We start from the raw sequence: 72,089 nt of genomic DNA, 5'->3' as shown, positions 1-72,089 counted from the left end.
GGCTTTCCTCTTTTGAGGGATTTTAATTGTTTCTCTATCCCTCTGTCGTCTATTTCGATATCTACCATTTTGTCATCTGTGCAAAAATCTAGAGAGGGAACTACAGTTCCTCTGTGAAACAGCTTTGGAAAAAGCCATTTAGTATTTCGGCCTTTACTGGCTCTAAGCACTATGGAACTTAACATCTGTGGTCATCAGTACCATAGACTTAGAACTACTTAAATCTAACTAACCTAAGGACATCACACACATCCATGCCCGAGGCAGGATTCGAACCTGCGACCGTAGCAAGAGCGTGGTTCCGGACTGAAGCGCCTAGAACCGCTCGGCCACAAGGGCCAGCTCGGCCTTTACTCTATCATCCTCTGTTTCAGTACCATTTTGGTCACAGTGTCCAAACATTTTCTTTTGAACCACCTACCGCTTTTAAATAAGAGCAAAATTTCTTAGAATTTTCTGCCAAGTCAGTAGGTAGAACTTTACTTTCGAATTCATTGAACGACCCTCGCATAGCCCTCCTCACACTACAATGAGTGATATAATTTATATTATATTTATATTATTACTTTTGCGCTATATCTGTTTTGTATCTGCACAATTTTTTTAGTAGTAACTTTTATGGTATAGCTACAATGAGACACCCTTTTCCATAGCACAACAATACGTTACAGTACACTACTTTCTTAATTATGGCAATGAGCATAATAACTATGATATCTGAACGCATAGCATTTCACTTTTGTCTATGACAATGTAAGTACATTGACTTCTACAGAACTTTGCTTATGGACGACGGTAGCTACGACACTTGGCACATTTTTACCGTTATGTAATGACAGAAATTATCTTACAGCAAGACACACAGTTTAGTGCTACAGGAAACGCATTTGAGTGATTAATTTTTGTACCTGGAACATTTTTAGAAAGATTCTCGAATTACAAAGATCCAAAGAAAGTCTTCGGTGAGACATTTCATTCCATTGCTCTAACCTGTAACACCTGAGGGTATAATTACATTAATCCTCAGGGGGTACACGCCTACTTTGTGTACTAAGCGTGTGGCAAGCGCTAGGAGCCCTAGCTAATATGGTATTTGCTTATACAACTTAACACATCGGTACCATATTTCTGTAACACAGAATTACACAGCTATCTGATCAGTTAACAGTGCGACAAACATTTTTTACTACGTCAGTGATGTAATTACACAGTTAAAATAATTCATGCTTACAAAACTGTACTTTGTCTGAATTTGGGAACTGTTCATATTTACTTGAGAAACCACTGTGATATTAAGAGGTCATTTTTTAGTTGTTTTGAAATTACTGAAGAAAGCTACGACCTTTTTGAGATTTGACTGAGGTGTTATGATGTTATTATTGTGACGATGATGTGTATTGTGATGTCGAGGTGTTGTTGTGATCATTATGAAGAGTGAGTGCGTGCATGAATGTGAGTACCACTATGCTTCCAGAAATTTTGGACACTATTATAGATGAGATTTTGTTTCTACGCACTTCTAAGGCAAATTTCAAACTGTGAACCTTTTATTTTTTTTAAATTCTATATGAGAGTGTCACTGTAGCGGAAACTGCTGTCATAAATATTTCGGTAAGGAAGGTAGGTGACCTTGACGTAATGTGCTGTTGGGTCCCAGCTGTGTGACAGTCGCCTGGAAAAAAGCCAGTAGTGTCTGCCTTTCAGAGGCACAGGTGGAGAAAAAAAGAGACTATTAAGCTCGCTATTGACATATTTTTGTAGAAAGCACCGCAAATACGATACGCTTATACTTGAAGACATACGATTGCACTTGGGAGCTCATAATTTCTGATATTCACTGAAATGCTTAATGAAATGATGAGAAATATTTTACGTCTATAAAACTGATTATGACTGTTCGTCTAGTTGAGAGAGATTTTTTTACTGCCTTAGGAGATGCTATTTGACTAGTGAATGACATTTCATGCTTTATATATACCTATTTTATTTAATATCTAGTTTCTCACAGCGCTGCAGCATTGGTTAAAGTAGAATTTAATAGATGTACTAATAGAAACATTTTCTGTCTACAGATCCAATAAATAATAATTTTATGATTATTTTCGTAAAAAAGGGAGCACAAATAGACATTTCCCTTCACAGGAATTGCACACATAATTTTTTCAACGATTTGGTAACTTGTTTGGTAGAGTAAGTTATCACTCTACTGTTAAGATGTGACATAGGTATTAAGGTGTAAATAGACATTTCCCTTATCTGCATTGCTATCTTTACTGTAATATTTTTTCTGCTTGAGTTTTGTCATGTTTAGGTATAAGTTATTGAATTTGCTGCTGCTGTTTGTCAGGCATTGTCCTACTGAATTTTACATTGTATTAAGCCAGTGTTGCTACTGATTTATTTTTCTTGTTGCTGCACATTGGCTCATATTAGTTGTAATGTTGCATTTGCTTTGCTAATTTATATTTATGTTGCTTGCTTTGCCAATTTGCATTTTTTTATCATTGCTGTTTGTGTTTATTGTTTTGTGCAGCTGCATTGCCTCGTTCTCTATTATATATATATATATATATATGAGCTCAGTAGATTTAATTTAGCTTAATAGGGGGTAGACTATATAAGAAAATAACTATGAAGAATGGAGAAAGAACGCATTGAGAAGTTACATGAAAATGTTTGACCAAAAAACCAGTGTACAATGAAGAATAATTATTTCGAAAGAGGACGTGTATAGAATACAGAAAGCAGGTATAGATAGGACTTTTTGGGAGTAATGAAGAACTAAGGGAGAGCTATGAGAAATAAAGAAAGTTTTGTTTGCAAGTTAAATACGATAAATACTGCAGTACCAAATGTTATACTAAAAGCAAACCCTGTCCTTTCCTTTTGTGTTATTCCGCTATGTGTTTGTGTGCCCTTATGTATTTGTGTTTTTCCTGTCTTTATGTGTTTACCTGATAAGAGTTATGTTGTAGAATTTTTCTAATTTACATTCACTATGATGAGGAATACTGCTATCCTCAAATATAATTTGCATTAATAATATGTTATTTACTTTGTAAAGATGTTTAGACAGTATTTATTCTGTTCTGTTTTTAATGCTCATGCGTGAAGTTAATGTTTCGAAAGCTATTCTCATTTTTTTATTTATTTACTTATGTCATAATTCCTGTAACACTGATGTATATGTTTATTTTTATTCTTTTGTTAAGCCTGTACTAAAACAAATGTTGTCTGTATTATTATGACAGTGAGTCAAATGAAAACCTTAAATTTTTTTGAATTATTTATTGTGCAGAAGTGGTACAAAGCTGTATCACTTTTCAACGTAATCTCCCCCACGCTCAATTCAAGTCCTCCAGCGCTTACAAAGTGCATAAATTACTTTAGAAAAAATTCTTTTGGTAGTCTGCATAACAACTGCGTAGCATACCTCTTCATCAGAACAACTTCTTTCCTCCCATTGCGTCTCTGAGTGGTCCAAACATATGGAAATCACTTGGGGCAAGGTCTGGTGAGTATTGTGGATGAGGAAGACACTCAAAATGCAGGTCTGTGATTGTAGCAACTGTTGTACGGGCAGTGTGGGGCCTTGCATTGTCATGTTGCAAAAGGACACCTTCTGACTGCAATCCAAATCGCTTTAATTTGATTGCAGGCCGCATATGATTTTTAAGGAGATCTGTGTATGATGCACTGGTGACAGTGGTTCCTCTAGGCATGTAATGCTCAAAAATGACGCGTTTTTCGTTCCAAAAGAAAGTCAACATAACCATCCCTGCTGATGGTTCTGTTCTACATTACTTTGGTGTTGGTGATGAGGAATGGCGCCATTCCTTGCTCTGTCTCTTCGCTTCCGGTTGATGGAAGTGAATCCAGGTTTCATCCCCAGTAAAGATTTTTGCAAGAAAGCCATCACCTTCTCGTTCAAAGCACCGAATAAGTTCTTCACAAGCATCAACACGTCGTTCTCTCATTTCAGGAGTCAGCTGCCGTGGCACGCATCTGCAGACACTTTATGAAACTGGAGCACATCATGCACAATGTGGTGTGCTGACCCATAACTAATCTGTAAACATGCTGCACTGTCATTCAGTGTCACTCGGCGGTTTTCCTTCACTAAGGCTTCAACTGCAGCAATGTTCTGTGGAGTCACAACTCGCTGTGACTGACCTCGACGAGGAGCATCTTCCACTGAAGTCACACAATTTGCGAACTTCCTACTCCATTCGTAGACTTGCTGCTGTGAAAAACATACACCACCGTACTGAATCTTCATTCGTCGATGAATTTCAATAGGTTTCACAGCTTCACTGCGCAAAAACCGTTTAACGGTATGCCGTTCTTCCCTGGTGCAAGTCGCAAGTGGGGCAGCCACCTTTATACTGATACTGCGACGGTATGTGTGCATCTGAACTATGCTGCCACCTATAGGCCATTCTGCATGCTGTTTGTAGCACGCTTACCAACTTACAGGATAACGGCGCGAAATTTTGATTTGTTATTACAAATTTAAGGTTTTTATTTGACTCACCCTCGTATGTTCTTTAATGATGTTTTCTGTATTTTTATAATTGTATTCTTATGCTGTAAATTTGTAATTGTATAGACACCAGTTATTCAAATTAAGTTACATTTTACTGCACACCTTTCTGTTGGGCATAGTATATGCACAATATGTGAGAAGTTAAAAAAAAAAAGGACTGTTAGTGCTCGCACGTGTGTTGATAATTCAGCAAGGAACTGGTTAACGGCATTGCTGGTTTTAAGGGCATTTCAAAAAAAAAAAAAAAAAAAAAAATTATGATTGCACAATTGGTGGTTCATGGACTTGCTATGTTATCCAAAAGACTCTTCGATGGTGATTGTGCACCCGCGCAGTCGCAACGGATGGCTACTAGCCATCTCTACAAGGACTACAGTGGTTCTGCACATTTGATGGCCCACATATACCATAATCTCTACTAGTACTACAGTGGGTCTGCACCTTTGGCGGCCCACTAATACCATCATCTCTACAAGATATACTGTGGGTCTGCTCTGTGATGAACTACCTACCAATATTCTTCAAAACTTCGACAGACTCTGATGTGGGTTTGCTTTGCTGTGGCCCATTACCTTTCTTCATGTCAAGAGTCAGCACCGTCTTTCCATTGAAAGGACAACACTACTTCTTCAAGACTGCATGGAAATCCACAAGTGGGCCTTCGGCTTCGAAAGCCCATATCGATGGTATTTGGTTGAGTGGTTTGCGCGCTAACCCTTGTTGATGGCCCAGCATTAAAATCTGCAGCAGCTTGCGGAAGGGTTGCGCTTCTGTCACGTCGAACGATTCTCTTCAGTCGTTGTCGGTTCTGTTCTCGCAGGATCTTGTTCCGGCTGCAGCGGTGTCGGAGATTTAATGTTTTACTGGATTCCTGATATTCAAGGTACACTCGTGGAATGGTCGTACGGGAAAATCCCTACTTCATCGCTACTTCTGACATGCTGTGCCCCATCGCTTGTGTGCCGATTATAACGCCACGTTCAAACTTACTTAAATCTTGATAACCTGCCATTCTAGCAACAGTAACCGATCTAACAACTGCCCGAGAGAATTGTCTGATATAGGCGTTGCCGACTACAGCGCCGTATTCTGCCTGTTTACATATCTTTGCATTTGAATACGCATGCCCATAGAAATTTCTTTGGCGCTTCAGTGTAGTTGATATCACCTCAGATGAGGTCAATACTCTTGTTAACCAGCAAAACTTAAACAGGTCTCGATAGGCCCCAGTTCCACGACCAGTGAAGGGGATGGGGGTATAAAGCTAATCATAAACTGTTTTATTGGATATGATCAGAGCAGAGATATCAAATGTGAATTGTACCAGGAGGATACCATTAACAAAGAAAGGGAAAGTGAGGGAACTGCGCAAGCAATAACCAATGCCCAAATATTCGGCTTAAATATACATATGATACTAACGTGATATCTCAGTGACAATTTGATGCACTGCAAAAGCGAGACTGCTTACCAACACTTCCAGCAGTAGGAAACAATTTTCCTAATAGTTGAGAAATATATAGTAAATTTCATTACTGGCTTGGGCTCTTTTAGCAAATAGCAAGCACAGATTGATATAGGAAAAGGCAAATACCATTTTATACTAAACGACCAACAATCCTCAGTAGACTTGGTTAAAACAAATACCAATAAAAATAAACAAAAGCACACCTCAAATATCCACATATAATTATTTTATCCAGCTGTCACGTTTTTAAATATACAAGAGGTTGAACAGCTACCAGAACAGAACATGGACCCTAACATCGTACACAAGGTTAGTGAATCTGCGTGTTTGACCGAAGACCAAAAACAGGAGTTTCAGGAACTGAGCCAGATACACCCATATTTTTAGGAGACGCCCTGGCGTAATAAAAGGATATAAATATGTAATGAAGGTAGACCCCCAAGAAACTTTCTGTTTCTCTTCATACCCCATTCCGCGGACGCAGAAGTAAGCAATGAGAAAGGAAATTAACAGAATAATAGATTGGAAAATTATGCAGCCTTCTTTCTCCCCATATCGTAGTCCTATATTGGCTGTGAGTAAGCCAGATGGTAGTGCCCGCCTCGTGCTTGACGCCCGAAGGATAAATAAAATTAGTGTACCAGTTAGGACGCGTCCGTAATGGCAAATATCTCACAGTAATAGTTTTTAGAGCCATGTACTGGCAGATCACATTACATGAGGATAGCCGAAAACATAAGCCTTTGTGGGTGGGGGCAGAAGTTATGAATTCCGCGTCTTACCGTTCGTCCTGAACGTAATAGCGGCTATATTCATTTCCGTCATGGATTGAGTCCTGGGGCCTGAATTACTTAGCAGGATCATTGTTTATGTCGACAACGTACTAATAGCACCCCTTCATCTGAGCATAACATCTAAGACTGTTAGCACAAGTTCTATATGGGTTTTCGAGTTTGCAGTCACGGCTAATCTAATGAAATCCCATTTTGGTAAAGAAAAGGTTAAATTCCTTGGCCACATAATATCTCCACGAAGTATTCTCCCAGACCCACAGAAACTTGACGCAGTCAAACGCTGTCACGTACCTCAGTATAAGAAACAGCATAATGCATATCTCGGACAAGTATAATTTGTTTTATAAAATTCGTACCCGGACAAGTTTCGAAATGTAATACCTTGTTAAATCTTGTAAGAAAACACCACCCATGTATATCGACTGATCTGTGGCAGTCTAATTTTGACAGCATGAAGGAAGTCCTATTGAATGCCAATATTTTACACCATCCTGATATGACTTAAGATTTCTATTTATGTACTGATGCGTCCTCGCAAGGGCTAGGCGGTTGTGTGTTCCAGAACACTTACGAGGCTGAAGATCTTACCTCCCCCCCCCCCCCCCCCCTGTGATTAGTTTCGCTGGTCGAACATAATCCGAGTCTGAACGGTCATATTCTGTAACAGAAATCGAGTCTCTCAAGGTAATATGGTCGTTTAAAAAGTCTGAATACTACCTGTGAGACAGACACACGACAGTTTATTGCTCCCGTCAGTTCTTGTCCTTTCTTTTAACTTGCAAATTGTTACATCGGAGAACACCAAGGTGGTGATTGTATTTGCAGGATTTTGATTTTGAGATTGTATATATTAAAGGCAACTAAAATGTAATTGCAGATGCCTTCTCGAGGCTACCTCGGGGACTTGATAAATTCTTAGAATTTTTGGAACATAATTCAGAAATCAGGATTTTATTAACGCAAGATACAACCGTCATTATATGGAACAGCTTAAACAAGCAGATTTGAGATGGCGAAGGATAGGATTGAAACTATTACAAAACGGAGGTGATAATTTAATGAAATTTTGCACGATTTATAAAGCGCTCTTGTTTCACCGACACCATCCATATCAAAGCCAGTTTTGTGTTTCTTCGCCAGGAGACAATGTGTACCATTTTATATTACATACTCACAACATCTGGGGTCAGTACGGCGATTACAAGTGCACTACAAAAGTAAATACCTATTGTTACTATCCTAATATGCGACGGAAAGCCTTTCAGGTGAAACGAAAGTGTATTATGTGGCAAAAGGCAAAACATTCAGATAATTCAAAATTATCTTGGGTATTAATAATCGCTTCAGCTGTATTTTGGTAATTTATTACTGTACCACTACCGGTTTCGGTGCGTTAAAGCCACATCTTCAGGTGACACATGACTAAAACATTAGAGCGGAAAAGCTCGAAATCTTTGTCACAACATTCGTTGTCCGTCAAATACAAAACACACTAAAAGACGATATGTCATGGATTAAAAATTGCCAAATTCCAATACCGTGGATAGGTCCAAAACAAATCGTATCATAGTGATCGCTTCTCCAATCTGTACGTTTTGATAGAACTGGTTTTGGATCAATCCACTATAATGGAATTTGGCAATTTTTAATCTACGGCAAATCGTTTTTTAGCGGTGTTTTGTATTTGACGGACAACGACTGTTAGGAAAAAGATTCGGGCTTTCCCGCCATAATTTTTTGATCATATGTCACCTGAAGATGTGGCTTTAAAGCCACGAAGCCGGTAGAGGTATAGTAATAAAGGACCAAAATACAGATGACGCAGTTATTAATACCCAAGATGGATTCTCATAACTCATAAAAGGTGGTCTGCACAAGCGCAGTTTAATTGAGCTTGCCAATATAGCCAAAAATACGTTTAGAAATACTATCTTTGAACGTGGCTGAGCCCTACCCACAGGGGAAAGGTGGCATAAAATATATTGTTGTTTTGTGCGATGGTTTTTCAAAATATCTCAGACTGTATGCTGTGTGGTCGAGACTGCAAGTAACATCATTAGAAGAACCACAGAAGACTATCTCTCGAGAGTAGGAAAGCATCATATTTTGTGGGTAAACGATAGAAAGGATTCATTAAAATAAGCAGAATTAAACATACACTAGAGCCCCATTTCCAACCAGTGGCAAGCCTGATTCAAAGAATACTTAAGGAGTTTAATGGATTAATCCGCACCTATACCAATCAAAAACACACAAAATGGACTGAGTATGTTACACCATTCCAACAAATTATAAACAGTCTTTCACATCCCTCTACTGGCTTCACACCGAATGAATTAATGTTTGAAAGAAGACAGGTAGATGAGTGAAAGAAACAACTGCCTAAAATTCCTCGAAAGGAAATGCCGATTGAGGATAAAATACGTCAAGTATTGGTCAATCTTGAGGAAAAGGCTGAACAAAGAAAGAGATCACACTTTTCAGATCCATGATGGACGACGGGTATTCCTAAGAACACACCTAAAAATCTACAACTTATGGGAAGTTGAATCGTAAATGGTCTACATACAGGGCCATCTGTCATATCTAAAATCCCACATCCAGGCGCTTACAGGTTAGCCTACGTGAACAGTGGAAAGGACAAAGGACTCTCTATCCACATTAGAATTTGCAGCAATTTGTGCACTAGGCAAAATTAGCATAGTTTAAAAATCAAGACTTTTATGTATATACATAAGACGAAACAGTTCATTTGAACCTGTGTATCTCTATTTTACACTTAGTATTAAATAATGATTTTCAGATACTTATTTCATGTTTGTTAATTGAATAGAATATAAGGTTTAGTTATTTAAGATTTTGATAAAATGTCCATGAGCCATAGAAAGCTCTGAAAACATTTCCATCGCCGAGCGCGAGATTTATTTTATTTTGGACTGAAGCGCCTAGACCCGTTTGGTCACAGCGGCCGGCTAGGTACTAAAGTAAAAAGATCCCACAGTAATATACACTCCTGGAAATGAAAAAAAAAGAACACATTGACACCGGTGTGTCAGACCCACCATACTTGCTCCGGACACTGCGAGAGGGCTGTACAAGCAATGATCACACGCACGGCACAGCGGACACACCAGGAACCGCGGTGTTGGCCGTCGAATGGCGCTAGCTGCGCAGCATTTGTGCACCGCCGCCGTCAGTGTCAGTCAGTTTGCCGTGGCATACGGAGCTCCATCGCAGTCTTTAACACTGGTAGCATGCCGCGATAGCGTGGACGTGAACCGTATGTGCAGTTGACGGACATTGAGCGAGGGCGTATAGTAGGCATGCGGGAGGCCGGGTGGACGTACCGCCGAATTGCTCAACACGTGGGGCGTGAGGTCTCCACAGTACATCGATGTTGTCGCCAGTGGTCGGCAGAAGGTGCACGTGCCCGTCGACCTGCGACCGGACCGCAGCGAAGCACACGGATGCACGCCAAGACCGTAGGATCCTACGCAGTGCCGTACGGGACCGCACCGCCACTTCCCAGCAAATTAGGGACACTGTTGCTCTTGGGGTATCGGCGAGGACCATTCGCAACCGTCTCCATGAAGCTGGGCTACGGTCCCACACACCGTTAGGCCGTCTTCCCCTCACGCCCCAACATCGTGCAGCCCGCCTCCAGTGGTGTCGCGACAGGCGTGAATGGAGGGACGAACGGAGACGTGTCGTCTTCAGCGATGAGAGTCGCTTCTGCCTTGGTGCCAATGATGGTCGTGTGCGTGTTTGGCGCCGTGCAGGTGAGCGCCACAATCAGGACTGCATACGACCGAGGCACACAGGGCCAACACCCAGCATCATGGTGTGGGGAGCGATCTCCTACACTGGCCGTACACCTCTGGTGATCGTCGAGGGGACACTGAATAGTGCACGGTACATCCAAACCGTCATCGAACCCATCGTTCTACCATTCCTAGACCGGCAAGGGAACTTGCTGTTCCACTAGGACAATGCACGTCCGCATGTATCCCGTGCCACCCAACGTGCTCTAGAAGGTGTAAGTCAACTACCCTGGCCAGCAAGATCTCCGGATCTGTCCCCCATTGAGCATGTTTGGGACTGGATGAAGCGTCGTCTCACGCGGTCTGCACATCCAGCACGAACGCTGGTCCAACTGAGGCGCCAGGTGGAAATGGCATGGCAAGCCGTTCCACAGGACTACATCCAGCATCTCTACGATCGTCTCCATGGGAGAATAGCAGCCTGCATTGCTGCGGAAGGTGGATATACACTGTACTAGTGCCGACATTGTGCATGCTCTGTTGCCTGTGTCTATGTGCCTGTGGTACTGTCAGTGTGATCATGGGATGTATGTGACCCCAGGAATGTGTCAATAAAGTTTCCCCTTCCTGGGACAATGAATTCACGGTGTTCTTATTTCAATTTCCAGGAGTGTAATTAATTGTAATTTAAAAAAAAAATATGTGACGGAATATCTGTGTATGGAAAGTCTACTGTACGTCAGACGTCATAAAGTTAAACTGAGGTTTCGTACTACTAAAAGCGCATGGGGTCAGACCAGATACTATAAGTGGCTGAAAAGAGCTCCAAGCATATACACTACTGGCCATTAAAATTGCTACACTACAAAGGTAACGTGCTACAGATGCGAAATTTAACAGACAGGAAGAAGATGCTGCGATATGCAAATGATTAACTTTTCAGAGCATTCACACAAGGTTGGCGCCGGTGGCGACACCTACAACGTGCTGACATGAGGAAAGTTTCCAACCGATTTCTCATACACAAACAGCAGTTGACCGGCGTTGCATGGTGAAACGTTGTTGTGATGCCTCGTGTAAGGAGGAGAAGTGCGTACCATCACGTTTCCGACTTTGATAAAGGTCGGATTGTAGCCTCTCGCGATTGCGGTTTATCGTATCACGACATTGCTGCTCTCATTGGTCGAGAACCAATGACTGGTAGCAGAGTATGGAATCGGTGGGTTCAGGAGGGTAATACGGGACGCCGTGCTGGATCCCAACGGCCTCGTATCACTAGCAGTCGATATGACAGGCATCTTATCCGCATGGCTGTAAAGGATCGTGCAGCCACGTTTCGATGCCTGAGTCAACAGATGGGGACGTTTGCAAGACAACCATCTGCACGAACAGTTCGACGACGTTTGTAGTAGCATGGACTATCAGCTCGGAGACCATGGCTGCGATTACCCTTGACGCTGCATCACAGACAGGCGCGACTGTGATGGTGTACTCAACGACGAACCTGGGTGCACGAATGGCAAAACGTCATTTTTTCGGATGAATCCAGGATCTGTTTACTGCATCATGATGGTCGCATCCGTGTTTGGCGACATCGCGGTGAACGCACATTGGAAGCGTGTATTCGTCATCGCCATAGTGGCGTACCACCCCGCGTCATGGTATGGGGTGCCATTGGTTACATGTCTCGGTCACCCCTTGTTCGCATTCACGGCGCTCTGAACAGTGGGCGTTACATTTCAAATGTGTTACGACCCGTGGCTCTACCCTTCACTCGATCCCTACAAAACCCTACATTTCAGAAGGATAATGCACGACGGCATGTTGCAGGTCCTGTACGGACCTTTCTGGATACAGAAAATGTTCGACTGCTGCCCTGGCCAGCACATTCTCCAGATCTCTCTCCAATTGGAAACGTCTGGTCAATGGTGGCCAAGCAACTGGCTGGTCACAATACACCAGTCACTACTCGTGATGAACTGTGATATCGTGTTGAAGCTGCATGGGCAGCTGTACCTGTGCATGCCATCCAATCTCTGTTTCACTCAATGCCCAGGCGTATCAAGGCTGTTACTACGACCAGAGGTGGTTGTTGTGGGTACTGATTTCTCAGGATCTATGCACCCAAATTGCGTGAAAATGTTATTACATGACAGTTCTAGTATAATATATTTGTCCAATGAATATCCGTTTATCATCTGCATTTCTTCTTGGTGTATTAGTTTTAATGGCCAGTAGTGTGTATTCATGGGTGTGTTTGCATATTATCGTGAGCTAACCAAACATTGATTTTGAGCGAGTCGCTGATACAATCTTCGTAGCGACATATTGACACACATCATAATACACAAAAGTGATATCCTGTGATTAAAAAAGATATAAGTCACAAACACCGAAGGACAATTATTGCCGGTATTTTCAAACAGCTGACGTTGATGACGTGTATAGTACCGTAGCATACTGTCAGAATTTACTAGTAGGTGGAAACACTTAATAAGTGAGTTAACATAAACACAAGTAAATGTTCACAAAGAATGTACTCAATGGTTCTCTTATAGAAAACGAAGGACTGTATTCCTGTAGAGTAGTAGACATCTGCAAGTACACTTGCAGGAGGTGTAGCTAAGTACAGCTATGATGGCTTGTCGCGATTTAATTGCCGTGACTTTTTCTTCTCTTCAGCATCTACATCTACATCTACATCTACATCCGTACTCCGCAAGCCACCTGACGGTGTGTGGCGGAGGGTACCCTGAGTACCTCTATCGGTTCTCCCTTCTATTCCAGTCTCGTATTGTACGTGGAAAGAAGGATTGTCGGTATGCTTCTGTGTGGGCTCTAATCTCTCTGATTTTATCCTCATGGTGTCTTCGCGAGATATACATAGGAGGGAGCAATATACTGCTTGACTCTTCGGTGAAGGTATGTTCTCAAAACTTTAACAAAAGCCCGTACCGAGCTACTGAGCGTCTCTCCTGCAGAGTCTTCCACTGGAGTTTATCTATCATCTCCGTAACGCTTTCGCAATTACTAAATGATCCTGTAACGAAGCGCGCTGCTCTCCGTTGGATCTTCTCTATCTCTTCTATCAACCCTACCTGGTGCGGATCCCACACTGCTGAGCAGTATTCAAGCATTGGGCGAACAAGTGTACTGTAACCTACTTCCTTTGTTGTCGGATTGCATTTCCTTAGGATTCTTCCAATGAATCTCAGTCTGGCATCTGCTTTACCGACGATCAACTTTATATGATCATTCCATTTTAAATGACAGGCGCCCACGTCAGATACGATGTATGGACGGAGGTTTGCGCACATCACGTGAGACTTACGTACACATGTTGTCCTGTTAATATCATAATATCAAATTTAAATTGGATTGACTAATGCCTTATGTAAAGCAAAGGTTGTAAAATACCATAAAATCGTTATGCAATGCTGAAAATGTCCGTAGAACGAAGAGAATATAAAAGAAGGTTTGTAGTAGTAATAGTTTCGTGTGGCGCTCTTAGGCGACAAATGTAACTAACACATAAAGTATGGTTATATACAGAATAATTCGCGAGTAAACTCAGCATGTGAGTCCTTAGACCTAGGGTAAGACAATGATGATGTATTGTACAATTCATTTGTATGTAATCCATTGTAAGACCAGAACTACGTTGAAAGATCGAATCTCAAAAAAGGAAGTTATACGAAGTCATAACAAATGCATCAAACTAGGGGTTCGATCACTGAAATATGTGAATTACGACAGCGAGCCACTGCTCTGGGCCGTAAATGATGAGCTTATTTATCGCAGCATCGGTAACTCAAGTATGCACACGCCGCAGCACACCACTCTGAAGCGACAGGATGAACACTTTCGCAGCAAACTTCGTGATAAAATGTGAAACGGTATTACAACCTCATACAGCCTATCTGTTGCTGCGGTATCAATGAACTCACAAAGTACGCTCGCAGCGTACACCAAGTGACGTGAATATGCTTAACCATGCCGGCAACTGGCATCGATTATACTGCAACAAGGGAAGCAAAAACTTCGACCTCCAAATTCACTTATTGTAAATTATTTGTGAACATAAATATACGTATTGAAACGCTGACACGTCCTTGTAAAGGGACAAATAAAGGTATTCCGTACCCGAACAGGCCAAAAAAATGATGTAAAATGCTGGATTGGCACCGCTCCTGTAAACTGTCGTCCAGTGATCGTGGAACACGTCAGTATACAATAGGGTGGCAATTGTGTAGGTACCTATAAGGTTTACCTGCATAGAAACACGAAATGTATTAATACAGGAGCTAGTTTAATACATCGAAGATATATTAATTCATATTCGCCGCATTAATGTAATCTGAGAGGGTGGCGGGAAACTTAAAAACACTATACCTTCAACTCTTTTGGCACCACCTCTTTTGTTTTAATGCTTGTAACATAGCTCTTCCGTTATCGTCCGCAGTGATGTACAGACGTACCTTGTTCTGTACGTGCGTAACAAATAAAAGTGGATAGCCCGTGGTGAAAAGTATTTTATTTCTACGAGTTTAAGGTACACCTCTTTCCCCGTGTATGCCATGACGAACTAATAAGCCATATCTTCGGATGTACGGGAATAATCTCCAAGAAGACGACCGCCCTATCGACATCGTCGTACTACGAGAGAAAAGAGGTAATTATCATTAACAGGAAGAGAACCTTCTAAGTTAATCATTTCTACACCCATGCTCATAAATTAAGGATAATGCTGATACATGGTGAAACAACGCTCTTGTGGGCTGCTTGTGGGTTTAAATCACCTCAGAGTATGACCATGCGGTGCATTTGACCTGCGGTCGTCGCACGGTGGCGCTGGCAGCAGTACACATACGCAGAGGTGCGTTGGTGCATGTCGGAGTACGGTGCAGCGAGTAAGTCTGCAGATATGTTAATTGTGACTGTGTGTTGAAAATGGCTCAAAGAACACATATTGATGACGTTATGATGGGTAGAATACTAGGGGACTGGAGGCTGGTCAAACACAGCAGGTCGTAGTACGGGCCCTCCGTGTGCCACAAAGTGCGGTCTCAAGATTATGGCAACGATTCCAGCAGGCAGGAAACGTGTCCAGGCGCTACAGCACGGAACGTTCACGGTGTAAAACACCACAAGAAGACCAGTATCTCACAATCAGTGGTCACAGACGGCCAGGTAGTACTGCAGGTAGCCCTGCTCGGGACCTTACCGCAGCCACTGGAACAGTTGTCTCCAGACACACAGTCTACAGTCGACTGAACAGACATGATTTATTCGCCCAGAAACCTGCAAGGTGCATTCCACTGACTGCTGCTCAGAGGAGAGCCCGTAAAGCCTGGTGTCAAGAACACAGTACACGGTCATTGGAACAGTGGTCCCAGGTTACGTTCACAGACGAGTCCAGGTATAGTCTGAACAGTGATTCTCGCCAGGTTTTCATCTGGCGTAAACCAGGAACCATTAATGTCCTTGAAAGGACCACTATGGAGGTCGTGGTTTGATGGTGTGGGGTGGGATTATAATAGGTGCACGTACACCCCTGCATGTCTTTGACAGAGTAACTGTAACAGGTGAGATGTATCGGGACGTCATTTTGCCCCGGTATGTCCGCATTTTCAGGGGTGCAGTGGGTCTCACCTTCCTCCTGAATGATGATAACGCACGGCCCCACCGAGCTGCCATCGTGGAGCAATACCTTGAAACAGAAGACATCAGGCGAATGGAGTGGCCTGCCTGTTCTCCAGACCTAAACCCCATCGAGCACATCTGGGATGTTCTCGGTCGACGTGTCGCTGCACGTCTTCAAACCCCTACGACACTTCAGGAGCTCCGACAGGCACAGGTGCGAGAACGGGGGGCTATACCCCATCAGCTGCTCGACCACCTGATCCAGACTATGCCAACCTGTTGTGCTTCCTGTGTACTTCTGCATGGTGATCATATCCAATACTGATGTCGGGGACATGCGCAAGAAACAGTGGCGTTTTGTAGCACATGTGTTTCGGGACAGTTTTCTCATCATCAATACCGTGGACATACAGATCTGTGTCGTGTGTGTTCCCTATGTACCTATGCTATTAGCGCCAGATTTGTGTTGTGCCACGTTGTGTGGCACCACATTCTGCAATTATCCTTAGTTTATGAGCATGAGTGTAGTTTATGTTGCAGAAGACTGAAAGCAGCACCTATTGTCTTGGGCTGCATGGTGCTTTCTACAATGCTGTTGATCATGGTGTTATCGTCATACCTCTCTCTCGCTCTCGCCAAATTAATTGCATTTTTATACAAAAGCCAGCACAAGAACTTATTAATAGGACTGACCCACAACAAGACTGGTATGCAAATCAGTGCGAAACATTAAGAAAGAGGTGTCTCGATTCATTCTCTGAACAGCAAGGCAAAACAGAGAATATCATTGAAGAAAAGTTAATTACCAAATTGGTAAATGTTTAGCTTATGAATATTGACACAGTAAATGAACTCGTTAACAAAGATTTAAAGACTCAAAGAAAGGTACAAACCGTTTAGATAGATGTTAAAACAATAATGCTATGCGTCAGAGAATATTTGATAAAGACCACTTTCATTGACTTTGCCACACAGTTCTGGAGGAATGACGCTAAGGTCTGCACGTACAGTGGTAAGCCTTGTCAACTACTATCATTATCGGAAGGATCCTAGGTGCAATGGTAACTGGCATTCACTGATAAGCCAAAACATTATGACAACTGCACACTGCGACATTGGACGTCGCCAGGTAGCGTTGCGGGCACATGACACGATAACAAAGGTATATAAGCGGAGCAGACACAGACTGGGGTTTACCTAGCGGTGATATGGGCTGCAAATTGGAAAATTCGTTGAGTTATACGACTTTTAGAAAGGGCAAATTATTATTACGCAGAGCCTGTGATCGTACGAGGCCTATTCAGAAAGAAGGAACGTTTCTGTGTGACGCCGCTAGGCGCCCGCCGATCGCTTATATTTTGGTATGTACGTGCTCGGCAGCTCAGTCGGCATCCAGCCGTGACAGCGGAAACATCTCTGCATGTCTGGTTTTTCCGATATTCGAATTTTAAATGTGCACTGCAATCGAAAATCCCGCCAGTTGTGAGGTGCGGTCTGTGATACTGTTTTTGTTGGCAAAAAACCTGAAACCTTGTAAGGTGTCAGGTAAATCCAACACCTTCCATGAACACCCTGACATAATAAGCAAATCTACTAGTATGTCACATAGCTCCGAATAAATCGTGACATTAAATTAACCAAAGTAATACAAGTAACGAGTGAGCAAATGGAATTCCACAGACTAGCACAAGAATGCCTAAATGCATGTCGTACCTTCCCACCGTGAGGCAGACGCAGTTCCGAGGGGAGAAACGAGAATAGAAGCCGAGAGAAGAACCGTGTTAAGCTACAAGGCCCTACGATAAGGGTCGGACTGGATACCCACGTCGGCAGCCTACCTCTAAGTCTACCACTCACACGTTTTAGCGTGAGACTTTTTCGCGTCCCTGTTACGTCAAGGACCACCCCCAGCCCATGTTAAAAGATAGAGCCCTCCAGAAGAACAGTATAGATCCTACGATAACGCTAAAAGGACCACACCAGCTGCAGGTTTTAGCGTGAGACTTTTTAGCGTCTCTGTTACGTTGCAAACTTTAAAAACATTGCCACACCACGAAAAGTATAACGTTTCTCATTGGATAGACAGAATTTTTGTAGGTGGAGCTTAAGGTTAACATTGAGACCCGGATTGGTCAGATGAAAACACAGCCAGATAGTTTTTTTAAACCAACTTCGGTAAATTGTAGTAAGGAGAAGTTAGGAATTGGTTCCGAGACGGCGAGCTGGATGGCTGCTGCGCCGGCCGCTGCCGCCCTGACGCTGCCTAAACACCGACAAGGTAATGAACGCACGCGATACCGCATTTTCGAGCGCATAAGACTTCACACAGAACTGCAGAAATCTCATCTGTTACACCCCTTTTTGCGTAATACTAGTGTCGATCGTTAATTAAAACTCATGGTGTTCACATTTGCCACTTGAAGTAAAAATCTGAAACGCGATGATTTCTCTGTTATAACTATTGAGAAGCCACATCAGCCACTGTAATTTACGACAAGTTAGATAAGTAATTAAAGATAATTGAGGGTGACTGTAGACCATTTTTATAGTTTTCTCTTTTGTGAAACTTAATTAAAACCTAGATTATAGATGTGATATGGCATAGGTCATCCTTCGATCCATTGTAGAACTTGGAAACCCATTCAGGGAATATTCGTTCACATTTTTGTTGAACGCAGTTGGTTGTTACCATCCTGTATTAAAACATTTCCTTTTATCAATAGTGCAATTTATAAACGATGTTTTGTGAGTAGAATAAAATTTCCAATGGTAAACTTAACTGCTTTTTCGACGTTATTTTACCACCTAACTAAAAATAGGAAAGCCTTGAACCCTTTCCACTAAATTTAGTTAGTATTAAGATTCTTTTACAGGGAGTGCAGTGGAGCTGACGCTGAGATCATTTAGTATTTGGTTATATCATAGCTAGTCTCACTGAACTCTTCTGAATTCTACATGTCATGTGTGGTCTGGCGTCTCCTTACCAGCAGCAGGTCCCAGGTTCAAACTAGTTAATTCCCTAAAAAAACACGCTCAGAGCGTCGTTGCGCGAAAGTAGTAGGGAGACACGATATAGTCCAAACAGACACCAGCATGAATGTTTCGAACCTGTAGAGATTTGTCGTGGTGCGAGGTGTACGGAAACAAATATAATGAGTGAATGTTCCGTCCGGAAATGGTACATTCGGTTTTAAAATGGCCGAACCAACGTTCGTGATGAATAGAAGAGTGGACGCCCGAGCATTGTGACTGACGATTTTGTCGCTAAACTTGATGGAACGATTCGTGAAAACCGTCGCTTCAGAATAACAGAGCTTTCGCTTTCTTTTCCTCAATTTCAACACAAACACCGAGGAAAGCTGACGACCAAAATTTTGTTTTTGCACGACAGTGCCCGACCTCACATGGCAACTCGCACTATAGAGCTCCTTAAATCATTCAAATGGGAAATTTTCCCTCATCCGCCCTACAGCGCCGATCTTGCACCAAGTGACTTAAACTGTTTCCCAAGATGAAGAACTGGCTTGCAACGCAGCGCTTTGACGACGCGGAACTCCAGGAGGGCGTGACTCTCTGGCCGAAGTCTCAGGCGGTAGAATTTTACGACGAAGATCTTTCAAAGCTTGTGCACCGCTATGATAAGTGCCTCAATGTGTTTAGTGACTATATGGAAAAGTAGTATGTCAGTCGCTCTTTCAGATGTATATAATAAAATGTATTTCTTGTACTTCTTTTTTTTTAGTGCCAAAATGTTCCCTACTTTCTGAATAACACTCGTATATCTCGAAACCAGCGAAGCTGGTTGGATGTTTACTTGCTACTGTCGTGAGCGGCTACGTAAAGAGGTAGAAGGACAGTGAACTACCACTATGTTCAAAATAGTTGGATGTCCACGACTCTTCACAGAACGTGGCGTTTGGAGGCTTGTCTGCTCTGTAAAGTAGCAGCCTAAAGAGCACAGTGCTGGTTTGCAGACAAGTGTTTTGGTGCACATTGTTGAACATGGGGCTCCGCGGCAGACCACCCCTACGTGTTCACATGTTGAGCCAATGACCTTGTCAATTACGAATGACTGCAGTGGGCTCAGGACAATCGGGATTCGACCGTCGATCAGTGGAAACGTGACGGCTCTTCGGGTGAAATACATTTTTGCTGCGCTACGTCGATGGTCGCCTCCACAAACGCCGTCATCAAGGTGAACTACGGCCGGGATGGCCGAGTGGTTCTAGGCGCTACAGTCTGGAACCGCGCGACCGCTACCGTTGCAGGTTCGAATCCTGCGTCAGGCATGGATGTGTGTGATGTCCTTAGGTTAGTTAGGTTTAAGTAGTTCTAAGTTCTAGGGGACTGATGACCTCAGATGTTAAGTCCCATAATGCTCAGAGCCATTTGAACCATCAAGGTGAACTGTGACTCGAAACGTACAGCGCACCACGGACGCAGGCTGGTGGGAGCAGTATTATGCCATGGGTGAAATTTTCCTGCTATTGCAGGGGACATGTGGTAGTTGTCAAAGACACGTTGACGTCTGCGACCCCCCTGCATCCATTTAAACTTGATGTCTTCCCCGACGGCGACGTCATCTTTTAGCAGTATAACGGTACGTGTTTTGAAGCCAGAACCGTGCTACGGTGGTTTGAGGAGCACTATAGTGAACTCGTGGTGGTATTTCGGAGACCGAATTTGTCTGATGTAAATCCTATGGAACCCATCTGGTTCTGTTTCGGGGGCCATCACCGCGTACGCGTATCAGCGACCCATTATTTACGTGAATTACACGCCCTGTGCGTAGACATATAGTGTCACATACCTCCACAAACCTACCAACAAACTATCGGATCCTTGTTGCGCAGAAAAAGTGGTGTATTTAATTCCAAAGACGAACAAACAAGCTCTTAAGCAGGTGGTCATAATGTTTTGGCATATAAAAAAATCGTTCAAATGGCACTGAGCACTGTGGGACTTAACATCTGAGGTCATCAGTCCCCTAGAACTTAGAACTATTTAAACCTAACGAACCTAAGGACATCACACACATTCATGCCCGAGACACGATTCGAACCTGCGAACGTAGCAGCCGCGCGGTTCCAGACTGAAGCGCCTAGAACCGCTCGGCCACAGAGTCCGGCTTCGCTTATCAGTGTATGTCAATTACCGCTGCACCTAGGATCCTTCCGATAATAATAGGAGTTGTCGGCCGTTGTGGCAGAGCTGTTCTAGGTGCTTCAGCCTGGAACCGCGCTACCGCTACGGTCGCAGGTTCGAATCCTGCCTCGGGCATGGATGTGTGTGGTCTCCTTAGGTTAGTTAGGTTTAAGTAGTTTTAAGTTCTCGGGGGCCGATGACCTCCGATGTTAGAACACCTCAGACATGTACTTTTTCCTGTACTCTCAGATAGACGATACTTTAGTTTTTTTTTTCCTAAATAAAAATGAACTTGTTTCAGAAAAAGTAAAAATCTAGAAAGTATAATATTCTAAGAATTTTAGTAAATTTACCTTGATATTGTACATGGGGGATGCTTTTGCAATTGTTTCTTCATATTCGACGCATTCACTGATGATTTTAAGGTTTTGAAGCAAATTCTGCATTTCACTTCATTGGTGTTTAATCGAGTGTAATACTTCCACAGCTCACTTTTAACAGACGCCATCCTAGGAGTGCATACAAACCACATACTGACAACTGACAAACCAATTTTCATTTTCAAGAAAGCCAAATTGTTCGTTTAACGTTTCAACACAAAGTACCACGTACGGACATATGGTATTTCGTTTGCGTTTCGAATAGCTGGTAGCCGGTAGCGTCGCGACAGTGTTGCCAGCCTAATCTTTGTGGCGCCGCAGTCGCATCGCGTCAGTGTCAACAGTCTGAGCTCTAAAATGTACCCGATACGTACCATGAAGTACTCACTGAGTAAAAGAATCGATTGCAAAGTATGGAGTAGAAAAGTATCGGTACCGATATAAATGTACTCGATACTCTAAAGCAACGATACTTTTTCCGTGTCCCTACCCATACTAGCGAAGCGCCAGCTGCTGGACACGGTCTCGGTGTATAGCTTCTAGTGCAGGGTTCCATGCCGAAATTAAATGGTGGCCCTAGTGTCTGTTAACAAGTCTGCCATGCAGTCTTATCTCAGTTGATGCTTTGAAGATACTCTCCCAAAAGCCACTAGCTCGGTGAAATACTACAACACTTTTTGGGATCCTATTTCAGACTCAACACTACACTCCTGAGGAGGGCATATGTGTAATATCAGTATTTTACACCAATTTAAACTAATGCTTTAATTTTATGTTTTCTGGTTATATGGATTCGAATACACAGAAGACTTTTTTGGAGCAAATTAGTAATTTGTACTAATTTAAAATATTGTTTTGATATTGTTTACGTTGGGCCTTACCAGTATGCAGAATGAAGGAAACATTTTGTATTAAAAGTTGATATAGCATCACAATTTGTATGTTATACAGACTACAGGCACATGATAGGAACAAATTTACTACTGTATTATGGAGTAATTAACGATTTAGGATCCAATATTTCTACTCATCGAAAGACAGCTGTTTTTATGTTTTCAAGCTAAAAGAAATTGTTTGTATCCCTGATAGAAATATGACATGATGATTTTTCAGTCAGAACCAAATATGCTCATGTTCTACTTGATATTAGTTAACAGAACTGTAATTATGATACATATAAATGTAAAATTTTACTCATACAAAATTCAATTAATAGAAACCAAGCCTATCATTCAATGAAATTTATCACTCTGTTGCCCTGTAAATGATAGGGTGATCATTTTGTAAGTATGTAAAATGATATATGCAAATGAACGAAATATATTGTTGCAGTTATAAACATGTAATTTAAAACCTTGATAGAAACAGATTCTTTCTTGTCTTTGTATGAAATTATTCACTTTCATTTCTTGTAAATTTCTATATAATTTGGGAAGATGTATGCAATAATTTTAATTGTATAAGTCTAAAAATGTAATATGTAACAATGACAGTAATTGTTTAGAATCATATAAATAGAGACGAACTGTATACTGCCATAGGTCAGTCTGAGGACAGTCTTACATCAGTCATGAGACAGTGTTAAGTCAATTTTACACTTGTAGTACACCGTTGAACATCTAGCGTGCGGAAAAAACCTCTTTGTGAACAAGAAATACTGGATTTATTTTCTTTTTTTTTTTAAACCGTTGTATGATTCCCGTGTGCAATGCAGTGACATCAAGGCGAACCTACGGCAGCATTAAGAAGCAGCACCCCGGATTACACAATATACTTATTATTTATTTGATGTAGAATATCCATAATATGACGTGGTATTCCGTTTTTCTTGTGTTAAGCAACGATAAACATCTCAAACTTCACCACAGAAAAACGTCCGCCCCAATAGCTGAACGAGCAGCGTGTTGGAATGCCACTCATGGGGGCCCGGAAACACACAATCATCCATAGAATGATGGGTAAAACACGCTAAACCGTAGCTACGAAAAACGATCATAAAGTATCGTGCAGAAAAATCAATGTGGAAGAAATGGACCGTTGACTTCTAGACACAGTGCATGAAAGACGTAATAAACGCCCAGACGAATGATCACACAACCCTCTTGACAAAATTAAGGCGCATAAAAACAAAACTAGTGAACATGCAGAAAGAACAAACTGAAGCAATAAAAAAAAGAAGCCAGCCCTTATGGACAGTGGAAGAAGAAACGGTCACATTTCACCATATACACAGAATAATTCGAAGTACACAACAAAAACAGATCAAACACCTGCAGAAAGAAGACGGAACCACCACGGAAGCGCCAGCAGAGAGCCTGAAGCTTGTACAAGAGTATTTCAGCCAACTCTTCAAGCGAGAAGAAACCAGCGAAGCAGCAACAGACACCCAACTCCACAACTTGCCGGACGTCCTGACAGACACAGGCAAGGCGGAGCTGGTGGCAAACATGGAAAAAGACGACGTACACAACATTATCAAATCCAGTGCGGTTGGAAAAGCCCCAGGAAAGGAAGGAATTCCAGACGAATTCTACATCCAATACTAGGACATAATCGGCGACACGATCACCGAAGTCGTCAACGATATAATACAGGGAGAGAAGCTGCCAGAAGACTTCACGGTGGGAAACATAATAGTAATCCCGAAGCAAGATGTGCCTCGGAAAGTGGAAGATTACCGCTCCATCTCGGTGCCAAACGCAGATTACAAATAGCAGCGAGATGCGTGGCGGACAAACTAAAAACGTCATGGCAAAAATAATAAGCCCCAACAGACATGTGCCGTACCGGGGAGGACAATATTCGAGAGCCCCACGGGGTTAGCCGAGCGGTCTCAGGCGCTGCAGTCATGGACTGTGCTGCTGGCCCCGCCGGAGGTTCGAACCCTCCCTCGGGCATGGGTGTATGTGTTTGTCCTTAGGATAATTTAGGTTAAATAGTGTATAAGCGTAGGGACTGATGACCTTAGCAGTTACGTCTCATAAGATTTCAAAGACATTTGAAAATTTTTTGAATATTCGAGGCCATAGGCGAATACAGAGACGTCATCGGCATTGCAGCAGTAAATACACTCCTGGAAATTGAAATAAGAACACCGTGAATTCATTGTCCCAGGAAGGGGAAACTTTATTGACACATTCCTGGGGTCAGATCACACTGACAGAACCACAGGCACATAGACACAGGCAACAGAGCATGCACAATGTCGGCACTAGTATAGTGTATATCCACCTTGCGCAGCAATACAGGCTGCTATTCTCCCATGGAGACGATCGTAGAGATGCTGGATGTAGTCCTGTGGAACGGCTTGCCATGCCATTTCCACCTGGCGCCTCAGTTGGACCAGAGTTCGTGCTGGACGTGCAGACCGCGTGAGACGACGCTTCATCCAGTCCCAAACATGCTCAATGGGGGACAGATCCGGAGATCTTGCTGGCCAGGGTAGTTGACTTACACCTTCTAGAGCACGTTGGGTGGCACGGGATACATGCGGACGTGCATTGTCCTAGTGGAACAGCAAGTTCCCTTGCCGGTCTAGGAATGGTAGAACGACGGGTTCGATGACGGTTTGGATGTACCGTGCACTATTCAGTGTTCCCTCGACGATCACCAGAGGTGTACGGCCAGTGTAGGAGATCGCTCCCCACACCATGATGCCGGGTGTTGGCCCTGTGTGCCTCGGTCGTATGCAGTCCTGATTGTGGCGCTCACCTGCACGGCGCCAAACACGCATACGACCATCATTGGCACCAAGGCAGAAGCGACTCTCATCGCTGAAGACGACACGTCTCCATTCGTCCTTCCATTCACGCCGGTCGCGACACCACTGGAGGCGGGCTGCACGATGTTGGGGGGTGAGCGGAAGACGGGAAGACGGCCTAACGGTGTGCGGGACCGTAGCCCAGCTTCATGGAGACGGTTGCGAATGGTCCTCGCCGATACCTCAAGAGCAACAGTGTCCCTAATTTGCTGGGAAGTGGCGGTGCGGTCCCCTACGGCACTGAGTAGGATCCTACGGTCTTGGCGTGCATCTGTGCGTCGCTGCGGTCCGGTCCCAGGTCGACGGGCATATGCACCTTCCGCCGACCACTGGCGACAACATCGATGTACTGTGTAGACCTCACGCCCCACGTGTTGAGCAATTCGGCGGTACGTCCACCCGGCCTCCCGCATGCCCACTATACGCCCTCGCTCAAAGTCCGTCAACTGCACATACGGTTCACGTCCACGCTGTCGTGGCATGCTACCAGTGTTAAAGACTGCGATGGAGCTCCGAATGCCACGGCAAACTGGCTGACACTGACGGCGGCGGTGCACAAATGCTGCGCAGCTAGCGCCATTCGACGGCCAACACCGCGGTTCCTGGTGTGTCCGCTGTGCCGTGCGTGTGATCATTGCTTGTACAGCCCTCTCGCAGTGTCCGGAGCAAGTATGGTGGGTCTGACACACCGGTGTCAATGTGTTCTGTTTTCCATTTCCAGGAGTGTAAATCAGAAGCCGCAATAATGTCGATAGACATCCATAAAGATTTTGACAGTGTAGACCACGATTTCCTATTCAAAATGTAGGAAGAATATGGCCTCGGCGAACCCTTCATTAAAATAATTAAGAATATTCTAAGGAGTGCCACATCCCAGGCATCGGTAAACGGCCGAAATACGAAACCCAGTGAAACACAGAGATCAGTAAGACAAGGATGTCCCCTCTCGATGGGTTTGTTCGCAATCGCACTGGACCTTCTGCTAAGAAAAATAGAAGACATCATAGCAGGAATCACGTTGCTTGGCACCACACTGAAAAGCAAAGCGTACGCTAACGACGTTGGTTTCTTCGTGGGAGACAGAGAAGATCTCAACATAATAAACCAAGTCCTTCAAACATTCGTGCAAGCGACAAAACTACCTTACTACCGTTTGGCAACAAAAAGATACAAGACAGAAGTACCTGGTACACGGTTGTAGAAACACACAAGTGCCTAGGGCTGAAACTACACTCGTGCCTGATGAAAATGGTAGCACAGAATTGGAGAGAAGTGTTGCACACGAAAGATGTCTCGCCAGAACGAATGGCAATTGAGAGCTGGACCTGTTCCAGAAGGCGAGGCTCATTAACGAGCAACTCCTGTCCAAACTATGCTTCCTAGCGCAAGTGTTCTACCCGCCAAAGGAAATAGCAAGGTCCACTGGAGGTGCAATACATTACCTCCCCTGGCGCCGAGAAAGTTTCAAAGTGCAGCGCTCCACGTGCACGCTAGGCATCCGCGAAGGAGGAGCAGGCCTGACCGACGTCCAGAGAAAATGCGCCGCAGTGCTGATACACCGCCTGAACACCAAAGCAGAGAAGAATCCAAACAGCCTCACAGCCGCCATGGTAAACAGGTATCGTCCAGCCTCAGAAGAAGCACTAGTAAACGTATCAGCAATACCCTACAAATTAAAGTACCTCAGAGAATACTTCATCCAAAAAGGTACTAGACAGAGCAGAAGACCGAAGAACGAGGACGACGAAAAACTCTACGCGGAACTAAGAGGAGAAGGGAAACGGAACAAGACTGAATCAAAGAAACCCGCGCGCAATTTTAGACAAGTGTGTCTCAACCTACACGAAAGCACGCTCAATACGAATGTCAGAGCGACGTGGTACAAAGCAATAAACAACACTACACCCACAAATTAAAGGTTAGCAGTAATTCACATCGGACCATCAGAAAAATATCAGACCTGTCATGCAAACGATACTTTGGAACATCGTTTCCAATGCGGAGAAACGAAACAAATATGGGAGATAGGCAAAACTATACTGGCACTGATAAACAGAGGTACACCTGAGATGATAAACATCGAACTCTTAACCGCCCCGGACATAAAACCATTCCCCAGATCAAAGAAACAAACCACCATTTGGATTTTAGGGCAAACAGTGTATGCAGTAATAGAACAGAACTAAGAAGACGTCATGGAATACCTCTCATACTTATGGGAGGAAAACAATAAACCCATGAGATCCAAGAGATACAAAACAGAATTCTCGAACTTTCTCAGAATCGCCATAGAAGCAACCTTCAAGAGATCTGTGGCAGTCGCCTGACGTCACCGCCAACCCGATCGCCGCGGACGGAGCCTAGCTGAGGGAGGGCAGCGGACACAGCGCACACAGCATCGCCCGCCCGCTGCTGCAGCCACGCCTACCAGCTCTCCCAGAAAGACCTTCAAAGTGATTCTGTGAAGTTCTCTTTCAGTGGCGAGTGCAGTGTTTGTGATCAATGCTACATCAGTGCCCTCGCTGGGAATAGTTGAAGTGGAAGCAAAAGCTACAATTACCCTTCTTACATCACATCAGTAATTAGTACACAATCAATTGCCAATTTTATGACTTTGTGTTTTCTAACATCATCATCATCATCATCATCATTTAAGACTGATTATGCCTTTCAGCGTTCAGTCTGGAGCATAGCCCCATTATAAAATTCCTCCACGATCCCCTATTCAGTGCTAACATAGGTGCCTCTTCTGATGTTAAACCTATTACTTCAAAATCATTCTTAACCGAATCCAGGTACCTTCTCCTTGGTCTGCCCCGCCTCCTCCTACCCTCTACTGCTGAACCCATGAGTCTCTTAGGTAACCTTGTTTCTCCCATGCGTGTAACATGACCTCACCATCTAAGCCTGTTCGTCCTGACTGCTACATCTGTAGAGTTCATTCCCAGTTTTTCTTTGATTTCCTCATTGTGGACACCCTCCTGCCATTGTTCCCATCTATTAGTACCTGCAATCATCCTAGCTACTTTCATATCCGTAACCTCAACCTTGTTGATAAGGTAACCTGAATCCACCCAGATTTCGCTCCCATACAACAAAGTTGGTCGAAAGATTGAACGGTGCACAGATAACTTAGTCTTGGTACTGACTTCCTTCTTGCAGAAGAGAGTAGATCGTAGCTGAGCGCTCACTCCATTAACTTTGCTACACCTCGTTTCCAGTTCTTTCACTATGTTGCATCCTGTGAGAATATGCGTCCTAAGTACTTGAAACCGTCCACCTGTTCTACTTTGTTCCTCCATTTGGCACTCAATCCGTTTATATTTATTTCCCACTGACATTACTTTCGTTTTGGAGATGCTAATATTCATACCATAGTCCTTACATTTCTGATCTAGCTCTGAAAAATTACTTTGCAAACTTTCAATCGAATCTGCAATCACAACTAAGTCATCCGCATATGCAAGACTGCTTATTTTGTGTTCACATATCTTAATCTCACTCAGCCAGTCTATTGTTTTCAACATATGATCCATAAATAATATGAACAACAGTGGTGACAGGTTGCAGCCTTGTCTTACCCCTGAAGCTACTCTGAACCATGAACTCAATTTACCGTCAACTCTAACTGCTGCCTGACTATCCATGTAAAGACCTTTAATTGCTTGCAAAAGTTTGCCTCCTATTCCATAATCTCTTAGAACAGACAATAACTTCCTCCTAGGAACCCGGTCATATGCCTTTTCTAGATCTATAAAGCATAGATACAATTCCCTATTCCATTCATAACACTTCTCCATTATTTGCCGTAAGCTAAAAATCTGGTCCTGACAACCTCTAAGAGGCCTAAACCCACACTGATTTTCATGCAATTGGTCCTCAACTAATACTCGCACTTTCCTTTCAACAATACCTGAGAAAATTTTACCCACAAAGCTGATTCAAGAGATACCTCTGTAGTTGTTACAATCTTTTCTGTTTCCCTGTTTAAAGCTTCGTGTGATTACTGCTTTTGTCCAGTCTGATGGAACCTGTCCCGACACCCAGGCCATTTCAATTATCCTGTGTAGCCATTTAAGACCTGACATTCCACTGTATTTGATGAGTTCCGACTTAATTTCATCCACCCCAGCTGCTTTATTGCACTGCAATCTATTGACCATTTTCTCCACTTCCTCAAATGTGATCATATTTCCATCATCATTCCTATCCCATTCTACCTCGAAATCTGAAACATAACTGATCGTATTTTCACCTGCACTGAGCAACTCTTCAAAATATTCCCTCCATCTGCCCAAGGCATCCACAGGATTCACCAGCAGTTTTCCTGACCTGTCCAAAATACTTGTCATTTCCTTCTTACCTCCCTTTCGAAGACAGCTAATTACACTCCAGAATGGTTTTCCAGCAGCTTCACCCATAGTCTCCCACCTGTTTCCAAAGTCTTCCCAAGATTTCTTCTTGGATTCTGCAATTATCTGTTTGGCTTTGTTTCTTTCTTCAACATAACTTTATCTGTCTACCTGAGTTCAAGTATGTAGCCATTTTTGATACGCTTTCTTTTTCCTTTTACAGGCTGTCTTGACTGTGTCATTCCACCAAGCTGTTTGCTTCTTCCTACTTTTACACACTACTGTCCCAAGACATTCTTTAGCCACTTCTAGTACTGTGTCCCTGTACCTTGTCCATTCCTTTCCCAATGACTGTAATTGACTACATTCAACTAACTGGTACCTTTCTGAGATCGCTGTTATGTACTTGTGCCTGATTTCCTTATCCTGAAGTATCTCCACTCTGACCACCTGCACTTTCGGCCTCACAATCCCAATTTCACTGCAGATTAAATAATGATCAGTGTCATCAAAGAATCCCCTGAATACACGTGTGTCCCTCACAGCCTTCCTGAATTCCAGATCTGTTATTATATAGTCAATGACAGATCTGGTTTCCCCGCCTTCCCAAGTATACTGGTGAATGTTCTTATGTTTAAAAAAGGAGTTTGTGATTACTAAGCCCATGCTGGCACAGAAATCCAAGAGTTATTTCCCGTTCCTGTTGGCCTCCATATCCTCTCCAAATTTACCCATAACCTTTTCATACCCTTCTGTTCGATTTCCAATCCTGGCGTTAAAATCACCCATGAGCAGAACACTGCCCTTATCCTTCACACTAACAACTACATCACTGAGTGCCTCATAAAAACTATCCATCTTATCTTGATCTGTCCCTTCACAATGCGAATATACTGACACAATCCTAAGTTTCTTGCTAGACACTGTCAAATCTATCCACATCAGTCGTTCGTTTACATACCTTATTGTAACTACGCTGGGTTCCATTTCTTTCCTGATGTACAGCCCGACACCCCATTGTGCTATTCCTGCTTTGACTCCTGACAGGTAGACCTTGTATTCTCCCACTTCCTCTTCTTTCTCACCCCTTACCCGAATGTCACTTACAGCTAAAACGTCCAGCCCCATCTTACTTGCAGCCTCTGCCAGCTCTACCTTCTTCCCAGAGTAGGACCCATTGATATTAATAGCTCCCCATCTCATTACCATTTGTTTGCCAAGTCGTATCTTAGGAGTCCCTGGTTTGTCAGTTAGAGGTGGGACTCCGTCACCTCCAAAGGTCCGAGGCATTTTGCTCTGTTTTCTAACACGTTAGAAAAATATTGTTCACATTTATCGCAGCCATAAAATTATGACTAAAAACGGTCAATCAATTATCATGACACAGAAAGACTCAAATTCGACAAAAATTGAAATACAAAAGGAAAAGGTTTTAGAAATGAAACAAACTAACTCAATACAGAAATGCAATTAAAGCAATAACTATGCAAATGGAAAACAGAAAGCGAAATGTAATGAATTTTAAAACTTACCCTATATCTATACTAATGGCCATTGAAACTGCTACACCACGAAGATGACGTACTACAGACGCGAAATTTAACCGAAAGGAAGAAGATGCTGTGATATGCAAATGATTAGCTCTTCAGAGCATTCACACAAGGTTGGCGGCGGTGGCGACACCTACAACGTGCTGACATGAGGAAAGTTTCCAACCGATTTCTCATACACAAACAGCAGTTGACCAGCGTTGCCTGGTGAAACGTTGTTGTGAAGCCTCGTTTCGTACCATCACGTTTCCGACTTTGATAAAGGTCGGATTGTAGCCTAACGCGATTGCGGTTTATCGTATCGCGACATTGTTGCTCGCGTTGGTCGAGATCCAATGACTGTTAGCAGAATATGGAATCGGTGGGTTCAGCAGGGTAATACGAAACGCCGCGCTGGATCGCAACGGCCTCGTATCACTAGCAGTCGAGATGACAGGCATCTTATCCGCATGGCTGTAAGGGATCGTGCAGCCACGTCTCGATCCCTGAGTCAGCAGATGGGGACGTTTGAAAGACAACAACCATCTTCACGAACAGTTCGACGACGTTTGTAGCAGCATGGACTATCAGCTCGGAGACCATGGCTGCGGTTACCCTTGACGCTGCATCACAGGCAGGGGCGCCTGCGATGGTGTACTCAACGACGAACCTGGGTGCACGAATGGCTAAACGTCATTTTTTCGGATGGATACAGGTTCTGTTTGCAGCATCATGGTGGTGGCATCCGTGTTTGGCAACATCGCGGCGAACGCACATTGGAAGCGTGTATTCGTCATCGCCATACTGGCGTATCACCCGGCGTGATGGTATGGGGTGCCAATGGTTACACGTCTCGGTCACCTCTTGTTCGCACTGACAGCACTTTGAACAGTGGACATTACATTTAAGATGTGTTACGACCAGTGGGTCTACCCTTCATTCGATCCCTGCGAAACCCTACATTTCAGCAGGACAATGCACGACCGCATGTTGCAGGTACTGTACGTGCCTTTGTGGATACAGAAAATGTTCGACTGCTGCTCTGGCCAGCACATTCTCCAGATCTCTCACCAATTGAAAACGTCTGGTCAATAGTGACCAAGCAGCTGGCTCGTCACAATATGCCAGTCGCTACTCTTGATGAACTGTGGTGTAGTGTTGAAGCTGCATGGGCAGCTGTACCTGTACACGCCATCCAAGCCGGTGTTTCTCCTGGGTACTGGTTTCTCAGAATCTATGCACCGAAATTGCGTGAAAATATAATCACACGTCTGTTCTAGTATAATATATTTGTTAAATGAATACCCGTTTATCATGTGCATTTTTTCTTGGTGTAGCAATTTTAATGACCAGTAGTGTACTATATATCTTTTAATTGAATAAAATTTATTCATTGTTAAAAAATTCCCGGCTGGGGTGGGAGATTTTCTCCCCTCAGGAACTGGGTATTGTGCTGTCCTCATCATCATTTCATCCCTTCGTCGCACTCAATAAGACTTGCACTTGGCTGCCGAACCTCCCGCCTGGGGTCTCCTGGCCACTGACGCCGCCTTATGTTCATTTCCATTTACCACACAAAAACATTTTCGCCACATTTTACATCGGCTCAACATTTTTGTTTTTACGAATTCGAAAGTGCGTCCCTCATTGAGGCTTGTACTCCCACCGCTGCCCCTGGCGTACTCATCGAATGTATTTCTGGCAGCCTTGAGATATTCAGCACTGTGATTGCCCATTTTACTTGCAACTACACTCCTAAGGGATACTATGTATACCAGATACAGGTATTTTTAGTTGTAATACGTCTTTCATTGAGCCAAGCAAATCTTCCATTAATTTGGTGGTCGAAAGATGGCCTTGATATTGTTTTTTCCGAGGAGTCGAGTTTCGGCCGAGGGTGGCCCTCCATAGGGGATAAAGTTTTCTCCCTCGTCTTATGCAGAAGCACGTGTCATTCGTTTTCATCACTGCACGTCTAATCTTTGCCTTGCTGTAGCTATTTTGATGGAACGCATCTAATGTGTTGCAGCTCATTCTGTTGAATGTTTTTGTCGCAAATAGCCTGTGCCCTGTGAACTTAGGATAGGTGCAACGCTGCACTAGACGATCTCATCTCGCTGCATGACGGTATAAGTCTGTGTGTGTCTTCTTTCTATATTCTGCATATCCTAGGGTGCCAGCAGCTTTTCTTTATGTAAGGATATCCGAAAATGGAAGATATTGTGTTCTAACTCCATTGTGACCAGTACCTTTTGAATGCTGTTCAGGTGGTCCAGGAACTCATTCAGTGCCTCTCTACCATGTTCCCACACAATGAAGGTGTCACCCACATAATGGAAGTAATGTTTAGATTTGAGCCACTATACTCCAAGACCGTTCACAGTAGCTGAAGCTTCGAGTCCGGCCGAGACGGAGGGCACCGTAAGCCGTCGGCACACGGACCGTGCTACCGAACGTCAACGTTGAGCGAGCTGAGTTCAACGGGCTTCGGAAAGCTCTGAAACGATGCGACTTGTGCGTACGATACGTGGACCCTAACGTGGTATACACTATCGCAACACACTCCAGCGGCATCTGCGGGATGTTTCTAGTTTGTAAATCACATTGTTTACTAAACGGGCGCGCGTAAAACTCGCACCTTAGCTACTTTAAAACGCACATTTCCCCCATTGTCCATATGCTAGTGACGTTGTTCTTTATGTAATATACGCAAATAAAAACTTTAATATCCATGTACATGTTTTAAGACGAAAACGAAAGTACCACGTCCAATCAATAAGGACACAGGCTTATAAAAGTTCCATTACAAACAGTGCGATACAAATTTGCAATAGTTCTCCACATAAAACAAACATTATTCCATCATTCCCACAATTTAGTAAAACGCCAAGGTCATTCTTACTTGATCACCGTTCCTACTCAGTAGCAGAGTCTTTGCAACATGTGAATTACGAAACGTAAAAGAAAAAGGAGCAAATTATCTTTAGACAATCAGTGCAAGCTGTCATGTAGCTTTAGCCAATCAACATACTCACTCCTCAAAAAAAGGTGAACTAATATTTACATAACATCAAATATTATAGTACATACTTATATTAAACTAATAATAAAGCATCAGAACCTATTAAAAACGTGAATATTAGGGAAAAAAAGAGACGTGGCGGGATGCGAACCGCTACTGCAATCAGTAATGCTAGTCATTACGCTAAACCGCCGACTCAATGTTGACAGCCATTCCTAGCATGTTGCCACTTGCTAAAAGCTTTAATCGCAGCTATGTCACTAATAGAAATTTAACTATAACAAATTGTACCAAGAACAATGCGTTTCTGGTGGACCCTCATTGTGTCTTTGCCTTCAGTTGGCATATCCTCATAATACGCAAATTACACGAATATGATGTTTCTCATTATTTTGTTGCAACGAATCACACAGTTAACAACGGGTTTTCGAGTGATACTCAATTTGCTGGTGTTCAGGAACGACTTATATACGTACAGGCTTGAAATGAATGCCAATATGGCGTCTCACAATTCTGTGCTGAAGGGAGATGGCATGTGACGTACGTGACGTGGTGCCATCTCATTGGCCATATTGCTCTGCACTTTTGCAAAGACTACCGAACGTGCTATTTCACGTTATGACGAGAGAAACAGAAACTCGGCACGCCCATAGCTGAACGTTCGGATGCACGGCATAAGTCTAACCAACGGTCCGCGCCCACACGCCTCCCCCCCCCCCCCCCCCCCCCCACACACACACACACACCAACCGTGGCGAGCGAGATAGCAGCCACTTCGCTATATAGATGGGATGCTTCGACGCGAGCTATCTACACCCACATTTACATCTACATCTGCATCTAGATACTCCGCAATCCACCATACGGTGCGTGGCGGTGGGTACCTCTTACCACAACTAGCATCTTCTATCCCTGTTCCACTCCCAAACAGAACGAGGGAAAAATGACTGCCTATATGCCTCTGTACATGCCCTAATCTCTCTTATCTTATATTTGTGGTCTTTCCGCGAAATATAAGTTGGCAGTAGTAAAATTGTTCTGCAGTCAACCTCAGATGTTGGTTCTCTAAATTTCCTCAGTAGCGATTCACGAAAAGAACGCCTCCTTTCCTCTAGAGACTCCCACCCGAGTTCCTGAAGCATTTCCGTAACACTAACGTGATGATCAAGCCTACAGTAACAAATCCAGCAGCACGCCTCTGAATTGCTTCTATGTCCTCCCTCAATCCGACCTGATAGGGATCCCAAACGCTCGAGCAGTACTCAAGAATAGGTAGTATTAGTGTTTTATAAGCTGTCTCCTTTGCAGATGAACCACATCTTCCCAAAATTCTACCAATGAACCGAAGACAACTATCCGCCTTCCCCACAACTGCCATTACATGCTTGTCCCACTTCATATTGCTCTGCAATGTTACGCCCAAATATTTAATCGACATGACTGTGTCAAGCGCTACACTTCTAATGGAGTATTCAAACATTACAGGATTCTTTTTCCTATTTATCTGCATGAATTTACATTTATCTATATTTAGAGTTAGCTTCCATTCTTTACACCAACAGCGGACCTACCACACTTCCCTGGGGCACTCCAGATGATACCCTCACCTCCGATGAACACTCACCATCGAAGACAACGTACTGGGTTCTATTACTTAAGATGTCTTCGAGTCACTCACATATTTGGGAACCAATCCCATGTACTCGTACCTTAGTTAGGAGTCTGCAGTGGGGTACCGAGTCAAATGCTTTCCGGGAGTCAAGGAATATGGCATCCGTCTGATACCCTTCATCCATGGTTCGCAAGATATCATGTGAAAAAAGGGTGAGTTGCATATGATCTCCCCACCACCCTCATTGCTGAGGCAAGCTGTCCGCCTCATGGACAGGATAAGGGTATGGGCGCTGCAGGTCTGCTTTGTACATTTTCGAGTGTGTAGCAGAGATTTCGTTGCGTCATCGCCTTCTCCTACAGTTCTTGGCGGCATCTGGTGTACCAGTGATGCTCAAAGGCACGACAGAGTACGACATGAGAGTCAAATGCTCTGATAACAATCCTCTTCTAGAGGTCCGAATGGAGAGCTTGTCGGACCAAGAGACACTCAACACTGCACTCAGCAAGTACTTTGTTCCAGCACCAAAGGAGTCGACACAGTAGATGAAAATGTCGACAACCGAGATGCTCCTTAGGGGGCTGCTTTTGATGTGTACTGAAGACGTGGTCCTCAAGGGACTGTTGCGAGCTTGGTTCGAGAATGTGGCTGTCAGTCTACGTAACCAAACAAATAAGAAGAAACCGACGTTCTTCATCATGGCTGTATACACGCTGAGAACCAGTGGCGTGTCAAAGAAGACGACCAACTCTATGAGCTTAACAGGCCCCTGGACTTGAGTTTCAGATGGAGCCTCCTCCAGTGAGACTCAACACGAAGCTTAACGTGTCAGGAGAAGGCCACATGGCAAAATATTGCTGCAATGAAGCAAAGTACTTCAGATGTACTGGCAGCCAAGAATGCACTATACAGAGAGAAAATCTGCCGCTGTTCGCACGTTGCAGTGGGCAGCGTGTCGCAAACTGGCGCGCTCCCGGCCTTCTCCGGCCACGGCGACGCTAGTGTGAAAAAGCGCAAGATGTCGAACTAGGTGTGCACGCCAACCATTGAGAAAGCCGCCAAGAACTGTAGGAGAAAGTGATGACGCAACGAAATCTCTGCTACGCACTCGAAGATGAACAGAAGCTGACCTGCAGCGCCCATCCCGTCCATGCGGCGGACAGCTCGCCTCAGCAGTGAGGGTGGTGGGGAGGTCAGCCAGATGCGTGAAATGGAGGGGAGGCACTCACCCGCCCGCTATGAAGAGCATACAGCCACAGCGGTGGAAGGTTGCGCAGGAACGGCCAACAGGTGTGAAGACCAGCACTTCAACGTCGACACTGCCATCTGAGTAGCCAGAAGCCAATTTAGGACGGCGTTACACATGGAGGAGAAGGGCTGCATGTCTCCTAATGCACGAGGCGCACGGACGGCAAATGCTGTAAGTTGGTGCAGCCAGCAGATCTGCTGCAAGGTCGCAAGAGATGACGTCGCGACACACCCAGATGGAGGACCAGCTTCCACAGAAGGAGTCAACAGACAGGGCTTTGCAAGCGCAAGAAGAAGAAGCAGAAGAAAAACTATTGCCCCAACCTGAACTGTCAACCAAGGGGCACAAACAGACAAAGTCGTTAGAGGAGGGCAACTTACGACCTACAAACATTGCGTATTAAAAGAAGATCGTCAACAAGTGGTGGCAGTATGGAAACAACTCGGAAAACCAGATAGAAAAGAATGGGAAGACTTCTTTCAACGACGATTACGCTGGTAACACCAATAGCAGATTTAGCCAGGAGTTTAGGAGGTTTCTCCTCGGCTGTAGATCGAATGCCAGAACTGTCCTCGATATCCCTCCTGCATTCCCGTTTGGGAGAAAACCAAATGCCCTCAAAACCACAAAGTTCAAGAAGCCAAAATAGAACCCACAAGAAAGTACTGCACTTTCAACGTGCAGCGTGAGAAATGAAATAAACAAATACCAGGGGGCATCAAATATAATAGGAATTATTTGTTTGCATTTTAGTGTGTCCATGCTTGAGGTTGTTGTTGGCAGTCCTGGGAGGTCTGACTTGGAGTGATGTATTACCATAGACGCAGTTGGAAGGAAGCAGGGAAAGTGCGTAGGTGTGCTTACTGTACGCAACGTGGTCTTGATGTTGCAGCAGTGCATGTCAGTTAGATTTTGCTTCCTCTTTGACAAAACTTCATTACAAACATTGAAAATGTTGCAGTAAGTCTACAATGAGCAAGTCATTGGGAAAATACAAGTTTCTGAGTGGCTTAAACGATTTTGGAAATGATGTTACAGATGCTCTATGTCCTGGAAGGCCCTCGACTTCGACGACTGAAACCAGTGTCAACACAACTGATGTCACATTGTTCGACTAACATCATTATCCTAAACAAAGATTGCAGAGATTATGAGTATACCCTATGGACCAGCCGAAGTTGCAGGAAGGTGGATGCCTCGTGTGATCAGTGGTGAACAGAAAGCTACCCTGTTAGGGACTGACAACAATGGAAGGGAAGGTTTCACTAAGAACTAGATTTTTTGGACAATGTCATCACATGCGACAGATCCTGGTTTCATCATTATGATCCAGAGACGAAACAGGACAGTGCTCAAAACATCCATCAAGTTCAAGACCCAAAAAGGACAAAGTTCAACCAAGTGTAGGAAAAATCTTGCATCTTGTCTTCTTCTATAAGTAAGGCATTGTGTACGATCATTCGTTGGATGAGCAACGTACTGTTACTGCGAATTACTATTGTGAAGTATTGAAGGGGCCATTAAGGAGGAAAACTGCAAAAAAAAACCCATCTTACTCAAATGGGATGGATCCTTCATCTAAATAACGCATTGGCTCATCGCGCCATTAAAACTCAAGAAACAGTCACTGAAATAGGCGCTGAGGTAATGTCACATCCATCTTATTCATCAGACCTAGCGCCATGTAACTTCAAACTGTTCCCTGCAGGGAAAAACGAACTTCTGCGTCGTTATTTTCAGAGTGATCGAGAGCTAACAATCAAATTTCGGGTGTACTCAGCAGACTATCAAAAAGGAGCCCCAGGAAATGTTTTGAGCATTGGACTGAACGCTGGCATTTCTGGCTGAAAAGAGTGTAAGAAGTTTTGAACAGCCTGCCCTCCTCCTTTAGAGGTAGGAATGAAAAAAAAAACAACATTTTTTCAGAAGATGATGAGAATGACAATCACTGAAATGTCACCGAATTTAAATGCAGCCTCCTAGATGGAAGCCCGAGAAGGTTTCATCAGCAGCACACTCCGGGAATGTGTACATTCACATATACAGTATCATCATCGCTTTGAAACTTGATTTGCTCATTCGAGATTTTTTTTCTCTCGGTGAAGTTGCACCCAACTGGTGCATGGATTGGCACTTAGTTTAGGGATCATAAGATAAAAAAAACAAGGTCCCTCACATATTATCACTGTTTCCAAGAAATTAGGATCATTATCACTTCGATTCACAGTGTTGGTACAAACATTTCCACGAGCTTCTTTCTGTTCAATCGTGAGAATTTTCAGCACCTGTTTTGCACAAGCTTTTTGCATGCTAAATTGGGTATTTAAAATATGTCTTACACATTTGTAGTCAGTTCCTACAGTTTTAGCAATCGACCGAATACTCAACCGACGATCAGATCGAATCAGTTTACCTATTTTTCGATATTTCCATCCGTTTTTGATATTGAAGGGCGTCCTGGACTTGTCTTAAACGTCTTCTCGATTGGCTTGGAAACGTCTGAAACACTCAAAAACTCTCGTACATGGTCAACTGTCATCGCCATACTGCTCTTTTAGCAGAATATAGGTGTCAGTAAAAGTTTTTCCAAGTTCCGTGCGAAACTTCACGACAATTCTTTACTCTGTTATTACACTTATTCTGGCTAACAAAATGACAACTGTTACACAAACGAAGACCATTGCCACACTGATTTGTCTACAGACACTAGAGAAGCCGCATTCGACTGAGAAGCTTTTGGTCGTTCATCACTGGCACATGTGTACTTACTGTATGACAGCATCAGTCCCACTATTTTACAGCCACACCTCGTACATATTTTTACCCTTTGCGTTTCTCTTTAATTGTGTAAATCTTAGTAGATAGCATGTAGTAGTCTACTGTATAACAGATAATCACCGTTTTCCGTAAAAGGTCAATTCTCAGTGCATAGATTGCTCATAATTACACAGACTGCATGTAAATGTTTAAAGATAGATGAACAGATAAAACAAATAAGCTCACCAATAAGAAATGGGTAGAGAAGTACTGCGATTTTAATTAGCTACAAACAGCAATGCCGCACAGCAATTAAATCTGTAATTAGAACGCTCTATGGTTTCGAAAATTTCAGGCGAACAGAAAGCTGTTTACTATAGTAGTAATAACGTGCATCGACCATGGTTTAACTCTTTCAATTTCACCAGATAAGCTTAAATGTAATCCTCTCTCTAAATGCCAGAAGAAACAAGAAAGATATTTAAACTAATTGTATCTTACCTATAAGTTTTTTCGAACCACAACAAATAACGGTATCTCTTCAGTCTTGCATAAATGAAGGTGCATCAAGTGTGCTGAACCATCTTTTCATGAATATATACAAGTATATAAAGCACACTTTGGATATATATGACAACAAAGTGCATTTATGCATTTGGTACAATAATACTTTTAAGCTGCATGTTGTGTTCCCCAAAATCTGCTGATTTATCTTTTTGGTATAGATGTTGTCTTGTCAGGACTCTTGAGCTCTGTATATGTGAACTGTAAAACAATCTTAAATAACAGAGAATATTATTTCTATCATAGAATTTCTAATTAGATATTTTTATATTAGTGTTAAGTTGTTGGCAGGGTAGTGTAATAAACTCATACAAAATAGAAATAAAAACAATAAAAGTAACATTCATTGACCCAAGTTGTACCTCTGCACTAAAGTTTCAATGTTCAGCACGTCAGATGTTTTAATTTTAAGCTACAGGAAACTGTTATAGTAATTACAGTACAGTAGTGATAATGCCTGCCATGGTTCAGGTACTTCTCAATTAAGGTCGATTCACACTATATGCCTACAGAATGTAATTGAATGGTAATTGATGTCACTGTTAAATGGTGAGAGGTTCACAGTAGATGGAATATCAACCTGAGGTCAGTTCACTTAGCTCAGTCCTGAACAGTGAAAGTGAGATTATGAGATACTATTAGAGACACAAAAAGCGAGAGTATAGTATCAGAATTAAGGAACTATATTTTCGTCATTTACCAGCCATGGCTGGACAGACTGCGTCACAAATACAATGTTTATCAACTAACATTTATACAACATCATATACAAAATTTATATTACAAATAAAAGAAAATATTTATGTAGTGCACAAAAACACATAGAACATAGAGAAAATGAAATATAACTAAACAGGAAAGTAAAACTTCATAGAAGCAAATGAAAGTACCATAAAGCAAAATGTTTACAAGACCATGTAGATCACACACATAAAGTTTCATTTTGGTAAAATATGTACTTTAAGTAAAACACAAAATTAAATTTGCAGTTAACTGAGAACATAAAAAGAAGATTAAATTTAGGCAAAATTATATATAAAACATAACAATATTTATTGTTTTGTCCATTCACTAGAACCACTGTTGGAAAACTCTTCCAAGGAATATAGTGGATGTTGTTTGAAGTCCTGAGCAATTTTTTTTCGAATTAACCAGGTGGCAGGGATTTCACTTCTGGAAGCAGTTGATTGTACATTTTTAGGGCTACTGTTGGAAAGCTGTCTTGTGTACTTGATAGGCTACACCTTGGCACTTCAATGTTCCTCTTACAGCGAGTGTCATGATTATGTATTTCTTGTCTTATGCTAAAATTTCTTTGATTTTCTTTTATATAAATGAGGCAGAAAAACACATACTGGCTAAAAACAGTCATTATGCTTAGCCTGGTGAAAATAGGCTTACAGTGGTCCAGTCTTTTGCTAGAGGATATGATCCTGATGGCTTTTTTTGTAATAGCAACACATCTTTGCTGCTTGAGGAGTGTCCCCATAACAACAGTCCATAGCTAATGTGGCTGTTTAAGAGTGCATGGTAGACTATTGTGAGAAACTGGTCAGTTATTACCCTCTTCAGCCTTCTTAGAAGGTATATCACACGAGAAAGTTTGGTGCATACAAATGCAGTGTGATCATTCATGGAGAGTTTGCTGTCAATCTTGAAGCCCAGTAGTCTGACAGTCTCCATGTTTTCTTTGTCTTCAATGTTGGTTAGACTGCATATCAAATATTGGGTTTTTTCTTCATTGATCTTCAGTTTGTTTATTATGAACCATTCTTTTATTTCTTCAAACATCAAATTTGACGCACCAAGAGCTTCTGCAGCTGTATGCCCTTTGGCAATAAGGGTAATGTCATTTGCAAACTGCAACATTTGACTATTACAGCTCATATCATTGACATATATGAGGAATAGGAGAGGTGCTAAGACTGATCCTTGGGGCACTCCATGTTCCAGTTTTTGTTCAAGAGAAGTTGCTCCATGCACTGATACTACCTGCTTTCGGTTTTCCAAATAAGAGTGGAGTGTTGATAGAACAACACCTCCAACACCATAGCATCTTAACTTGGCTATTAGTGTTGTGTGTGAGATGCAGTCAAAGTCTTTGCTGAGGTCACAGAGTGTCAGTGCCACACTCTCTCTCTCTTCAAAACTCTGGCAAATCATTTTTAATAAGTCCAGTGTGGCTGTCACTGTTGATCTCCCTTTGCGGAATCCGGGCTGTGTGTTTTGGAACAAGTTGTTTTCCTCAAAGTAATTCAGTACCTGGCAGTGCATCACAGACTCAGTAACTTTGGCTAGTACTCGTACCACTGAGATTGGTCTGAAGCTGGACACCTCGCATGGATCCCCCTTCTTATATATTGGTACTGTGAGGGCCAGTTTAATGAAGTCTTGGAAGACACGAGAAGATAGACATTTGTATATTGCTATGGCTAGTGGCTGAGCTAATTCTGCAATAATTTTCTTTAGCAGTGTGCAGGACATGCCATAGATGTCTACACTTTCTGAGTGTTAGTAGGAGTTCACAATTTTTATCATGTCTACAGGGTGTACTTCCTTCCAGTTTTGAATACTGCAACTGTCTGCATTTCTTATGTTTGCAGTCGGATCTAGGTCAGAGTGTGGAATTTCACTCACTGTCTTTTCCACTAGTCTGACAAAATATTCAATGAAGTCATCAGGGCTACATGAATTTAAGCAGAAGGTAGTCTTCTTTCTGTTCTCATTTACAAGATTACAGGCAGCTTTACAAGGATTTTGGGCCTCTTTAATGTATGTATCATTATATTTCTTTTTTGCTTCCTCTACTGCCTTCCTATAAGCTTTTTTGGCTTTTATATAGTTGCAGTGATATAATTCTTTAGTTGGAATGTCTAAAGCTGATTTCATTCGGTCCTTGCACATTGTTACAATACACTTCAATTTATTGAGCTCGGGGGTGTACCATTGTTTCACATTGATAACTTTCTGCCTGCCTTGTGATTTATCTACAGGATTCTTCACTGGTCTTACCGGAAACATGTAATCAAATATTGCTTTTAAGGTTTGGAACAGATATAAGAAAGAATTACTGCCTACTACCTCTGAAATTTTCTGCTGCCAGTTTACACAAGACAGAGCTGCACTGAGATTATTTAGGCTCTCTTCTTTAACAAATCTTCTTTTGAATGTGTAGTCTGAATGGCATCCCAACGGCCTCGTATCACTAGCAGTCGAGATGACAGGCATCTTATCCGCTGGGCTGTAACGGAAAGTGCAGCCCTATCTCGATCCATGAGTCAACACATGGGGACGTTTGCAAGACGACAACCATCTGCAAGAACAGTTCGACGACGTTTTGCAGCAGCATGGACTAACAGCTCGGAGACCATGGCTGAGGTTACCCTTGACGCTACCTCACAGACAGGAGCGCCTGCGATGGTGTACTCAACGACGAACCTGGCAAAACGTCATTTTTTTTTGGATAAATCTAAGTTCTGTTTACAGAACCATGATGGTGACATCGCGGTGAACGCACATTGGAAGCGTGTATCCGTCATCGCCATAATGGCGTATTGGTTATACGTCTCGGTCCCCTCTTGTTCGTATTGACGGTACATGGAACAGTGGACGTTACATTTTAGATGTGTTACGACCCGTGGCTCTACCCTTCATTCGATCGCTGCGAAATCCTATATTTCAGCAAGATAATGCAGGACGGCATGTTGCAGGTCCTATACGGGTCTTTCTGGATACAGAAAATGTTCGACTGCTGCCCTGGCCAGCACATTTTCCAGATCTCTCACCAATTGAAAACGTCTGGTTAATGGCGGTCGAGCAGCTGGCTCATCACAATACGCCAGTCACTACTCGTGATGAACTGTGGTATCGTGTTGAAGCTGCATGGGCAGCTGTACCTGTACAAGCCATCCAAGCTCTGTTTGACTCAATGCGCAGGCATATCAAGGCCGTTATTACGGCCATAGCTGGTTGTTCCGGGTACTGATTTCTCAGGATCTATGCACCCAAATTGCGTGACAATGTAATCACATGTCAGTTCGAGTATAATATATTTGTCCAATGAATACCCGTTTATCATCTGCATTTCTTCTTGGTGTAGCAATTTTAATGGCCAATAGTGTAGAAGATTATTTAATGGAAACTGCTGTTTTAATTTATGTTCAAATGGCTCTGAGCACTATGGGACTTAACTTCTGAGGTCATCAGTCCCCTAGAACTTAGAACTACTTAAACCTAACTAACCTAAGGACATCACACACATCCATGCCCGAGGCAGGAATCGAACCTGCGATCGCAGCGGTCGGGCGGTTCCAGACTGAAGCGCCTAGAACCGTTTGGTCACCCTGGCCGGCTTTAATTTATGTCCTTATTTATGTGTAGTGTTTGTGTCAGCTCTCTTCAGTTATTGTAAAACCTATTTGATTTTTCATTTGCAGATATGTAGCTTCTCTTGCAGGAGAAAATTCTATGGAAAAAATAATCAAGGTCCCATGGAACATTTCCGTTTCGTCACGAGAGCAAAGCAAAATAATGAAACAGAGAGCAAGAAAATCACCAAATCTGTAACTGTAACATGAGTCCTCAGAGTGAAGACAGCTTATCTTCTGACATTAGCAGACAGTGGCCATTTGTGCCGTTTTCCCTCGAGAGTTCATTGGAAGATGGACTGCGAAGTCCCAAATAAGTAACATAAAATGCTGAAAATGAATAAGAAAATATCCGCTATTTCTAAATACGCCTACCTTACAATGAATGTTTCGCCTCTCCTTAAGAGCTGAGAATCTGTCTAAGACGCATTCACTGAAGTCTACAATACTGTGTGCAAAATTCTCCACGATGGAGAGAGGATGCTATTAGCTGCTCACAATTCAGAGCACTTAAAAAAAAAAAAAAAAAAATCTCTTCAGGGTGGTCATCCGTAGGGAAGTAGCCATTTTCAGAAGTTTCATAGTTGCACTGAAAGGCGCCCACAAATTGTTATCGAGCAGAAATTGCAGAAGTGGAATAGCACCTGTGAGAGTTCTAAGCTCATTCCTCATGTTTAGTATCTGAAGCTCCATTCCTTGATGCATTCAAGAAAGTCATATCTTTCAGAAGGCCTGTGCAGCAATGTTTGTGGAAATCGACTTGCATAAAAATCAAAATTTACGGAATTACATAAAGTTGTCATGAAGAGATGCCCTGTTAAGTCAAACTGTAAAACAACTTGAGCGATAATTGTATCATATATGTGCACTTATTTTGCATCAGCGGTGTTTGGAGTATCGTGTTCCAGTCTCTTCGTAGGCTACAGCAGCTCTCAGAGTGGGAGAATTGTGTGAATGAAGCTATCCTGGATATCCATTACAGGTACGACTCTTTTGAAATATTCAACCCGTTGTTGTGCAGACAGTGGTAGAAATGGGGAAATTCTTTCCTCTTTGAGAAATAGTTCACTAGTGATCGTTCCATTTTGGGATCCGTTCACTCGTTATAACTGTGCATAATACGTGTATTTCAGATAAATTACCAGAAAAAATATCAAGTAAGTACAAGTATTACCCCTGTATGATAAATTCATTGATTAACTAATGTATATAGTTTATTTACTTCCAATTTTTGAAGTGAATCAATTCTCAGAAAATGTCACATTATTTGGGTGACCTGATGGGCCCATGACTTGAAAACCAGGTAGAGAGAGAGAGAGAGAGAGAGAGAGATCACAGCAGGGTGAATGGAAGTATGGATTATGAAACCTGTTACTGAACCAGTGCGTACTAACCCATTCATCATTCAGTTTCGAGGGAAGCCAGCAGACACAGCAAGTGCAATGTCTTTGTTTTCAGGTGGTTTATTGAAAGTAATACATATTTGTGTGAGCATTACTAGCATGAAATAACTGGAAGCAAACCTACATCTATCACACTAACGTTAATCGTTTTCTTTTACAATTTGTGGGCGTGTAAATTAATTATGCACACAGACTTCCGACACAGGAGATAAGAAACTGCATTAGAAGCTTTGTATTAGGAAAGGCAACAACAACATAAATATGCTGCAATATTGTCGGAACTTCATAAGTGAAAAGAAACAAGACTTCTTCTTTTTTCAAAACCTTGACAACATAACAGACATCATAGCTCTGAAGATCTTTACGATAGAAAAACATAACGTTTTTGATCTGTCAACAGTTGAAAGGGGCCCCAAGGTTCATGCATGGAAGCAATAATCAGTTATTTTGAGAAAGTGAACTGCTGAACAAACGAGTGAAACGAATCTGAAATTCAACAATTCAGTAAATGGTATATTAATATATATAAAATACGAATTTTACGCACAAATGTATCTGAAAATAAAAGACAAGAAATATCTACTACTAGTTCAGTGCTGATAATTTACGCATAATTCGGTTGTGGTACTGAATGGCTTTTTGGTTAAATCATTTGTTTATTTCACATCAGCATAAAATACGACTTTTAGTGGTGCATGGGTTTCGATTGAAAATATTTTGGAAAAAGATCTCTTGTATTTACCTTGCAGGCTAAGGTATATGAGATGATTACATTAATAGTTTATAAACTAATTTCGAACTCTCTTCACGAAGAAACATCTCATGGAGTATCTTTCCTTTCTCCAAGTGAATCCATCATGCAAGGTGGATGGTGAAAGCCACATATGTATTGAAAAGTTTATGTTCTGTGATGAAGTTGTATTATGACCACAGGAATGAACTGCAATTTGTTCTGTTTGTATTTTCCTTATCACTATGTCTGTTAATGCATGATCCTGTGCCACTTCATAAGCCAAAATACCATGTTTCGAATTCAGTATTCCTTCAGAACTTACCACACACACACACACACACACACACACACACACACACACACACACACACACACATATATATATATATATATATATATATATATATATATATATATACCACAAGGTCGGCCATGGTGATATTCTAGGCGAGGTTACACAAAAACAGGAAAATAATTTATGATTCTTGTCCTCTGTTTTGCCACTTTAAACTTTTGATTCATAAGTGAAAACAGCCACTAAATTGAATCATGAAGCAAAACCAATATATGTAAATATAGCCTACAGGGTGGTCCATTGATAGTGACCGGGCCAAATACATCACGAAATAAGCATCAAACGAAAAAACTACGAAGAACGAAACTCGTCTAGCTTGAAGGGGGAAACCAGATGGCACTATGGTTGGCCCGCTAGATGGCGCTGCCATAGATCAAACGGATATCAACTGCGTTTCTTTAAATAGGTAACCCCATTTTTATTACATATTCGTGTAGTATGTAAAGAAATATGAATGTTTTAGTTGGACCACTTTTTTCGCTTTGTGACAGGTGGATTGGTAGTTGAAGCGCCATACCATGGGCCGCACGTTTCTCGGATCTGACGTCCCCGGATTTGTTTCTGTGGAGAAAGTTGAAGGATATTTGCTATCGTGATCCACCGACAACGCCTGACAACATGCGTCAGCGCATTGTCAATGCATGTGCGAACATCACGGAAGGCGAACTACTCGCTGTTGAGAGGAATTTCGTTACACATATTGCCAAATGCATTGCGGTTGACGGGCATAATTTTGACCATTTATTGCATTAATATGGTATTTACAGGTAATCACGCTGTGACAGCATGCGTTCTCAGAAATGATAAGTTCACGAAGGTGCATGTATCACATTGGAACAACCGAAATAAAATGTTCAAACGTACCAACGTTCTGTATTTTAATTTAAAAAGCATACCTGTTACCAACTGTTCGTCTAAAATTGTGAGCCATATGTTTGTGACTATTACAGAGCCATCTATCACAAAGCGAAATAAGTGGTCCAATTAAAACATTCATATTTCTTTACGCACTGCACGAATATGTAATAAAAAATGAGGGTTCCTATTATAAAAAAACGCAGTTGATATCCATTTGACCCATGGCAGCGCCTACTAGCGGGCCAACCATAGCGTCATCTGGTTTCCCCCTTCAAGCTAGACAAGTTTTGTTCTTTGTAGTTTTTTCGTTTTACGCTTATTTCGTGAGATATTTGGCCCGGTGACGATCAATGGACCACCCTGTATTTGCGTTCAAGCAGGAATGGATCAAGCCAAAAAAATATAAAGAAATGGGATAGAACAGTTCATTTCTAATAAATGAGCATATCTGTAAATAGATCTGATTCGAGCGATGAGTCCCTTAAAACAGATTCTTCACAGCAGTATGAAAACTGAGATGTAATCAACGCTCTAAATCTAAAACTAAGCTAAGAGTTGTCAGTTATCCAGATGAGACAGGGGGTCAAGCTCTTGGAAGCAATGTATAAATAATTTACAAATAAGTAAATAAAATAAAACAATAACTAAAGAAGAGGAACAGAAGCTGTGCGTTTGAGTACTTCAAGTTGTGACTGAGTACCCCTATAAATGTCCAGGGCAAAAAAAGAGATTTTATTGAAGAATAATTATTTTCAAAATAAAATGTGATCCTCTCATCATATTTGCTTCACATGCTTAGTGTATAGCCTGTATTGTTCAAGTTAATGCAGCAAACTGGTATTTGTAAATAAGGTGAAAATAATGAAGTTCCCCATTAAAAACTTACACCTGAACAATATTTTTTGGGATAAAGAATAAATACGGTTTTTTTCTATTCTACGATTTTTCTAATCGAGAGGCGCTCCTTTAGCTTTTTCTGATGACCCGAAATCACGCAGAACTTATTTTTTGTCCAAAGAAACCAAACTAGGGTGTAGCACGAGGAAACACCAAACCTGGAAAATAAGTTTCTTCCTCAGTGTCACATTTTATTTTTCGAAGAAATGTGAAAATCGTAAGTTTGATGTAAACTTTCTTACACTATAAATAAAAAAATGATTAACAGTTATCTTAAGAACCAATTGTCAAATCAATCAGATGACACCTAAAAACCTATGAATAAAAAAAAGGCTTGCTTAGTTTAGGTTTCACCTGCTCGATTTAACGACTACTGCAGGTTTTTCCTTCTGTTGTCAGAAATATATTACATAGAACTTCATTTTTGTGTAAGTTATATAATTATAAAAAAGTGGAACTGGAATGAGGAAAGAGCGACTATCCAAAAAAGAACGTGCTGGCCGAACGAGACCAAAGTGAGAATGGTGAATGGAGAACTATAACGAGGAACAAGACTATATGAATGGGACCGAGGCGGGAACAAGACCAGTCGAACTCAATGGTGAACAACCATTCCAGTAACAATACCGACCTCTTCCAAAGTGAATGACCAAGGGCTGTTCCTGGAACGAGACCAACAGCTACAGTAAGGAATGGTGACTGCTGTTCCTTACCTTCTTGAGATCAGATTTAACTGATTTTATATCCTGTTCAGTGTTAACATTTAACAGAAGGAACTGCATGTCATGATCTGAGAGGCCATTGCCTATTGGTTTTGTAATATAATTCACCTTAGTGAAGCGTTCCTTTGGATTCGTTCGTTCGCAACGACCCGCCTCTAGTCAGTGAGTCAACTGATGGTTTACGTAATTGACTTTACAATTTATCAACATGTGGCATAATGTGATTGATACAGACAATGAAACTGAAATGCTGAGTACTCGGAGGGAAAGCCCTCTTGTTTGAGTAATTGTAATAGTTTGCTGGGACGTAAGCTCAATTTGTTCCTGATATTCTACAAAAGATTCTCTATTTGCGTAAAGAGCTTGCATACTTCTCAATTCAATATTCCATCTCGTACTGGAAACAGAAAGTAATTTCCTCTTCAATATGACAGTTAGCGTCGCTTTTCGTTGTGAAGAACTATGGACAAAACTGGGAATCTCACTAAGGTCAACAACAAAAATTTCTAATGTCCATATTCTGACTCATTGCTTGGGCTAAAATCAAATTAAACTTACGAGCATGTTTAAAACGCTCTTTGAGAAGAGGATGTACGCTTGAACGACCACCACTCGGAATAACCGCACCCTCAGAGCTCTGAGCAATATATTTATTTAAATTATTAAAGGTATCCAGCAAAATTTCTGCAAGTGATTCTGCTAATGTTTTTGCATTATGTTCACAAGGCATTATGAATGTCCAAAACCTTTCTACAGATTTACTCTCAGACAAAACGTATCTGATAACAACGACAAAGTTTAACATTGTTGAAATGTCAGTTGCTCATCTGTGATAACTAAGGCATAATCAGCAACAGCAATTCCCTGACTTACTCAATGACGATAAATCTTCGGTACACAAGAAGGTAAGTAAATATGAATATGTACTTTGAAAATAGTAACCTTCGAAGGTGATCGCTAAGTGCAGCATCAAGCTCAGCTGTAAAATTTACAAGAGTATGGAAAATTCCTGGATTTGTTGTATCACTGTGTTCACCGTACCCAAGGCACAAGAGCTCAGAGGCATCCCAAAATTTAATACAATATACAGTTTTTGAAAGCCCCTCACAATTTTTGCAAATGTTATCGTTGTGACTTTCAACTGACTACCTTTAAGCACAGTGCACTTGTTTTCTAAGATTGCGTTTCCCTAAAAGATTGTTTTCTAGCTGTGCATTTGTATGTGATTAGACCATCCATGATCCTTTATTCCCCGTGATAAATGTCGGAGATCATCTTTCCGTCCACCGAGCGAGGTGGCGCAGTGGTTAGCACACTGGACTCGCATTCGGGAGGACCACGGTTCAATCCCGCGTCCGGCTATCATGAATTAGGTTTTCCGTGATTTTGCTAAATCCCTCCAGGCAAAGGCCGGGATGGTTCCTTTGAAAGGGCAAGGCCGACTTCCTTTCCCCTCCTTCCCTACTCAGATGAGACAGATGACTTCGCTGTTTGGTCTCTAGCAAACAACCCAACTCTCACCGTCCAAGTTGTTACGCACCCAGCATTTTCTTTTGCACACAACAAACACGAAAAACAGTCCAATTTGTTTGTGATATCACAATCTCATCTCCAGTCTACTGTCTCATAAATGGCACATCCGAAAATTGTTAAACTTTCTTTACATTTATTTTTAGTTTTCTTGGCTAACTTCATATTTGGCGCAGGTCTCCCTAGGTCCGTGATACAGAGTTTATCTTCAAGTGACGGGGAAGAGAAATGACCTTCTCTGAGCCCCTGCACTGAGTCATCACACATATTGATTTCACACTATACACAGGAGAACTCAGATCCCCAAACTCGTAACTTCATACCAAATTCTTCCCCATGACAAAGAGTAAAACTGGAGACAGTATTGGTAACTTGACTGCAACAAATAAGAAAAAAACTCCAGCCTATCTTTATGAATTGATTCTTGCTGTTATTGAACTGTAGTCAATAACACAACATATTATAAGCCACATCAATCAATCAATCGCAAAATAGTGTAGATATGAATTAGAGTCAAAATCTGCTATTTATATGTCTCGTTGGCAGGACGACTGCTTCAGTGCACAGTGTAGCGATTACCCCCTGTGCCTGTTCCCTTCTCCCTTCTCCTCGGCGCAGGAATGTGGTCTGCGGCTACGTAACTGAATTTTGCGTGCGGGTCGAGCCGAGCACATTGGAGCTGACCACCACTTTCAAAAATGACTGTACACGTCGGCAGAAAAGGTTCATATACATTATTAAACAATTATTCGTCGTAGAAGCAAGAGAATGTACTGTTTTAAATTTAAAATCTTTACGCACTGTAAAATCGTCTGTAACGCGAATGTTTCTATGGGGTTTCACTGCTTCATTGTGCCGTCGGAAAAACCGCTACTTAGCAGACGATGATTCAGTCTTTTTCGGCAAAGCCTTGACGGTGAAGTCCTGTTCCGTTCGGTCACGCTCCGTGCTATCTAAGAACTGTGTGTTTGCCACCATTTCAAATGTACAATCGAATGTTTTGAAATGACATTCCGTTCTGTAAAGTGTGAAGCGGTCATTGAATAGTTACCAGAGACAGTCTACTTTACGAACGTTAGAAGAAAGAAGAAGATATTTAAACCAACTGTTCTATGCCTTCAATTATTTTCGAAACACAGGAGAAACACATATTCTCCAATATTGTGAAAACGAAGGTGGACCATCCAAGTGCTCTAAGCCATTTTTCATTAAGATATCCAAGTATATAAAGCTCTTTTGGATTTTATACAGGAAATTGAAATGCGTTTACCACTTTTGGTGTTGTATCAGTGGTTCAGACTGTTTTTTGGGCACATGGCGTCGAGTCAAGATTCTTCAGCTGTGAATTACAGGCTTTTGCAGGCTGTAAGATACTATTAATTTATTGCTCATATTCTTTCAATTGTGGTATTTCTATACAGTTGGTTTTTAAATACTTCCCGAATAAATTGTTGACGGAACGCTTTAGTAAATCGATGTCATATAAAAGTAAGAAAGAGAAAACACCACTGTGATAATACTCACTGATCCACAGATGTGCCCTACGCAAGAATGATCAACAATTAGCGCGTGTCAGATGTTTTCATTTCTTGGCAAATAATTGCTTTTTCATAAGGTAGTTGTTGCCTTTGCTAATTTGAGTTCGATTTGTGCATTTTATGCCATTTATTTTCAATGTGAAGACTCGCGTTCGTGAGAAGTAATTTCTGCAAAGAAAACGGGGCAACAGCCCTCGTGAGGTAATTGTACAATCCTGAAAACGACTTTTTTTTGTCTGATATTTATATTCTGTAAAGCCAGAGTGAGGAAATCTACGTGTATTGTGGAATAGAGCTGAAAAAAATATGTGCGTTATATTTAGAAAGAGAATAAAGTTATTTATTAACGTTCTTTGCACAGATCGTAAGTAAAAATAAACCAGAAGGAATTTCAAATTATTCTCTTTTAAAATTAAACACTGAACATACCATAAAAAATCTGTGTGTATAATAGACAAATATCGTTAAGAGCACTCTGTTCTTATTTTCAGATAGTCCTTTAGCGTTACAGTGATAAAGGGATTTATTTTAGTCTTGTTATAGTTGACGTTTATCCTTACTGTAAGTCTTTTGATTGGTTGTTTAACTTGATCTGTACAGTGGACTAGGAGGTCAGTGCAGTCAGGAAAGTAGTATACTGATGACTTTCTCTAGGGCAGCTGCTAGAGTTTCATGCAGCAATTCTTAATTTATACGTGCGATCAATTTTTCTTTGCTTATTTCGCGTTCTCTGCCTCACCAACAACCAAATTGTCATCTTTGAACCCAAGCTGTACTTGGGGTAACACTACAGATAAGCCTGTGAACGCAACCAACATACGGTACCTTGAGGATGGAGTTACTATTCACACACTAAACAAGTTTTGGTTATATGAAGTCCTCATTTCATTTATAAATTACCCACCACCTGATGAAGTCTAAGAGTGATACCATATTGCGTGGTCTAGATGTAACTACTTGACTATCTCAGATTTAGTTCAAATTTTGTGTTCATGTTTGCTGAACAACGAATGGAAAATTTTCAGATTTCCAGCCCATAAATTTTAGTAGCTTGTGAGTATGAGCTTCTTAAGTGAAAGTTGACAAGTTGACAGAATGTCATTGCAACACTGCACACTGTACTGGCCCATTTAACAACCAAAAACAAAGAAATAGTGGTTGCTGGTGATTTCAATAAGACTCTCCGAATAAGAACTTATTTGAGTTAGTAACACTATCATTCAACTTAATTCCCACTGTAAAGTTCCCCAGTAGGGTAGCCAATTGTTCACAAACAGCCATTGATAATATCTTTATAGAAAAGTCCAATTAACATAATTATATTACAAAACCAATAGTCAATGGCCTCTCAGATCATGACATGCAGTTCCTTCTGTTAAATGTTAACATTGAACAGGATATAAAATCAATTAAATCTGATCTCAAGAAGGTAATCAATAAGCCAAAAATTGATTATTTTAGGACACTCCTCAGAGACATTCACTGGACTGATGTTTACAGTGCTCATGGCACGAATGAAAAATATAACACTTTTGCTAATAAAGTGCTTACCTTATTCGAACACTGTTTTCCCCAAAAACGTACCAAAGTTAGAGTAAAGTCTACAAAGAAGCCATGGATTACACAAGGAATAGGGGTATCTTGCAAAACAAAAAGAAAATTGTATCTGTCAATCCAAAACTGTTCCGAAGTTTATGCTATAGCACATTATAAGAAATAGTGCAAAATATTAAAGACTGCACTATGGACATCAAAGCAAATATATTACAAGGAAAAGACAATATGGGATATAGTGAAAGAGAAAACCAGTAGAACTAGACATGAAGAGGGACAAATAGCATTAAGAGTAAATGATACATCGGTGACAGATGTGTATAATGTTGCAGAACTTTTTAACAAATATTTCATAACTATTACTGAAAAGAAGGAGTTGTCAGGTTCTGTAGATGCTGCTATGGAATACCTCAGACCAGACATTTAAAGTAACTTCCATAATATGAATTTGACCCTCACTACCCCAGCAGAAATAATCTTAATCATGAAATCTTTAAAATCAGGAACATCTAGTGGCTATGATGAAATATCAACATGGCTAATTAAAGAATGGGATTCTGAGTTAACTAACATATTAAGCTACCTGTGTAACAAGTCGTTTATCAGTGTAATATTTCCTGAATGGTTAAAATATGCTGAAGTTAAGCCACTGTTTAAGAAGGGAGATAAAGAAATAGTATAAAATTTCTGTCCAATTTCAATTTTGCTAGCATGCTCAAAAATTTTAGAAAAGTAATGTGCAAATGGCTTTATAACCATCTTATCTCAAACAACATACTGTCAAAGTCACAATTCGGATTTCTAAATGGTTCTGATATTGAGAAGGCTATCTACACTTCCAGTGAAAATGTGCTTAATTCATTAGATAAAAAATTGTAGGTAACTGGTATATTTTGTGATCTGTCAAAGGCATTTGACCGTGTAAATCACAATATCCTTCTAAGTAAATTAGAATATTATACTGTAACAGAAATGCTGCAAAATGGTTCAAATCGTATATCTCTGGCAGAAAACAAAGAGTGTTATTAGGAAAGAGACATGTCTCAAGCTATCAGACATCATCCAACTGGAAACTAATTACATGAGGGGTCCCACAAGGTTCCATTTTAGGGCCCATACTTTTTCTTGTGTACATCAATGACCTTTCATCAGTAACATTACCAGATGCCAAGTTAATTTTGTTTGCTGATACAAACATTGCAATAAATAGCAAATCTAGTGTAGTCTTAGAAAGATCAGCTAATAAAATATTTGTGTACATTAATCACTCGGTTCCTAGCCAATTCTTTGTCACTAAACTTTGAAAAAACACACTACATGCAGTTCAGAACTTGTAAGGGGTGTCCCACGAGTATATGCCTAACATATGATGACAAGCAGATAGAAGAAGTGGACAGTGTTAAATTCTTGGGATTACAGCTTGATAATAAATTCAACTGGGAAAAGCACACCACAGAACTGCTGAAGCGTCTTAACAAATCTCTATTTCCAATGCGAATTGTGTCAGACATAGGGGATATAAGAATGACAAATCTGGCATACTGTGCTTACTTTCATTCCATAATGTCACATGGGATTATTTTTTTGGGGTAATTCATCAAGCCAAGCTAAAGTTTTCTGGGCACAAAAATGTGTAGTAAGAGTTATACGTGATGTAAACTCAAGAACATCCTGCAGTAGCATGTTTAGGAAACTAGGGATACTAACTACTGCTTCCGAAAACATTTATTCTTTAATGAAATTTGTCATTAAATTGAGTTGTAAATATTTGCTGTGTATTGTTGTTTTTCTGACATGTTCTACATCCTGGAAGACCTCCTCACTAAGGATCAATTGGAATAAAAGTAATCTAATCTAATCTAATCTTCAAAATTTTGGCCAAGTTTTCAGTGCTGTCAGTCAGGGGATAATTGTTTTTTAGCTACAACACTTGGTAAGAATTGCTTGCACTATGCTTATTACATACATTTCATGTTTTATTATTCCTAACCTTTGCTTCAAGCAGTAGCCTATTACAAAACTGTCAATAAATTTTGTCACAACGTATTTACTTCCCTAGTTTAGCAGCTTGATTTCTTGACATTGTTGATTTAAGAAGCTCACTTTCTTGTGACCATGTAGTCCAGTAGCTGGTTGAAGTGCACTTATGGTGTTGGGGGCTCTTGTACTGCATGCTGCTGTTGGCATTTCATTTCCATTAGTAGTAGCTGATTTACTTATTTGTTTTTGATTGGGTAATAGTACACAATAGTTAGTGAGAATCTCTGAATCTAATGACTTGTTACAGCAGGCAATATGAATTGATTACATCAATTTTTGGTATGGATAGGGTGAGACGGACAATTATTAATCTGGCCATTATGGATTATAAAGCTAGTTACTGAATTTGACATGTGTTTCTTGCAGAGTATGTTTCTCAGAATAAAGTAGGATGTCTTTGGACATTGTTTCCTTCCATACTCCAGTGGTATAGTTTGGTTTGGTGTTGGCAAAGCCAATGTAAATGATGAGGAAAACGGTGATGGTAACAGAATGATCTGTAGTCTAGAGCAAGGTTCAAATGTTACCTTTTAGTTGTGAGTTGGTGAAGGCAATGAATTAAAGTGTAAGAAAACCGCTTGTGGTAATAGAGTGATTGTAACTTAAGCCCAAGATATAGATAGGGTTGAAATGTTATGGTTTGGTTGTGTATTGGCGAAATTAATGACTGTCATGTTTTCTGAGGTTGTGACTGTTCAGGAACCAAAGTGTACAGTTTTATAGAATATCACATTGTTTCCTGTTTTGGTCAGCTCTGTACAAGGAATTGCTTTCTCTTGGGTTTGTGGGGTTTTGGGAAGCTCCAGCTGTTCTCAGCATGATGTCCTGATCTCGCAGTATCTGAATGACCAATTTTCCCTTCACACTTCTCATTCTGAGTGTGGGGTTCTTACATTGCTGTTTGTGTTTCCATCATGCCAAGTTTTTGATTGATTTTAGCTGATAGGCCTGCGCCCAGGGTGAATAAGTCACAGATTACATTTAAATCACTCTCATTGTAATGGCGGTTAGTTCATGTCGCAGCTGTTTTGCTTTGTTAACTGATGCCGCTTGGTGTTCTAGGCTCTTACCCTTTTCCTTTATTTGGGCTTGGGATTGGCACTAGCAACCACTAAGTTACTCAATCCCATGAATTGCTGTAGGTGGAGTTACTTGAGGATTTATTGAAATACAAAGTAGTAAATATGTAGAGATTAGTATGTTTCAGTATTGGATCTGCAGTCCAGTACAAAAATTACAAGAATATCACCAATTTGTACTGTTAACCAAATATGTAGATGCTGACTGGACTTTTTTTGGAAAAAGTCATGGGAAATTTGTATGTGGTGGAATTGAAGAAACTGTAAAATGGTTGGTTGCACAAGCTAGCTTACAGTACCCAAACAAAAATCAAACCCTCAGAAAGAATTGTTCCATTGAGAAGACCCAAATAAAATAAGCCAGAGCTGCTCAGAAAGGAAGGTTTCCTTAAGCTTCATGGGGTTTGGCAAAATGTTGCAGAGGTTAGAGGGGTGATGGAAGGCAACAGTGGATGGCATGGAGAGGACATCAGGGAGATAATGTCTCATTTCAGAGTTTGCCTCCAGTAAATTGTAGCATTGGCAGACTAATGTATTGAGGTATTCAAGACCTGATTGATAACTTGGTAACAAGAAGGTTGCTCCTGAGAGGGTGTTGTGTTAGTCAAGACGATATAAGGAAGACACTGCATGGGAAACTGTTTGTGAATAAGATCTATAGGATATTCACAGGAGAGGAAAGCATGGGAAAAAGTTGGTAGTGTAGGTGTTGAGGAATTAGTGATGGAGCAGATATGTTTCCCAATGAGGCCAAGTGGAGATAATGTTTGATGAGGAAGGAATGGCTGCTACCCAAGTGTAGGTACTTGCTTATTGATTATTTTATAAGGATGGAGATTTGCATATGGGATTCAGTGAGGTGGAACTTAGTATCAAGGAAGGTGGCTTTTGCTACAGTAAAGGATCAGACAAATCTGAGAAGGGGAAAGGAGTTCAGCTGTTTGCAGGAAGTGGAGGAGTTCTTCTTTACCATGAGTCCAAACAACAAAGATACTGCCTATTAAACTGCACCAAGCCAAGGGACTTAGTTCCTGCATCTTTAGCAGTGCTTCTTCCATGTGGCCCTGAGAAGTTTGGGGTCATCCTGTTTCCCATAGCTGTACTTCTGTTTTGTTTAGAGGTATGGGCCTCATAGTTTAATTAGTTTTGGATAATTGTGGCAAAGAAGACTGAAAATGCGATTTTAGAAATACTCGAAAGTAGTCTCTGGGAGAGAGTTGGTGTTCTATGGCTTAGAGGCCATACATATGTCAGATGTTGGTGTGTGGCAAAGTCATGTTGATAGTGACAAGGAGGTTTCCAGATGGGAGATGGGTGAAAATGGATTCAAGACAGTCCAAGAAATGGCTGGTGTCTCTTATGTAAGGTGGGAAGTTCTGTGTGACAACCCCATTCCATCCTAGTTAACAAGCCCAGCATCTCATCCTTACTTTATATCCCAATCACAGCACATTGCCCATCCCTCTCCAACCATAGCTACAATCAACTTTAAAACCTTTCAGTCCTAAACCTCTCATCTAGACCATTCTCCAGTCCTTAGACAGCTGTTTTTCCCCTAAAGGCTAACCTTCAGTCCCACAGCTATGTTCAGTTACAAAGTCCTAGTCAAAGATCTGTCATTCAATCATAATTTCAATTCTAAATATAATATCAGTTCACCTCTTAATCCTCCAATCAATCAGTCATTGGAGTGAACATTAAAATCATGCCCAGAACAACTCCAACTAAAATCCCAAAAATAGCTTCCTCTTCTTCCCCAGGGACCAGTTTTTGTGTTATTTGACCATGAGGGAGTATGTGGTGTACGGGTATTGACAGCTGTTGGGCATCTTGACATGCAAAACTGTTCCTAACAACAACTTTTCTTTCATTCACACTTAGATGCATAAAATCCTAAAAACTGTACAACCCTCACTAGGTCTCACAGCTGCTTCCATAGGACTCCTTCCTACTCCTGATCCACACACACCCAACTTCTTCCTGCTTTCCTAAATATTCAAAAACATCCATCCTCTCTGTTGTATACTAGCTGGCTTCAAGCCCCAACCAAACATATCTGAGACCCACTTGACCAGCATGTCTGACTCATTACATAGAACTTTGCATCCTACATAAAAGATAACAGCCACTGCCTGGAATGCCTCAAATCTATTCCCAGCACCCCCATACCTCCCATGTGGAACCTTGTCACTATTGGAGCAACCAGGCTCTACACAAACACCACATCATAGCACTAACTTCTCAAACATCACCTTAAAGTCTTCCATAAACCTCATTTGTAGTCACCCTAACCAGTTTCATCCTTATCCACAAATACTGCACCTTTAGATCTACAATCACATCAGGAACATGGCTATGGGATTCAGGATGCCCCCATCCTATGCCAACCGTTTGTGGGGCAGGGAAGAGGCAAAGAGCAATTCTTCAAGATCCATTAGCCGGAAAGCCCTGGTAGCATATTTTTGATCTGTATTCATGGTGAGGAAGAACTACTCTGCCAAGTGCAGCAGCTTAACTCCCCTTCCCAACCTGGATTAACCCGATCCAGACCCAAAGCCACCTACATATTCACTGACATTGGCCTACAACTCACTGAATCATCCATGAAACTCCACTCCATATAAAACAACTAGTAAGCAAAAGCACCAGCACTCAGCTGCTATTCCTTCCACATAAAATGCTGTCTCTCTTAGGCATGCTTGGAAACAACTACATCAACTACTTCCTCCAGGCTATTCTGGACATCCCCAGACAGATGAAGTTTAAGACGAATAGATTTTTACCTTTTTTTCCCCACCCCCTATACCCAAGTGTTAAGGTTTCCCAGCTAGGGGTAAAAACCCAAGCAAACTGTCCCCAAAGATGTGTGGAGAGGGAAATGTAATGGCTGCAGAAAAAGATAGCATACCATATGTGAGAAAGAAAGGGACAGTGGCAATGGAGAGAAAGAGAAAGAAAGTGGCATTGAGACAGAGAGACAGTGAAAGTGGCAGATAAGGAGACAGCTGCAAGGAAGAATGAGATAAAGGGATGAAGGCAGTGACAGTGGGAGAGACACACAGGAGAAAGTGCAGATGGGAGGAAAAGGAGACTGTGTGAAAGAGACATATATAGATGGCAGCTACAAGAGAAAGATGTAGAGTATGAAGGCTTTAACAAAGAGACATTGAGTAAAAGGATTTAGAATTTTTGGTGTTAAAAGAGTGCAAATATGTTCGCTTGTCAAAATTTTTGGTGAGGAAGGTGGAATGAGGATCGAGGGAGCTGATTCCCCACTTTTGTGTCAGATTCTTTCAAAGAGGAGGATATCTGCCTTTTTTGTTCTATGGCAAGAGAACCACCATTAAACTGGCTGAGCACATGAACGGACATTGAAAAACACAGACTATTTTGATCCTTCCACCCATTGTCAGTATCTGCATCCTGACACTCTCCCGTACTTAACATTCATTAACATACTATAGGCTCCTTCCATGCCAAATGATCTAGACATTCCAATATGACCACGATGGATTCTGTTGAAATTTTGTGTGAACATTTACACGTTCCCACTGAATACTGTTGAAGTTTTAGTTTCTCCACTATAATATTTCCAGATACATTGTTGTTTCTTTTACCCCATAGCAGAACTGCCAAAAAAGTGTACACTGGAGCTTTAAGCAATTTTTATACATACCTCAAACAATATTTTCTTGAAAGAAACAAAACTAGTTCACCTTGTATAACATTTTGCACTCTCTTAAGTTTAGCTTTTTATGGTTCTGGAAGTAACTGCAGGATAAATGTGAATGTTTGCATGTAATAATGTAGCAATACAGTGTTTTAAAATATAAAATCTCAATCTCTACTGCTTTCCAATTGTTTATAAACCGAGGGCAAAGTTGTCGAATTTTACAAAAACGCCAAAAATTGTCATTTTTAACCCAATTTTACAAAAAAAGTGGCTTTTGCAAACTCTTTTAAAAGGTTTTCATTAGAAAGATCATGTTCTAAATCAGCTAAAAAACTGTATTTGGTTTTGCAATGTGAGCGTATAAGGCTCTTAGGGACAAGTACAAGTGGGGGTGCATTTAAAATACACCCATATTCTTCTGGTGCTCATATCTGACATCTTTCATTATGACTAGAAAGTGAGAGTGAATGAGAACCACTCAAAAATCTCCAAAAAAAGAAGTGTGTCCTGTTGCGACTCATCATCACATATTTCAGCCTGCATTTTTGCTATGATAACTACAGAATCAAACTGCATGTGAACTTCAAAATTTAACTGAATTACCGAGGCATTGGATATCATGATAGTAAAATTGTTGCATAACAGCTGCAACACGCATCATCATATAAACTGCCCTCAAGTTTTACACTGTTGTCACATTGTTCAAAATGGTTCAAATGGCTCTGAGCACTATGGGTCTCAATTGTGAGTTGTGGGGAAGTTCACAGCAGTCTGTCTGTCATTTTCTTTGGAAAGGATTCATGCTTTAGAGAATTTTATATATACCTTGTTATTTTACAGTGTTATTGACATGGTAGTTTCATTACAGTTTGAAGTGCAACATGTTTTGTGTTCTTATAGTTTGCAGTTTTTGTGAATTGATAAAAAATTGTGTAAATATGTTGCTAAGGTCTTTGGTGGCTTAATCACTCTTGGTTTATTTTGAAGTGAGAAAACTAGAATCCCAATCACCAGAGGGGTGATGGTAGCTGTGCACCAGCAACCACTGATGGGTTTCTTTACTGCATGTTCCCAAGCCTGACAAGGGTTTCTTTACACAGAGTCCCAAGCCTGATTACATATTTCTTGCAGTATCTGAGGACAAAGGTAGAAGAGATCACATTTAGGATCATAAGCTTACGTCTCCTTCAAATTACTTGAATTTTTTACTGGTTTCACAGGTTTGCTGTGAATCTCATAAGGAAAACTATACTGCTAGCCAGGCAATGTCACTTAGGATGCTGGAATAACTGTAATAATATGCTGTTTTGGAACCCAACCCTTGTCACTCCTTGATAGCCAATAAAATATGGATGCACAAAGCGTATTAAAGCATCCTTGTGCTCAGCAGAATCTCTCAAATAGTTCCAGTCCACCAATCTTTTTCATAAATCCATGCAGCATACTGTCCTGGCTGGAGGTCTGATCTGTTTTGCTTCTGCTCTGAGGGCATTAATGGAATTAAATTTGCTTTCATCAGCAAATTATAAATTGAATGAATTAAAGTCTTACAAGGAGAGTGGTGTTAACATGGGCATACGAGCGGTATTCAGTAAGTAATCCAACACATTGTTTTTCCCTTAAAGCAGAATTTGTTTTATTCAAGGTTCCAATATGGCACATTATTCCCGACTCTTTTGGCCACAAAACTTTTTTTCAACATAATCTCCATTCAGTGTGACAATCTTGTGCCAGCTTACTGGGGGAGCCCACATGCCTTTGGCTCATATCAAGCAATTTTTTTGGATGTCTTTAGCAAGAAACGTGTAGCAGCAAAATTTGTTCCAGAATTGTTGAATTTTGACCTAAAACTACATCGCATCGGTGTCACTCAGGAATTGCTGAATTAAGTCAACAACAATCAAGAACTTCAAAAGAAGGTTATAACAGGTGATGAAACATTAGTATACATGTATAATGTCGAAACCAAGGCCCAATCGCCCCAATGGAAACAGCTGGAAGAACCAAGACTGAAAAATATTTGACAAGTTCGATCACATGTGAAGGTTCTGCTCATTGTTTTCTTCAATTACATGGGATAGTGCATCGTGAGTTCCTAACTTATAGTCATAAAGTCAATAAGGTATACTATCTGGAAGTTATATGTCGTTTGTATGAAGCAATCCAAAGACAAAGACAAGACTTGTGGCAAAACTACTAACTACTTGTGGAAATTGCATCACAATTATGCTCCTGCTCACACCTTGATGCTTGTTCATGATTTTTAGCAAAAAACAATACCATTATGTTGCCTCAGCCACTATATTCATTGCATATGACCTCATGCTACTTCTTTCTATTCGCGAGGCTGAAGAGAACCATGAAAGGACGTCATTTTGCCACCGTTGGTGAGGTAAAACAAGAATTTCTGAAGGAGCTGAACACCATAATGAAACATGAGTTCCAGAAGTGATTCAAAGCTTGGAAAAAGTACTGGCACAAGTGTTATATCTGAGGGAAATTACTGTGAAGGGGACAAAGTTGATGTTGGTGAACGAATAAAGATACTTTAAGAGAAACAAAAATTCCTGTTACTTTCTGATCACACCTCTTATAGTCAACAGTCATTTTTATATTCCTCCTTCACTTTCTTGAAATCAATTAGCCTATATATAGTTCTATCAGTTCTTTTTTTTACATTTATTTTGTTGATGGTCTCCAAGGAATTCAGCACTCTCCCATGTCAATGTGCTGTGGTCCATGAAGGTTCTGTAATTGTTGACCTATGATCTGCTGCTAATATGTGCAGAATTAAGAAAATATATGCTTCACAAAATTTTTCCTTTGAAAAAGAAGAGTTGATTGAACTTAAATCTTTAGTGATTCTGCATTGACTTGTTTAGCTGAACACATTCATGAGAGGTTTATGCAGTAAGTGCAGGTCACTACACCCCATCTGACTCATCAACCTGACCTCAAAATTTACCACTCTCTTCATATAATGCTTTACCTCATTAAGATTTCTTTCCACTTTAAAATGCCTTCCAGCGTCTACATTCTTATTTATGTCTTTGACCCACCCATCCAGTATCTGCTTACACTTCACTTCTAATTTCGACACTTCTGAATTACTCTACATTTTCTTTCTCAATACTGTAGTAGATTTTAGTGGAATGTCAAATGCTGCATCTTTCTTCTTGGTTTCTTCCCTGACTCATCGTATATGTGCTTAGCCAACTGTTAACTAAATGAATTGTTTTGATTGTTAGTGATATCTATCGTGTTTTTACTGCAGTTGATTGGTGATGGCCGACAGAGAGGAATTTCTTTATGGAAAGACAAAAATTCCAAAACTAAAGCCGCCGCCACCACGTGGGCAGTTTGCATCAGAGGAGTTCAGTAAGAACCCTCTACTTCATTTCCACTTAGCTCAGAAGAAGCATAAGGAGGTGGAAGAGTATTTGTGAGTTAAATTTTTTCATACTTTGAATTTATATGATTTGTGTTTTTAAGATAAAATGAGTTAAATGAGTTTAATGTTTTTAGAACATTCACACATTTTATAGATGTTAAGTATATTAATTTTGTCCTTAAGAGCCACCATAAAACATAATATAGTAAACTAGCACATTGTCAAACACGAATAGGAAAAAAATTCTACCTCATTAATAAAATACTTATAAGTAAAGAGGAAGTTGAAGCACATTTTAATCACATCATGTGAACCATATGAGTAGATTAATGACAGTAATAGTAAGAAAAGAAGGAAATCGTACAGTACTGTTGGCTGGAAAATGCAGAGAATTAACTATGAAAGATTTATTATTAGTACACTTAAGCACATTTCTTGTATATGGCCTGAATGTTTCATGATCTTGAGTTTTCTTGGTGTGATTTATTAATGATGTACTTATGGATCTATAGCTGAGTTTTTGTTTTATGCAGAATAGTTCAACAAATGATCCAGCTGTCTTCTTCTGGTGCCATGAGCTGTGCTGTTATGTGGACTCACAGCCTGGACTCCACCTAGGATGTTGAAGTCCAAGCAGTGAGTACACAAAACAGTGTAACTCCTGAAGAAGGTGACTGGGTCAACTGAAAAAATATTGTGCAGAAAATGGAAACAAAAACATGACTTCACACCAAGAAGTTCACCATTGGCTTGGATGGTGTGTCTTAGCATAATCAACCTGAAGTATGTGTGAAGTGCAATCTCTTGTTTGTGCTGTTAATGAGAAAGTGTCAGAGGGGTTGGGATGATGTCTTTGTCAGTAACAACAATCAGTGCATATGAGATGTGGTGCTATAAAAGAATAGTGAAAAATTATGTGGCCTGATAAGGTAAAAAATTAGGAGGTTCTCCTCAGAATTGCCGAAGAAAGGAACACGTGGAAAACACAGACAAGAGGAAGGAAAAGGATGATACAACTTGTGTTACGACATCAGAGAGTAACTTCCATGGTACTAGAGGGAGCTGTCAAGAGTAAAAACTAGAAGAAGACAGAAACTGAAATACATCTTACAAATAATTGGCTGGCCGCGGTGGTCTAGTGGTTCTAGGCACGCAGTGCAGAACCACGGGACTGCTACGGTCGCAGGTTCGAATCCTGCCTTGGGCATGGATGTGTGTGATGTCCTTAGGTTAGTTAGGTTTAAGTAGTTCTAAGTTCTAGGTGACTGATAACCACAGATGTTAAGTCCCATAGTGCTCAGAGCCATTTGAACAAATAATTGAGGACATAGGGTGCAAGTGCTACTATGGGCTGAAGAGGTTGGCAAAGGAGAAGAATTCATGGCGGGCTGCATCAGACCAGTCCAAAGACTGATGATTCAATCCATTCAAAACAGTAATGAGTCGTGGAGGCCCTGTGCTGAATGTCCATATCCAGCACAAGGATGATCATCGAATAAGGATGAATTGTCATGAAACGAGAATAACTTGTGTATTTCTTTAAATATATTGTCACTCTGTATCTGCATCATGATTGGAAGGGGGATGTATAAAGTTCCTTTGCTCTCATTTTTGTGCCTCGTTTAGAACTAATCCAACAAAGGTAACTCCATGGAGGAATATCAACAATGTAGGAAAAGAAAGATTGCTAAATACGGTAAAGAAGACATGTCATGTTGCAGACAGGCACAAGTAAAAGATATGTATGTTTGCAGGTGAGGACATTGAACCACCAGATAAATGTTAAAATTCATGGTGAACCTTCAGCTGTCCTTTATCTTTCACAATACTTCGCTACTAGTTTTGGTCAAATGGCCATTATCAAGCATAAACTGGAATAAAAGATGGAAAGTTAAACCATAATAAGAGTAATTTGCTCTTTTGAGCCCATCATAGCAATAAAAAAAATTTACAGTGTTACTAGCAGTCAATGACTTTGCTTCTTCACAAAAACTATTGTACACTGCTATAATTGTAAAAATTTTTTTACTGCTATGATGGATTCAAAAGAACAAATTACTCGTATTATGGCGAGTGTTACTAGCTGTTAATGAGGACTTTGCTCCTTCACAAAAACTGTTGTACACAGCTATTATTGTAAAAAATTTCTTACTAGTATGGCGGACTCTAAAAGAGGAAGTTACTCTTGTTATGGTTTAACTTTCAGGCTTTTTATGCCAGCTTATGCTTGATAATGGTAAATTTACCGAAACTAGTAGCAAAGCAAACTGTGCAAAGTAAAGGACTGCGAAAGGTTCCCATGAATTTTAACTATTAAAAGACACTTTCACAACAGTTCATCAGTAAAAGAGAGACACACACCATTTAAACACAAAAGCAAGCACACCTCACATACACATGACCACCAGCTCCAGCATATCGAGCTGGAGATGGCATTCTGGCTTGGGATGCTGGAGTTGGCAGTCGTGTGTGTGAGGTGTGCTTGCTTGTGTGAATGGTGTGTGTCTCTTACTGATGAAGGCTGTGGCTGAAAGCTGTGCCTGTTTGCAACTTGATGTGTCTTCTTTACACTAAGTAGCAATTTGTCTTCTCCTACAGTGTTAGAACTGATTAACATTATTGTGATAGGAAACTAAGTGCACATGAAAAATTATAGCTGCATGACAGAATTCAGTTGTTACTCACTAATTCCTATTTCAGAAATGATTGCTTTACACAAAGGAACACGTTTCAAGCACAGATTTGCACAAAAACTTTCTTTTAACTTTTGAACAAGGGCAAATGACTCAATAACTCTGAAGTTTTGTCCATTTCACTTCTGGTTCTTCCTGGAGCATTGCCCTGCCAATTTATTACTTTCCGAAATTCTCTGGGAAGATTGCAGCTCACTTTAATATATCTGTGGCAAAAATCTTTCATAAGATCAAAAATAAGAGTCATCCGAAACTAGTATCATTTCATATTAATCTCTCATTTCTTGCTAAAATTATTTTAGCATTAATTCCAGCAGTATTTAAAAGAGCATAGAATATAGCTATGTCCATCTTTGTGAGTTACATGACATATTGTAGGTAGACCACAATTGGTCCACAGTATTCACACAATCTTTCTCTTGTTATGCATGGTGATTATTTTGGTTTTTTTTAGTGTCTCGGTGTTCCAACAATGTTAGTATCATCATCATCATCATCATCATCATCCATTATCAAAAGAAGCAGTGAAACACTTTCTGTCTTCGTAATGCGAAATATAACTGTCTTTTCTGCTTGAAAGAAGAACATGCTCCTATTTATAGGTCTTTGCATTAGTTGAGGAGGGATTTCTCTCTTGCTCTTCCTTGTTCTGCATAGAAGTGTTAGCTTATGGTCCTATAAAATGTACATCAGTAAATTGGTTATCTGTGGTTACGTTCATTCCTGAATCAGATATAGGTGATATCTTCTTAACTGTGGCAACAGCTGCATCACTGAGTTGGTGCTGGCTCTCTGGGTGCTTACTTGTATATATTTCCATGTTTTGTGTATAGAAGATACTGTAATCTGTAAGTTCAACAATTTTGATGATGTACCATCCTTGTTTGCTTGATGTTGGAAGGGCCAAGTCCTCCAAATTTTTCATTATTTGTTACCATTTCCCCAACTGAGTAACGTGATTTAACATTTGGCAACAAAGAAGTCGAAAACTTCTTAGCACAAACATACCTATTTTAGATTTTTCTACTTTGTTTGATCTATTGTGGCAGCTCAGCATGCATTTATGAATGACATTCAGGTTTCCCACATTGTTAGTTACCATCACAAACAATGATCACCTGGTGATTATGACTCACAAACCTCTAATTCTGCCTCTGAGTCTCACCCGAGTACATAGATGTCCAGATTGCTGGGATCTTGTGAGAGATTGAAGTACATTGATGATTCTTTTCCCTCCTCATGTTGCAACATCCTTCATGTTCATCAATGAAGTGCCAGTCCTGCCCTGCCTGTGGCAGTGGGCAAAACCCAAGTGGCTGACCACATCCTACAACGGATAGCTGGGCATGTGGCAAATGTGGTCACCTGACTGTCATGTGGTAACACTCTGCCATCCACTGACACCACAGTGGTGTTGTGCGTGAAATTGCGGTCAACAGCCAGCGACACCACAGTGGTGTTGTGTGCATAGTGTGCAGTGGCCTGCGGCAGCATTTTAGTATCTTTTGCATTCTGTTGGTCTTTTGTTTAGGTAACAATACGTTACACACATCAACAAGTTTTTTTTGTTTTTATAAATACTTGTGCCCCTTTCATCATGGCAGGCGAAAGAGATGATATGATTATTTACAATGACTGCATGGAGATAACCTTGGAGGTTGCCACTACATTGCGTATGTCTCATTATGATGCAGTTGACAGACTTTCTGGTCACATAAAGCAACACCAACTAATAGGCCTACGTATTTCCAAAATTAATAAAGTAAAATGAAGGAACTGTCGTGTGTGTTCCAAAAACAAAAAAACAAAAAAAAGAACAACAAACTTAATGTGTTTCATCTTGGAGACTGTTGTGATGCATATCGTGTGAAAGAGAAATACTAAGTACCACAGACAATGCAAATAAACAAATATATGAAACAAACAAATTTTGTATTTATTTATGTATGTATATCTTCAAAATTTCATGAAAGTAGGGGAAAAGGGTTGAGAACTTATGAGAACTAATGATGATCAGTAAAACGTAACGATTTATAATCTCCTGATAATGTCAAGAATGGCTGGTGACAATCCAAGTAATCCGAATTCACACTGCCGGCGCCAAGCGAATAGATTTAGATGACACATGCCAACAGCAAAGTGTTAATATGTGGCTTGCTGGCAGCATGTTCAGTCACAGAGTTAGAAAAACATGGTGGGCCACCAGTCAACACTGTGGTACATCTTGTGCTGGAAGCTCATTTTGGACGTGATATTATTTGGGCAGTGCATGGACTTGTAGCCATAGGTCCATTCCTCTTCTCGAAGAACTGTTGCTGTCACCCTAGTACAAAAACACTGAATAATTATATAATTATTAAACACCCCCCCCCCCCCCCCCCCACATACACTCTAGGGACTTAGCATTCGTTTGCTGAGTATGGGCTTGGTGACCCCGGGGTTCCTAAGCTGGGGACTGGTAAGTGCCACTAGTCCTCTGTTACTGTAAGCTCTGTGCATGCTTCAGTGACCACCCAGTATGGAGCTGAGACTGCCCTGTTTTTACAGAGGAATGCAAATATAAGTAATCAATTGGATCCCCTATACAGAAGCCAAAAGAGATTATAAGGCAATGAAACCCCCTGTCTTTACCCCTTCTTATGCTTCCTGGGTGCAGAAACATGTTTCTGAGGTCGATGCTTCGATATAGACATCTAGCGTAACATTTTCCACCACCAGCACTCAATACTGCACTTGCATGTGCCAAAGCAAAGTTAAAAATATAGCAATCCATGCAGCTATGATGGAAGAGAACAGTAATGCTTTTTCTGTGACCACCCCAAAGGCACAGTACCTCTCAACGCCTGCTTTCTTCAAAGAAAAGTGGATCTCACTGCCCTCTTTCCCTCTCATCATTGCTGAGAAAGGGAGCAGGGAAAGGATCTCAGCATTCAGGCTGAAAGCTATCCCTGGCACCATAAGATGTCATTGAGATGTGTCGCATGATGAGGACATCATGGATTTTGATGCCTCATCACCAGAGCCAGGCAGCCCCTCCACTCCACCTCACTCTACGAGCGCTTCACCACCCCGGCACAAGAATGGGGTAAATCAAGACCAATCTGAAATGGTTCCAATACTCAAGACTTCTTGTTCAGAACAGACCCTTTTGCCTCTGTCTTAAGAGGCTCATTTTAAAGAGACTGACACACATGTACTTGGAGACTGTCACCTTTACAGAAAAGACGACCTTACTGGTGACAGGACGAAAGTTGGGATTGCAGTGTTCATGAAGGACACTTTTCAATCCTCACGTGTTCCCTTAACCACAACACTATAAGCAGTTGTTGTTCGGATAGTGGCTCATGTTGCTGTCACCGTGTGCTCTGTGTACCTACCACCCCATGAGCCCCTTGAAAGTGTGATCTTCATTCATCTTCTTGATGAACAACCCGATCCCTTTCTCCTTTTAGAGGACCTCAATGCACTATGGGGTTCTAACACTACTTGTCCCAAAGGGTCAGGTACATGAGGATCTGATACACGTGACAGATGTCATAACTGGTGAACATTGGTCAAGCTAAGCATTTTAACACCACTACAGTTTCATCTACAGCCATAGACCTCTCCTTCAACTCGCCTGCCATTGCAGACACTGCTCAGTGGGCAGTGGACGATGACCTCCATTGTAGCGACCACTACCCTATCTGTTTCCATCTGCTTGATGGAGCAGATCTCGAAATGAAGCTACTGAGATGGTTATTCAGAAAGGCTAACTGGATGCTTTACAGGCAGTTAGTGGTTTTTGAGAAGTGTGACAGCATCCAGAACTGGGTGGATCACATTACAGCTGCAATTCACCATGCTACTGATGCATCTTTCTCAAGGTCAACAGAAATGCCTAGGAGGCAACTTATCCCTTGGTGGAATGATGAGTTGTTCTGCAATCAGAAACAGAGGGTGGCGCAAGTTCAGTAGATGCCCTGCAGATGAGAATCTTGCAGACATTCGAATGGCGTGTGCAAACGCAGGGCGAATAATTTGGGAGAGTAAGCAGAGGTCTTGACAAGAGTTCCTGAACTCCATCAACAGGTCCATGTCTGCAAGTAAATTATGGTAATCCATCAGTAGGAACTCAAGGCACAACTCTTGAATGCCAATAGCAGCTGTACGAATACTGGGTCCTCTCACGACAGCTGATTCTAGGCAGGACCCTACTTTCTGTCAATATCAGGAAACACAGGCCGGTTTTTGTTTCCGTTCCACCAACATGGAGGAATACAACCAGCATTACTCTCTGTGTGAGCTGGATTCTACATTGTTAGTAGTTTGTGATACAACCTCTGGGAACGACCTGATAAAACATTTGGAGGTCCTCCTTCAGCTCATTTGGATGATGGGCGACCTTCCCAGCTCGTGGAAAAAATCTGTTTTAATCCCAGTTTCAAAACCAGGAAAGGATTGGACAGACAATGTAGTTATTGTAGTATAGGCCTGATGATGAGTTGTGTACGAAAGACACTGGAGCATTTGGTCAATCGGCACCTAGTATGGGTTCTTCAGGGTGTATACGCGGACAAGGAAAAAAAAAATTCCCGGATTTTTCTCAGATTTTCTGGTTAAAAAACACACTGTTTCCCAGGTGAAAATACACTTCTCCTGTTTTAAGTGACAGTATACTTTTCCTCGGAACTG

The sequence above is a fragment of the Schistocerca gregaria genome, chromosome 4 (genome assembly GCF_023897955.1).
Source record: "Schistocerca gregaria isolate iqSchGreg1 chromosome 4, iqSchGreg1.2, whole genome shotgun sequence".
In the NCBI taxonomy this organism is placed as follows: domain Eukaryota; kingdom Metazoa; phylum Arthropoda; class Insecta; order Orthoptera; family Acrididae; genus Schistocerca; species Schistocerca gregaria.
Note: the sequence above shows the minus strand (reverse complement) of the source record.